General features: G+C 45.4%; 2 protein-coding genes across 6 annotated transcripts in view; both read right to left on the minus strand.

Moving 5' to 3' along the window:
- Positions 1 to 19,728: 19,728 nt before the first annotated feature.
- gtdc1 (glycosyltransferase-like domain containing 1) lies at positions 19,729 to 55,269 on the minus strand. Of its 2 annotated transcripts, XM_041950109.1 has the most exons (11): positions 55,257 to 55,269; positions 47,159 to 47,349; positions 45,246 to 45,413; positions 42,849 to 43,022; positions 35,081 to 35,173; positions 33,330 to 33,449; positions 30,602 to 30,711; positions 26,737 to 26,881; positions 22,049 to 22,119; positions 21,863 to 21,954; positions 19,729 to 21,325 (listed from the first exon to the last, which is right to left on the minus strand). In XM_041950109.1, the coding sequence occupies exons 1-11, from the start codon at positions 55,266 to 55,268 to the stop codon at positions 21,251 to 21,253; spliced, it is 1,251 nt and encodes a 416-aa protein (XP_041806043.1). In that variant the 5' UTR covers position 55,269; the 3' UTR covers positions 19,729 to 21,250. The 2 variants fall into 2 exon arrangements, with proteins under 2 accessions (XP_041806043.1, XP_041806044.1); XM_041950110.1 differs by lacking the exons at positions 47,159 to 47,349; positions 55,257 to 55,269 and adding an exon at positions 47,017 to 47,044.
- A 1,520-nt stretch (positions 55,270 to 56,789) lies between these two features.
- Positions 56,790 to 72,089, minus strand: part of zeb2a (zinc finger E-box binding homeobox 2a) — a 56,498-nt gene continuing 41,198 nt past the window's right edge. For 3 of the 4 annotated variants that reach the window (XM_041950106.1, XM_041950107.1, XM_041950105.1), the window contains 6 exons: positions 71,628 to 71,822; positions 71,071 to 71,285; positions 68,125 to 68,233; positions 65,013 to 66,937; positions 63,883 to 64,063; positions 56,790 to 59,636 (listed from right to left, as the gene is read on the minus strand). In XM_041950106.1, coding sequence (XP_041806040.1) covers positions 59,023 to 59,636; positions 63,883 to 64,063; positions 65,013 to 66,937; positions 68,125 to 68,233; positions 71,071 to 71,285; positions 71,628 to 71,822 — 3,239 coding nt within the window. In that variant the 3' untranslated portion in view covers positions 56,790 to 59,022. The remainder of the gene's footprint in view (positions 59,637 to 63,882; positions 64,064 to 65,012; positions 66,938 to 68,124; positions 68,234 to 71,070; positions 71,286 to 71,627; positions 71,823 to 72,089) is intronic. The other variant, XM_041950108.1, reaches the window with a different exon arrangement.

Raw genomic sequence — 72,089 nt, forward strand, 5'->3', positions numbered from 1 at the left:
TGGCAGAATGAACCCGACACAGACAGCTGGTCTTTAGAGCAGGAAGTCCCACAGAGGGGACAAAAGTGAAGACATCAGGAAGTGACTACGAGGAGACACTTTGAGTTATTTAGCCACAAACGTCTATAAATGTGGGTCAGAGACAACTTTTCGTTCTTTCTCCTGTGAGGGTTTTGGGCTGCTGCTCCTCTGATTCACCGCTGTAATCACCAGGAAGTAATCAGCCACCGTTAGCTTAAGACGGATTTCATTAAAGTGCTCAGGTCAGAGGCTTTGGACGATTACATCCTGCAGGATCAAAACGGTTCACACAGGACACACTGAGCCCTGAGAACACAGACTGTCCCGAACCAGCTCCGACAAACACTTCAGTTTGTGAAGGTAACTGAACCTTCACAGAGTCTGAAGCTCTGAATCCAAAACCACCAAACATAGCAGATACTTCAGAACCTCTGAATCTACAAAACCAGCTCCGACAAACACTTCAGTTACCTTCAGAACCTCTGAACCTCCTCAATCCAACACTCCAGTCTCCAGGACCTCTGGAGCCCCTTTAGGATCAGGTCTTTCTGGACTTGGGTGACCCCACCCAGGACTCAAGTCAGCCGAGGCCAAACTGTAGTCTAATTAGTTCTGGTAATGTCAGGTGGTCCTATGAGTACACCTTATCCTCTGGTGCATGTGGAATGTGTCCTTGGTTCCGTGGGTCTATTTGGACCCTGCCTGATTGTCTTCAGGGTTCTTCCTGGTTCAAATATCATCTAATCCATTTGGACTGGGTCCACAGCGTTCATCATGCCAGATCAGTTTCTTCATTCATCTGTCAGGTAGGACGTGGGGGTTTTTCAAGTATCTTGTGGTGGACTTGTGTTAATCTCTAGTTCAGTTCAGTTCTTGAACAACCACTGAGTCACTTTTACAGAGAAACAGCAGGGAATAAGTTGTGGATCACGTCTTACATTTTCATGAGCAATAACAGACATTAATTCCAGTTCCAGGCCTGGAAAGGTTCTGGGTCATGAAGAGCTGCTGGGTGTTTTGCTGGGTGGTTTGTGGTGTCAGAGGACAATAACACGAACACTGTTTCATGTCACACTTCAAAAACATGCGGACCTTCTTCAGAGATACCGGAGTGAACCTTGGCACCCGAACAGATTTCACCTCCGACCCCCCGACAGGTCCTGCTGGAGGAGGACTCGGACTCTGCAGCGACAGAGACAAAGATGTGTTTTGCAGGTTTGCGGATCCTCACGCTGTAGTGGACTCATTATTTTCTAGCCTCGGGCGTCGTTTCATCATCTCGCGGTCGCCTCGGTGGTCTCGCCGGTTGTTGTGGCGTCTGTTTTCGCAGATTGTTTGTCGGAGCGAAGAGCAGCGAGTCGCTCGCAAGAATCAATTAATGATGAGAGAGGGATGCAAGCGCTGACGTCTTTGTCACAGCAGCAAGTTGATAAAACCCAGCAGCCTCTGACACGACACTACTGTCTGCTTTTGTTTCTGCACAGAGGCTGGAGGGCGAGGGGGCGAGGGGGGGGGGGGGTTCTGGACTTGTTTCTCTTATTTGCTTTTAACTCACTCAAACCAGACGCTCTCTCAGATATTCAGACATGCATGAAAAATTCATAACCTCTTATTCAAACTTCTGCTTCTCTTGATTAATTCAACAATGTCAAAGTTTTATCAGCCTCGGGGGGGGGGGGGGGGGGCGACTTTAAAGCCTCGGAGAGTTTCTTTAATCAATGTGGAAAATATCGTGAATTAGTTTTCAAGTTAGTGTGACTGTCGCTAACGATGCTATGCTATCGATGGTTCACTGAGTGTGTTTTAACCTTTGGAGGACGCTACGAACACGAACAACACAAACCGAATAAAGTTTAAAGACAGTCAGTGTTGATCCACTCAAACTCAAGACTGAAACCAACCGAGGCCCGCGGACTTCAGGTCCTGATCTGATATCTGATGTCTGTGTGAAGAGTCAAGTTTAGGTTAAAGACAATTAAAATGAGTTTAGTTGAATATTCCTTCATTAGTCAGAGTTACCTTGAGTTTAAAGTTTAATTTGAGCATAAAGAAAATAATATTAGCTTAAAGCTAATTTACATCAACACAGCGTTAGCATTAAAGACAGTAACATAAGCATCACATAACAGCAGGGGCACTCTTTGATCTGGTCAAATGGTTCATGAAGCTCTCAGTAGTCGTAGCGTCAGTCTGTCTGGACGGTTTGGTCAGCAGTGTTGGGTCGATGTGAGTACATCACATGCTGGGCAATATTTCTTATAGTTTTTTGTGGCAATATATATTTTTTACACATGTACAACATAATAAATGCTGCCTGTAACACCAAAATCTTCCCGTCTGGGGATTAATAAAGTCTTAATATCTTATTTTATCTTATCTCCTGTAATGTACGTGGTGGAAAATATCTGAGCGCTGTACTTTAGTACAGTTTCAAGGCAGTTGTACTCGAGGTGTTGATTCAAGTTTGTGATTCTTGTGGAGGGTACAGGGAGGTGTTTCTGACAGGTATTGTAGATAACTAACTGCCAGGTCATCAGAGTCAGCCTGCTGTGGCTTCACAGTCAAAGTATATGAAGTACTTAACTACCTGCAGATACACTTTAAATTACTGCGATCATCTGTTTATGCTGCTGATCTCATCACCTGTCACTGATGTTCTGTCTCAGAAACTGAATCAACCGAGACCAAGTCAGCCATGATGTCTCTCTGAGCGAGACACTTTCACTGCAGTCAGCTTCCACTTCAACAACAAATCTTCAATATAAGATCATATATTATCTTATTTTTTAATTATTCCTTATTATTAACAACATACTTCTGGAACAAGCTGTAACGAGTATGAATCTATATAATATGTGTAATGTGTGACGGAGAATGAGCCAAACGAACCGTCACCGTCATGACGATGACATAAATTGCCTTTTTTGGAGAAAGTTTGGATAGACCGTTAGAGAAAACATTATTATATTTAGTTTCTGTGGTGTTGTTGTCACTTCCTGCTGAACTCGGACCAGTGAAAGGTAAATCTGCAGGCATCTATTTACTGGAGATAAAAGTTCAGAGTGTTTCCTTTCAGAAGAGACCAGGACCCTGCATGTAGTCCAAGTGGCTCCAGGACGTCTGTCAGTTTGCTTTGGGTCTGTCTCCGATCGGTGTGTCAGGCTCATTTTTCTGGGCTGGTCTGGGGTCTGGGGTTGAAGCAGCTGCAGCACGTTGGCCTCTTTGTTTCCACTGAAACATATTTCCCATCAGCTCACGGGGTCACACTGAATCTGAGAGGTGGACACCGTGACCTGGTCTGAGATCAGACCGGCTCTCGTTTCTGTTTGTTTGTCTTCCTTCAGCGACGACGGAGGCGTCGAGTCCCTCAGGTGTCAGAAAACCTCCGAGACGGGGGCGAGTGAAAGGTGAGAGTTTGACTGCATCATCGGCTGCTGTCACTGATACCTGACAAACACGCCGACGACAGGAAGCTTCATCGGGGACGCACGGGGGGTGAGGATGATGATACTGAGGATACAGGATGAAGAACAGCAGCTGAGTAAATAGTGTCATCCTCCTCCGCTTCCCATCAGCCACCTCTCTGGCTGCTGGATACGAGCTGATCGCCGCTCGGATCTGATCCGACTCGTCTTGTTGAACCGACGCTGAACTGCTGGAAGCTGAACTTCTTTGTGACGAGGAAGACGAGGAAAACCAGCCGAGAGCCACCAGGGTCCGACGCTCGGACCAATCAGCATCCTGTGAGGACAGCGTGGCGGCAGTTCGTCTTCACTGAGACAAGAACGAATATGATTGGTTGATGTTCGCCTGTGATAGACAGTGACAGACAGATGGTTCATCCACTCACCTCATAACAATCTGATTTTATAATGTTTTGGGGTTAGCTCAACAGCTAACTAGCTCCTGCCAAATGATGAAAAGCTGAAGTTCAGAGTTTCATTATTGACGTATTTCTGCTCTGTTACACCATCACATGGTGTGGATGTGACCTTTGACCTGCAGCTCTCACAGATGTTTTTGGGGTCTACAGGACCCCGATACAGTCAGTATTTGAAAGAACATCAGTTGTAATAAATACAACAAAGTGGCACCAGGTCATAAAGTGAGTCCACCTGTAATTTACTGGACTGCAGGTCTGTGACGTGGACTCGGGTCTCCTGTAGATAACAGTAACACATTACCCAGCATGCTCCTCTGTCTGCTTTTCAGCTACACAACAACCATCAGCCGTTCCACAGTGTTAATCCCTCAAAAGAGACCCGAGACGTTCGCTTTCAGTTTGATCCTGTTTCAGCCAGACAGGAAGTAGCTGCTGATGACAGCAGGAGGGTTTTTACAGCTGTGGCAGACCACGTGACCAGGTGGGGTTGGTGGTGGAGAGGTGGACTGTGGTGGACTGTGAGGCAGCAGCTGCCGGTGTTGGAGCACCTGTGGGCAGGAAGTCATCATGTTGTGTCATGATGACGACACCCTCTGTTCATTTTCTCTGGGAAACTAGTGAAGCAGCTGCTGATGGAGACAAACAGCAGGTGGAGCTGATTCTCCAGTCGGTGCCATTAAAGTTAATTTAAACACAAGATACTTGTGCTCAAAAAGAGGATTTATTCTCAGTGAAGAACCTTGGAGCCCTAATCTGCCTCTATACCTGCCAAAGAGCAGTGATTCCTAACACGTCTCTGAGGGTCATCAGGTGGACACCTCCCTTCAACGGTGTTGACGGCCACGTTCAACTGACCCAGGCCTGTTTAGGAGATGCTCCTGGTAGTGACCAGTGCCGATGCTACCATTTAGCTAATGCTAATGCTAAATGCTAACTGCTGAGAAAATCAGAAGAAGACATACAGTTCCGATGCTACCATTAGCTAATGCTAATGCTAAATGCTAACCGCTACCTGCTAAGATAAACAGGAGAAGACAATACATCTAGATTCACCTATACTGTTAATGTTAACTGCTAGATGCCAATGCTAACTGCTAAAATGCTATCATACTACCACCGCTTTAGCTATTGTTAGCTGCTGCAATGCTACCACAGGCCTAGATGCCACATGTAACTGCCGATTGCCGCACTACCACCATCTACCCCTGCCTCTCACCAACTGCACCAATAAAAGCGGGGTGGGAATACAAACCCTGGGTCGGGTAGGGGGTAGAAAGTTTAGAGGGGGCTGAAGGTGGAGGCCTAATCCGCAGACTAGATTTAACAGCCTCTTCTAACATTTCCTTCAAGAAGCAAACAAAACAGGAAAAATTAAACCACCACAGAAGAAGAGGCAACAAGCTGACGACATTCAAACAGCTGCAGTCCGAGTCCAAACGATGGAAACGTGATGGAGATCAGACATCAGCGGATCATGACACGGAGATAAATATCTGCATCAAACAGTTCGTTAACACTCAAAGCTTCGTTTGGATTCAGTGAGAACATTTTTAACTCTGGCTGATAATAACAGAAACGACTGACCCCCACCTTCAATCACAGACGTGTTTCTATTCAAACGTCGCTGAAACAGAAGCAGCTCCGCTCGACGCCTTGAGCTCGGCTGCTCGGTTTGGCCCCTCGTGGCCACCGTACCAGAGGAGGCACAATAAGATGACCCCGTGCAGGCACCACATTTTAATATCATTTATTTTCTAATCTCTTCCTGTCAAACTGAAGAAGCAAACAGCTCCAGAGGAAACATGAATGCACCATCAGTGGGTGTAAAAATATGAATCCATTATGCGTTTAATCACAGTTTTATCTCTGCGAGGTTCCTCTCAGATTAATCATCTCTCCGAGGCAACCAGGACAAATTAACAGCAGTTTTCGTGCTAATTTTAACTGTAATCCGGGTGTTGATTGACAGTGTTGTCAGACCTCAGAATAACTCTGCACTCGAGTGTCCGTGCTGTTTGGATTATTTAAGATTATGTTGTAATTCCCCTTTTAATCTCCTCTGCTTTAAGATTGGAGAGTTGCACTCTGCGATGAAGTGTGGAAAGTGTTTGATGAGATGTGGAAATCCTGCCCGTCACTCCGCTGCTCTCATGGAAAAGTTAGTGTGTGGACTGATCATCAGAGATTATCTGTGGACGCTCGTCAGGCTGAAGACGTGAAGACAAACAATCAGACGGCAGATGAGATGAAGCAGGTGGTTCACACAAACACCAAAATATGACAAATTAGAAGCTGACGTGGACTCAGGCAGCACAAAGCTGCAGCTTTGGTTTCCTTTGACAAAGTCCGACCCCCCCGTTTTGTCTGTTTAACAGTTTAAAGGCACAGAAACACAGAAGAGAAGAAACATGACGCCTGGAAACAACGACGAGTCGAAGCATTAATGTAGAGCACAGACGCTCACATCTGATTGGCCGGGAGCGATAAAATGTTCAATCACAGAGAAAACACGGGACAGCCCCCCCCCCCGCCGTTAACCTGATGGTCAGATCGCACGATTGGTCCACACACACACACACACACACCTGCAGGCAGTGTTCGGTGTGGCGCCCCGAGGCCGAGCGGCGTAGCCGAGAGCCTGCAGATAACCAGCAGACCACGTCAGACGCCGCCAGCTCTCCTTCGTCTTTCTACAGCCGGGCCGGCAGGAGCGAACCTGTCAGGAGGAAGACTCTGCTTCATCATCATCAGTCCAGGTCTGAGGACACTGCAAAACAAAGACACATATGAGTATCTGCTGCATTAGACTCACTGGAAACTGAAGGATCTGACTCTTTCTAACTGAGCTGCATGTTTCAGGTCAGATGACATGAAGTCTGTCGAGCCCTGATAGAAACACACAAACAGCAAGAAGACAAAGAAACAACGACAGTTTCATTACCTGATCTCCTTCAGTGAGTCAATCGAAACGTTTCCTTCATCGACTGTTTGATGTCCGCTCCACATCAGCCTGTCTCTGCGCGATGGATCAAGTCAGATTTACAGCTGTGACAACAACAGCTGATGAGCAGAAACACGTCTGTCAGGAGCATCAGGAGCTTCCTGTATCATCCCCACAGCACACCTGAGGAGTTCAGACAGGCTCTGCCTCCTGATGGATTTAACTGTTTCCAGCTTCACTGTGGCTCCCAGACACACCTGTCTGCTGGTGTTAGCATGTTAGCATCATCTGGAGGAGGAGCAGCCAGTTCACCGACTGACAGGAGTTCATTGTGTCTGCAGTCGATACTGAGGGGAAAACAGTCGGCTGTTCTGTAGGACTGTGAAAATGAAGCTGGTTTCAAGTATTTGGGAAATGTACTCCTACATTGTATTCCTACACAGTATTTACAGTATTTTACTGTTTGAACTGAAAGATGACCAACACGCGGTGGTCGAGAACTTCTTCTGGCTCCCGAACAGGAAACTGAAATTATGGACACGGTCCTAGAAGATAACGACTTAACATCTCAAATACAAAGAAAAATAATAGAATGCACAGAAATAATCTGAGGATGAAGCAGGTCCACAGGGCGCCGTTTGAACACAATTCAGAAGAGTCGAAGAACTGCGCGTTAACTGTGTGCAAGTAAGTCCTGAACAATCCCACATGATCCAAACTCTCAACTCTGTATCAGCCCACAGCAACAACGGCAGGGGGGCAGGATCTGTTTTCAACAGGTTTGATTCTACCCCTGTTCCCTCCCCCATCCAGAGCAACCCCCCAGGGGAAAAACTTCCTGTGTGGTTCCAGTGCCAAAGACTGTGCATCCCAGGGAGCCCAACCACTTCAGGCCGGTAGCCTTAACTTCCCACCTGATGAAGACTCTGGATTATCGCTCTCTTTCCCACCTGAAGAGCACTGAGAGCACAGTGTGGACCGGGTTTTTTGACTTCTCCAGTGCTTTCAACACTATCAAGTCATCACTGCTGAGGGGGGGCTGGAAGGAGGCGGAGCAGACTGTCACCTGATTGGACCATCGACTCCCTCACCAGCACAGTTGGAGCTGGAGTTCAGGTGCATGCCCAGGTAGGGAACTCTGACAGCTGTTGGTATGAAGGACCTGTGGTAGTTCCTTCTTACAGACTGGATGCAGCAGTCTGTTACTGAAGGAGCTGCTGAGGGCCCCCACTGTGTCATGCAGGGGGTGGGAGGGGTTGTTTTCCCCAGCTGGGTATTAATAAAATTGATCTTATCTTGTCTATCTGAAAAGTGTTGACACATTTTGTCATAATTCACTTCAAACGATCATTTTTATTTTTCAGGAAGCTAAATGTTTGATCTAATTTGTCTTCTGTATGTTTCACATCATGTTTGTGGAAAATATAAAAGTCTAAACCTCGTGAACAGCGTGAGTGTGATGATGCAACAGAACCCAATTTATTTCCTCTCTGCTCTCCTGCTTTTCTATTTCTGCAGTTTACAGCTGATGCTCAGTATCTGTCCTCCCAATTAAACTGCTGCGTGTCTTCAGTCAGGACGAGGACAAATGAAGAACTAATCAACGTAAAACCATTTCGATATGAACTGCCTGTAACTCTTTCAAACTTTCAGTTACAGTAAAACAACATGAAATATTAAATATTCAAGTTTCCTCCAGACAGAAGAAGACAAATTCATCTTTTATCAGACTTTTTAAACACCTGACCGGAGTTCAAACTGAAAATCAACATTCGTTAATGTTCATCCCGCCGTCAGTCTGACCATCCGGACAGAAACTGGGATTTATTGGTGGCTAGCTTCCTGGCTATCAATTAAACTTTCAAATTTACAAGCTTGCTGAAGGCTAACGAGCTAACACAAGATGTAAATCCAACAGACTGGCAGTTGTTGGATGGAGGATTCTTCTCTATCAATGCAGTTAAGCTAATAGTCCGCTAATAGCTAACGACGACTTCCAGCCATCGCAGCGGGGCACCAAGTTAGAGAGTTAGCTTCTACGTCCAGTTAGCTTGGAGTTAGCTTCTGCATCCAGTTGGCCTGGTGTTTGCTTCTAGGTTCAGCTAGCCAAGGGTTAACGTCAGACTTCGGTTAGAGTTAGCTTCTGGCTCTCGACCCCCGCTCGAGTCAACTAAAGCTGATTCCAGGATGAACTGGCGACCGTACAACACGTCAATCACCTTGTCATGAAAGTTTCGCCCTGCTTCCAGTGTCTGTGCTAAGCTAGGCTAACTGAAGCTATGACTGTACTGAGAAGTAAATCTGACATCCATTAAAGTCTTCCTCAGTTTGCTGATGATGAATTCAATCAGAGTCTGAGCGTCTGTCTCTGTCGTCTCTGTCGTCAGATGATCAGCGCTGTAACGTGTCCCTCAGGGACCAGAACCAGGCGTGGACTGATGTGGTCTACTCCTTACTGTCTCTATTTCTTCCCTCTGTCATTCATTTCTCCTGCTCTGCCTAATCTAAATTGCACACCCGACCACAGTAAATGAGGATCATGTGTGACTTTTTTATTTCTTATTTTCCTTTTTTTCCCCTCAGAGACGAGACTCACGGCGTCTTCAGTGTCCTCGGGGGAAAAGAAAGATAAAAGCGCAGATAAAACATGTTTTCCATGAATATCAGATGACCGCAGCTCCTGTCACTGATGTGGGGTCAGATTATATGATGGACAAACGTACGTGGACACCAGGAACATGAATCTGCTTCGTCATATTTGACAAATGCCTGAAAGACTATTTCAGGGTTTTCGGGGTTTTGGTTTATGCAGGAACATAACCATGAACGTCGTTCACAAAGACTAATGACGAACCGTTAATAAGCAGCTCGTTAACGGTGAACACCTTAAGATCAAATGCTGGGACTTTTTCTGGTGCGTAGCTGAAAGCATTGCTAGCCTGTTAGCTTCACCTGTTTTACTGAAGGCGTCTTTGAAGAATGAACTTCAGGGCAGACGTCTGATTGGCTGTAATTAATCACGTGATCGCCTGTCAGTCGCAGGATGAATGTTGTAAACACGTTCTCAGCTGTCGGTTGGTTCCTTCGGGTTGTTCTCGGCTGTAACGCTCTGTGATAACAGAGATCAGATGACATGCTGCAGAGTCCCGGTCGCCCACATGAAGCCACTTTTGGATTGTAGTTTTTTATGATTCTGGTCTGTGCCGAGCGGTTTTATTTCAGTCCTGGCTGAGGCTCCGGTTCATGATGGACTCTGTGAAGTTTGCAGGTCTTTGTTGTGGCTTTGTGTGGAACCGGCTCTTGGCCTGTGGGGGTCTGGCTTCAACATGTCGCTGTGTTGTGTACTGGCATTGTGACGATGTGGTGAGGGGAAACCAGACTCTCTGAAGTGTACCTTCACTTAGCCGTTCTATTTCTTCCTCCTGCCTTTCGCCACAAAACATCCACAGGATTCAGATTTCAGTCTCCGCGTCTGGCCGACCTTCGACAGCGGGGAAAACAAGCCTCTGGACCGACCTCTGGACAGGCGGGGGGGCCGAGGCCCGGTCATGTGACCGACGGGTACCAAACCGGGATGGATCAGATCTTTCTGTGAGCAGGTCTGGTGTGTACATGAGCCGCAGTGAACACCCACCAGTGAACACCCAGTCACAGTATAATAGAGTCTCTTTATCTTAAAAAACAACATTACAATCAAGTCAACTTTATTTAAACAATCTTGGAAACTTGGAAAATGAAGTAATTACATATTAATACAAACTTAAATATTAGTGACGTAAAGGAAGAATCAAACGTTTGTGGGCTTCAACACTCTTTAACCTCGGACGATTAAAACTAAATATATTTGGATCAAATACACCTCCAGTATATACTCACATAGTTTCCCTGATATTTAAACTCTGTGATTTGTACTTTTAGGTTTGGTGCTTTAAGTTTATTATGATGATTGAACTTTCAGCTGGTTCATTTGTTTCCACTTTCTGTCACATGATGCTCTGAATGTGTGAACAGTTCTGGAGTCTGCCCCCCGTCAGCTGCAGAGGGCCAGTCCCTCCACAGTCTGCGTGATGAGCATCAGTCCGGCTTCAGGACCGACCACAGAACCAATGAAAGATCCACAGAGCTTCAATCAAACCGTCTGTGATGTTAACTGGTTACCAGACGAAACTTTCTCTGCTCATCGACGGCTTTAAAGGGTTAAAGCGACTGAAGGATAAACATCTGAGCAGGCTCACTTCTATAAGGAGGATATACTTATTATATATTTGTTGTGGATGATATGAACATCCTCTCAGGACAGGTGGCTAACCAGCGCCTCCATCTGTCCATGTGTCTGTCTGTCTCTCTGTCTGTCTGTCTCTCCGTCTGTCTGTCAGCAGATGATTTGTTTTTTATCAAAGTTTCTTTATTTGTACTGAAGTATTCTTCATGTTTTTTTCATTTTGTTCATATTTGTTGATGAAACATTCAGTTGATGTTCTATGAACAACATTTGATTTGTAACACAGTATTTCTACACTGTTATTCATACTTTTACTTTGATAAAGAATCCAAATCTACAGTTTCCTGTTTTACATCATTAACCTCCATTAAAGTACAGATTCAGGTCCAGCTCAGATATTCAAAGACTCTCAGCTGAGCGACATGAAAAGACTCTTCTGAAGTGATCAGAGATGATCTCAGATCAGCTGTGGGCGCTGTCGCTTCATCACAGCTTCATCCTCCTCCTCCTCCTCCTCCTTCATTTATTATCTGTCCCCTGATCCTGAAGGAGTCAATGATCCTGACCCAATTAGTGGAGCCTCCCAGGCGAGGATGGAGGGGACGGGGGCAGGAGGGAGGAAGGGGGGCACCATCATGGTCCAGCTCCCATTTCCTGTCATGCGCCCCGCTCAGGAAAATTAGATGCTAATTAATTAGCACTGGCATCTTCAACCGCACACGTCAGCTTGTGTAGAGAAATCAGTTCACATTAGCTGCAGTCTGCTGCAGGACACGCTACAGTCCTGATCCTGAAACACTACAGTCCTGATCCTGAAACGCTACAGTCCTGATCCTGGACACGCTACAGTCCTGATCCTGAAACACTACAGTCCTGATCCTGGAGACGCTACAGTCCTGATCCTGAAACACTACAGTCCTGATCCTGGACACGCTACAGTCCTGATCCTGAAACACTACAGTCCCGATCCTGGACACGCTACAGTCCTGATCCTGGACACGCTACAGTCCTGATCCTGAAACACTACAGTCCTGATCCTGAAACGCTACAGTCCTGATCCTGGACACGCTACAGTCCTGATCCTGAAACACTACAGTCCTGATCCTGGAGACGCTACAGTCCTGATCCTGAAACACTACAGTCCTGATCCTGGACACGCTACAGTCCTGATCCTGAAACACTACAGTCCCGATCCTGGACACGCTACAGTCCTGATCCTGAAACACTACAGTCCTGATCCTGAAATGCTACAGTCCTGATCCTGGACACGCTACAGTCCTGATCCTGAACAGGCTACAGTCCTGATCCTGGACACGCTACAGTCCTGATTCTGAACACGCTACAGTCCTGATCCTGGAGACGCTACAGTCCTGATCCTGGACACGCTACAGTCCTGATCCTGAAGACGCTACAGTCCTGATCCTGGACACGCTACAGTCCTGATCCTGGACACGGTATAGTCCAGAGGAGACAGGTGGAGGAGCTGGAGACCGAGGCGGAGGTCAGACCAGCAGCTCACAAACAAAAGAAAAGGCAGCGAGTGGCGCCGCCCTGCTGACGGAGGTGAGAGCTCACCTGACTACCACCAGACCTCCAGGTGCAGGTGGTGAAGGCCACAGGTGAACCGTCCACAGTGAAGAGGAGCTGATCATCATCATCATCATCATCGGATCATTCTGACTTCATCATGATAACGTGTTGGCGTCCGTCGTGTTTCCTGCTCGTTTCATTAAATCTAAACTCCACGAGAACATGAGCCACATGCCACAACCCCCCCCCCCCGGCAGCATCTACAACGAATTGTCGTTACTTGGTGTGCGATAATTACAAATAATGAATTTCTCCTGATGCTCCGATGGCCGTTCATATCAATCACATCGTATCAATACACCGATCCTCTCAAACAGAGCTCTGTGAGTGAAATCAGCTCAAACTGTTAACAGTTAGATTCAGACATGTAAAATCAGACACCCCCAAAATATTCTGCATGAAGACACGCTGACACGCTCCAACACCAAACCTCAAGTATGAGATTAAATGTCTAAACTGTATTTCTAAAGTACGTTTAAATGGGGAAACATGAGATTTTAGACGACAGAAGAACAGTCGTGAGAACCGGCTCAGGGACTGAGAGACTTTCTCCTTCACTGAACTTTCACGCTCGTCAGAGATTTGAGGCATATTTAAAGCAAAATGTGACTTTTTAGCTCAAAGTGAGCCGAGATGATAATTATTCATAATGATTGTGTCAGTGTGGATGATCGTCAGGGCGGGGGCTCGGTAATGAGGTGGAGGAATATTCACGGCGCGCCGCCTCTCCGTCCGCACTGTAATAATGACATATGGCAGGCCAAGATGTCGGCCATCGCGCCAGATTAACGGCCGGAGATCTGAGCGCTGGAAGGTGAAGGATCCCTCCTGACTCTGACCTTAATAACTGAAATCCTGTCAGCGACGCGGCGACTGCAGCCCAAATGTTCCTTTAAAGCTTTATCGACAACACGAGCGACGACGATCAGCTTTCTACACATCTGCACGCACGGTTCACGGAAGCTACGAAGATTTAAGATGACGTGCAGAACACGCCGGGACTCTGATTCAGCTGTGGCGAACAGGATGAACGACATTCACTTCACTGCGGCGGCAGGAAGGCGACCTTCTTCTGACTCACCTGAGGAACAAAGATATTTCTGACAGTGACGTCAGAAAATACAGAAACAGCCCGCTGACGTGACGACACGACGAGATCAACACGAGTTCTGTTCAGAGCTGCGACTCACAACCCAATCTGACGCGCCGCCTCATTTCACTGGACCGTCAGACCCCTGACAGGAAGTCAGAGTGTAGCTGTGTGTGTGTGTGTGATTTTAAATCAGTGTGTAGTTTCTTCTTCCTGGATCATGTGACGACCTGTCAGATGTATGAAGTGACCCGTTGGAGGGGCCAGAGCCCTGGGTTGGGCCCCACTGCTGCTAACTGCTCAGCAGCTCAGTGTATAGGACGTAGCTGAGTCGCTCCACCTGCAGCGGCTCACCTGCAGCGGCTCACCTGCAGCGGCTCACCTGTGTGCTCCTGTGGCTGACACCACCTGTGCCGTGCAGGTGCTTGTGGTCCGGTAGCGGCTGCGAGCGCCGGGGGCTCACGGTGTGGAGCGGCCGCCGTGTGACGTGGTTCGGGTGGAGTTTGTATCTTCTGACACGTGATCCGGAGATAACAGCGGCTGCAGAGTCGCAGTGTTTCGCGGTCGCAGCTCGTCTGGCGAGCTGACAGCAACCTTTTGGATGCAATTATGTGCTGAGAGGCCCCGCGAGGGCCCCCATCCACCTCGGAGCGCTCCGTCAAGAGCCCGCTGACAGCTTGGAGCGCCGCCCTGCGCCGCACTCCTTCGATCCCGTTCCAGGACTGGATGCGCAGCGGCCCAGAAACCCCCTCCGCCCCCCCTCCGGTCTGCAGTCTGTCCCCCGGCCAAGCCTCAGCTCGCTGCTCACATTCAGCTCCAGCTTCTAACGCCACACCTTCCTGCTCAGGCCTCTTCGAGGAAGGGAGGGATCTCACCCACATTGTTCTAAACGGAGATAAATGCAGGGTTCGGTTCCACCTTCAGAGCTGACACCTCACCACAGTCCTCCAGGACTCGACTCTGGATCCTGGTCTCCGCTGCCAGACTCTCTCTGGTTTCTGTTCCCTGCCAGACTCTCTGTGTTAAACCTCGATCCACAGCACTTTTAGAAGTCCGTGGACGCTTTGTGGTCGCTCGATCAGTGGTGAGGTGCTGCTGGAGGGGTGGGGGGGTGGTTTTAGTGGTGGTTGAACCTGGCTCTCAGAATACCTAAAGCTGGATTCACTAAATAACACAGCAGCTCGGCGGGAATGACAGAACATGAGCAGGGAACATAAATACACGACCCAGATTCAAAAAAACCTGGACTCTCGAACGTGATCACCTGATCCTCTCTGACAGAAACTGACCTGGAATCAGCTCAAAGTCAAGATATTTACTGTCTGAGCTCATCAGCTTCAGTGATTTCTGTAAATATCTGCTGATTCTGGATCTGATGCAGCAACAGGTTTCAAACACGTTGTGACAGGAGCAGCTAAAGACTGGGAAAGATGTGGAACGCTCCAAAAACACCTGTTTGGATCATTCCACAGGTAAACAGGCTGATTGGTAACAGGTGAGAGCATCATGATTGACAGGCTCAGTGGTTCACAGCGAGGATGGAGCGAGGGTCAACACTTTGTCAGCACGTGATTGGATGAAGAGATTAATACCTGGACTCAGGAACACTTCAGAAAGCTGCTGTCAGGAAACACAGATCTGAATCTGGTTTATTTACATTCTGTTCAGACTGGTTTGGAATCAGGTTTGTATTCAGTAATGAAAACTGTTTATCTGGAAATATAATAAGAATATAATGTAATAAAACAGCATGTTAAACTTCTACAGTATATCAGTGCAGTACAATCAGTGGGATACAGGATCACATGTACATTCATAAAGTGTTTGGGGCTCATTAAAAGTGAGAAAATAATAAAATGTACTGACGAGCTGAACGAGGACGTGGCGACGCTCTCGTCTCCACAGGGGAAGCGTCCTGAGCGGCTTCGCTTGAGCTTTAGAACTCAAACTGAAGTGGTCAGAACCAAACGTTCAACACAAACGTACGAAACAGCTCAGAATATAAAGTTCACTGCAGAGCTCAGCTCCGCCGCGTTCAGGAGCGTGAGGTCGGGGCTGGAGCTGCTGAAGGGGGGGGCGGTCTGTCACAGAGCCGCTCAGTCAGCGAAACGAACGGTTCAGCTCGACATCAGGTTCAGATCGGCCAGAAACACTTTCACATTCTTCTTCCGTCCATTTAAAGGCTGAAGCAGAGTCTCGCTCTGCAATCTCGTCTTTTCTTCTCTCGGCTCGCGTGCAGAGATAACGGAGTCTGTAATTATGGGAAAACCAGTTTTCTGTATTTTATTATTCCTTAAATCTGATGTCTCTGGCTTGGCAGCCGGACCGGGAACGATGGGAAAGTGACAGACTTTAACAGGCTTTTGTGGTCGAGTGTTTCACTAAATCTCACCAGAGGAAGGAAAGAAGAAGAAAACGGGGGGAGGGGGGATCAGCGTGGTGACATCCCTCCTGGAAAACACACTAAACCAGATCAGCCTTCAGTACAGTCTGAGACTGAACCGTACAAACTGAACGCAGAGGTCGTGTTTGAGATATCGACGCTCACGTTCGCCGTGAATCTGACGTCTGCGGCGTGTTTTCATAAAGTTTGTTCGGGTCTGCAGCAGCACTTTGTGGAGGCCGTGAGCTGTTTCAGCTCGGCGTCATGAAGCCAAACCTCTCACAGCAGCTATTTCATATAATAACTGTGGACCGCGGCGTTCTGGGGGGAGCTGGCTGCGCTGCAGTGGGGGGGGGGAGTCGCGGTGATGGACGCCTGCCTGCAGCCCCACTTACAAAGAAAATCAGATGAAAAGGACGAGCCGAGGCGTGCCACGTTTAACCGGAGGGCCCATTAAACACTGCAGCAGATTGATAGCATATGAGTGTGTTACATGAGGACAGCCCGTCTTCCTCCCCTTTCTGCTTTTGTTCCTTCGTGAGCACACCGGCGAGCGGCAGCTAACATGTGGCAGCGGTAAAAAGCTAATGTGGAGCTGGCAGCCCGCTCAGCTAATTACGGCACCTTTAATGCTCCACCGTCTCCAGGGGGGGCGTCTTCTTCTGAAGCTACGAGGGAAACTGAGGCTGGCCTTCCTTTAAAAATGGATCTTTCAAGTGCTGAATTTTTAAGTAAATCCCGAGACAGCGGCTGACAGTCGAGGCGGCTTTGATGCAGATGGTTCAGATTTCCTTTTATTTCTGCTGCTCGCTGTACAAAACAGGCTAAATTTAATTTCCACTTCAAATACAGACATTTATTTAACCACTTTATGCACAGCTATGTTTCCTGATCCAGGGGAGTGTAGACAGTAATTTATCAAAGGCTGGGGGCAGGTGTGACAAAGCAGCACAGCGTGGGGGGGCCGCTGTTACTCCACAGCTTCACTGCCTGTCTTAGTCCGCTAGTTCACAAATGTCATTCGGCTGTGCGGGACGCAGAAAAACAGAACACGATGCTAATGAAGCATTAGCTGACGTACCGGCAGTCTGACACCAAACACCAGGACACAAAGGTAACAATGCATTAAATAAAGTTGCATCTTATCTTATTAGCAGGGTTGAGCTAGCAGCACGTAAACATTACAGCAGGCCACAAAGCTAACATTGCATTAGCAGAGTTGAGCTAGCAGCACTGAAACAGTGCAGCAGGCCACAAAGCTAACATTGCATTAGCAGGGTTGAGCTAATAGTACTCAACCGTTACAGCAGGCCACAAAGCTAACATTGCATTAGCAGGGTTGAGCTAGCACCTCTCAAACGTTACAGCAGGCCACAAAGCTAACATAACAGTAGCAGGGTTAAGATAGCAGCACGTGAACATTACAGCAGGCCACAAAGCTAACATTGCATTAGCAGGGTTGAGCTAGCAGCATATAAACATTACAGCAGGCCACAAAGCAAACATTGCATTAGCAGGACATGAAGCTAATACAGCAGGGCTAATTTAGGACAGAACCAACATCATCTAGCAGGGTACAAAAGTAATTTAACATTAGTAATGCTAAGCTAATAAGGATCAAAGTGAGCTAAGATGGCACACGGCTAGCACGTTTGTGATAGATGTATCTGAATGTATTGGATTGGTGATGTTATGTTAGCTTAGCACCCTGTTAGCTTACATTAGCTCACCTAACATTATCTGTTAGCATTAGATGTTGGTCCCCAGTGGCTGGGCCTCCCTCATGTCACATTTGTGGGGTCATGCTGGATATTTCTGCCCCTCTGCTGAAAAGAACTACAAAACCCGCGTAAATAAAATCCTAATCAATCAATCCATACATGAACACAAACACATTTCCTCACCGGTTCAGTTTCAGGGCTCGACGCCGGAGGTGTCTGAACTCCAATCAGAGCTCCGCAGAGCCGACGGGACGAAACCAGCTTCGCTCCTCAAGCGTGAAATTAATGTCGCTGCTCTTCGTTGATATGCAACAGTTTTGAGAAAAGCCTCAAACCAAACGGCTTTTCTCCGTTTCTGTGACTGTCAGCTGGAGGAGAACTTTGATTTGTTCAGAAAGCTCCCAAACCAACAGTTCACCCCCAGATTTGACCTTATTAGCATCTTTTATTGAAGCTGTACACACACACACACACACACACACACACACACACATACAGAGAGAGAGACACACACACACAGAGACACACACACAGAGACAGAGAGACACACACACAGAGACAGAGAGACACACACACAGAGACAGAGAGACACACACACACATACAGAGAGAGAGAGAGACACACACACACACACAGACACACACACATACAGAGAGAGAGACACACACACACGCACACACAGACACACACACACACACACACACACACACGCACACACACAGACACACACAGATTTTACAAACATTTCTCCAGATTTCAGTCCGACAGAGTAAAAATATCACTTCATCTTCTTTTATTTTTTTCTTGTTACTTGAAAATAAACTTCTGCCTGTTGAACTCTTAAATGAGCTCAAACATATTTCTGCTTGAAAATCATTAAAACAATTGAACAATTATCAGAATAGTTATTGATGAATCAGTGGATTGGTGCAGTTCAGCATTTCACAACATATTTTCTTTTGTTTTCAGAGCAGATTTCAGGTCAGAACAGCAGCAATAATTAGTTTTCATCATCGGCCAGTGATGACATCATCCTGGAGCTCAGGTCACGACCTGATGACATCATAAACCTCCAGAACAACAAGACACTAATAAAGATTTTACTGCAGAGCCCATAAAACACAGACGCATGACAGCTTCCAGCTTTGTTTACTGTGTTTACTGTCTGTTTACTGTTTTACTGTGTTTACTGTCTGTTTACTGTTTTACTGTCTCTTTACTGTGTTTACTGTCTGTTTACTGTTTTACTGTGTTTACTGTGTGTGTTTACTGTGTTTACTGTTTACTGTGTGTGTTTACTGTGTTTACTGTCTGTTTACTGTTTTACTGTGTGTGTTTACTGTTTACTGTGTGTTTACTGTCTGTTTACTGTTTTACTGTGTTTACTGTGTGTGTTTACTGTGTTTACTGTGTGTTTACTGTGTGCGTTTAATGTTTACTGTGTGTGTTTACTGTGTTTAATGTTTACTGTGTGTGTTTACTGTGTGTGTTTACTGCATTTACTGTTTACTGTGTGTTTACTGTGTGTGTTTACTGTGTGTGTTTACTGCGTTTACTGTTTACTGTGTGTTTACTGTGTTTACTGTGTGTTTACTGTGTTTACTGTGTGTGTTTACTGTGTTTACTGTGTGTGTTTACTGCGTTTACTGTTTACTGTGTGTTTACTGTGTGTTTACTGTGTTTACTGTGTGTGTTTACTGTGTGTGTTTACTGTTTACTGTGTGTGTTTACTGTGTTTAATGTTTACTATTTGTGTTTACTGTTTACTGTGTGTGTTTACTGTGTGTGTTTACTGTGTGTTTACTGTGTGTGTTTACTGTGTGTGTTTACTGTGTTTACTGTGTGTTTACTGTGTTTACTGTGTGTTTACTGTTTACTGTGTGTGTTTACTGTGTTTACTATGTGTGTTTACTGTGTTTAATGTCTGTACTGTGTGTGTGTGTCAGTTGTGGAGGACAGGTGGAGGTGTGGAGGCTGGTCAGAGCTGGCTGTAGTTAAAGCAGCGGTTGGAGGTGTGGAGGACAGGTGGAGGTGTGGAGGACAGTCAGTGTGTGGAGGCCGGTCGGAGCTGGCTGTGGTTAAAGCAGCGGGTGGAGGTGTGGACGGTTGGAGGTGTGGAGGACAGGTGGAGGTGTGGAGGACAGTTGGAGGTGTGGACGGTTGGAGGTGTGGACGGTTGGAGGTGTGGAGGACAGGTGGAGGTGTGGACGGTTGGAGGTGTGGAGGACAGGTGGAGGTGTGGAGGACAGTCAGTGTGTGGAGGACAATCGGAGGTGTGGAGGACGGTCGGAGCTGTGGAGGCCGGTCGGAGCTGGCTGTGGTTAAAGCAGCGGGTGGAGGTGTCTGAGCGTGCTCAGTAGCTCAGTGCTGCTGTGGCTCTGGATCAGTTCTGTCGTGAGCTCGCTGCAGTGAGACTCACTGTGTGCTGCGATGACAGTGTTTGTTTGACTGGCCTCAGGTCAGATTTTAAAGGCTGGTGATGTTTGTCTGCAGCTGAAGCTGCTCAAGCTGCTGAAGCTGCTGAAGCTAAACTCTGAACTCTGTTTCAAACACAAAGGAAGCGACCACAGTGACAGAACCAGTTTTATCTGCAGCAGAAACAGGAAGTCCTGTTCCACTTCCTGTCTGATTATCTCACATCGGAATCTCAAGTTACTGTGTCATACTTTTTGATTTCAGTTTTATGGATTTCATGGAGTTGTGTCTTGGCAGGAACGAGCTTCCGTACAGGTGTGATTTTATTTAACTGGCGATTTATATGATGAACAGACGTCAGTCGATCAGACGGAGATTCCAATCAAAATGTAGTCTCATAAAAACCTCGAGTTTATTAAAACTGGAACATCTTTGTCACTTGTTTGGAGAAAATAAAGCCTTCACCACTTCGTTGAGCATTTTTAACATTGCCTGATGTCGCCTCGGCGGTTACACAGCGTCTGCAGATCCACTTTATTCTGGTTTCTTCACAGTCCTGGACCTGGCAGCTCAGGTGGAGCTGCAGACAGAAACCACAGGCTGGCTGCCTCTCAGTCGCTGTGGTGAACAACAGAAACTCAACAGCACAAAGGATAAAAATGGATCCAGCCGGATATATGAGGTGGCACCGCCTGTGGAAACATGAAAGCTTTTACACGTTAACCCCCCTCCCCCACCCAAACCACACACATAAAAGAAAGTTCTACTCCAGCCCGAGAGGACGGGGACGTTTACAGGTCCAGACTCTGCGTCTCCAGCCGACTGGCCTGCCTCTGATTTGGGGCTCAGAGGTGCCTGAGACTGGCTGGAAGTCACCGCTTTCTGCGGGACGTGGCGTCGAGTCAGGCATGACGACGGCCTGGCAGACGCTCCGACAACCTCCAAACCAGCAGACGCTAATGGACTGAAGTCTACGCGGTGCGTTCAGGGACGCTGCCCTGCCAGCAGACTCTCAAAACGCTCCTTCAGAGACGTCCAGGAAAAGCAGGAGGTGTCGACCTGAAGAAAAGAAGGAGAACATAAGGGGGCTCCACTGTGCTTGTATTTATCTGTATATTCGTACAAACTTAAAGGTCCAGCATGCAGGATTCAGTGGCATCTAGTGGTGAGGTTGCAGATTGCAACCAACTGAACCCCTCGCCTGACCCCCCCCTTCCAAGCTTGTAGGAAAACCTATGAACATGAAAGTCCCTCTTTAGAGTCAGTGTTTGGTTTGTCCCTTTGTGGCTACCGTAGAGCATCGGGACACAACGTGGCGGACAAAACCTGCTAACTCAAAGTTTACTGGAATTAGAAGGTTACTAAGTGAACTGAATGTAGAGGCTAACTTTACGCTAACTGAAGCTAGAAGATAACACTGAGCTAAATGGACTTAAAAGCTAACTCAAAGCTTACTGGTCCAAACACTTTACCGAGCACGGAGGCTACAGCTGGGTGCATTATGGGTAATGTAGGACCCAGTGTTTTTGGGCTTTAAGTCAGGATCTCTCCCTGTCTGCTGCTCAGATTTGGATTCTGGTTTTGATGGTCGATTACCTGGATGACATGTTTGCGGGCGACGTCAGGCCTCCTGCAGAGTCTCTGCAGCCGTTTGCAGAGTTGCTCAGGTGTGGAGTACAGGTACTCGGCTGCATTACAGAGCAGATAAGAAGGAGCTTCATAATGAACACTGACAGACTTTCATTGTTCAAGCAGGATTCACTTTAAATGTGTTTTTATTACCTGGGAATATTTCAGGATACACTAAGGCCTTTGGACACAGAGGATAACAGCCACAGTGAACTGCTTCTAACCTGTAAAACAGCGTTAATACACATCAAACACACAGAGTTACATCTTCAGATTAATGTCACTCATATGTCTGTCTGCTAAATATGAAGCTATAGTTAGCAGCATTAGCATGAACACTGGAAACAGGAGGAAACAGCTAGCCAGGCACTGCCCGAAGATAACAAAGCTCACTCTAAAGCTCACTGAATAATAATAATGCTGAATAATGCGTATTGTTGTGTAATTTTATGTATTTTTCATGCACAGCCGACTTGTTTTGTTGGTTGCGTGTGTGTTGATGTGTTTTTGTGAGCAGGGTTAAGTTGGACTAACTTCTGTAAAATTATTCCACCTTCCATTTTAGCAGTTTAGCATGTGTTATCGTTCTTACAATCCTACATCAATATGCTAACAAGTTAATGTTAGCATGTTAGCATGTTAAATCAGCCATAATGCTCAGATGTTAACATTACAATGTTAACGTGCTAATGCTTGGCTCGGTAGCTAATGTGTTGCTTATCAAACACAGACTGATGACGGAGCTCTAGAGGCTAAAGGAGCATTTCTGACGTACGATGAGCTTCAGGTGCATCATGCTAGCTGCGTCGCTCTATGGACGATAACGTCAGTCTCCACTTTGTTCAGACTGAAACATCTCAACCACTGTTGGAGGATCATTTTTTAACTTTAACACCAAAGACAGATAAAGAGGGCGATCGTCCTGTAGAACTGAGGAACCATTTTATCATTTAACTCAGAGGAAGTTATACGATTATTCATTTCTTTATTCAGAGGGACAATGAACACTAACTGACCTGTCTTTGATGAGGCTAAGAACTCAGAAAAGAGTTCTCACACACAACCGAGTGTTGTGATTTGATAACAGTGAACTGATGGGAACCCTGCTGACCCAAGATGCCACAGAGTTAAAACACTTTGTAGATTATTGATGAATAATTAATAACATTTCAATCTCACATCTCTTCATGCTGGAAACATTCATATTTAAAGAGCAGATCTGACTGTAACTTAATTAATCAAAAACAAAGAATGTGATGAATAAAAACTGGTTTAGAAAATGATCTGAGCCGTGACGAGTTCTGGTCTGAAGGTCTGAAGGTCTGGAAGTCCAGCTCCTTCATGTCTCTGATCTGGATTATTGAGGTCAGTTCAGTTCAGTTCTCAGATATTCGTGAATGTTATCAGACTTTGAACTCAGATATAATTATCTGATCCGTTCACTGGACTGAATGACTTCATCATCACCGCAGGACACGAACAGGCGTCTGCTCACGCTGATGATCGTAATTAATCAGATTAAACAATATTCAGTCATAATGAGGACGAAACTCTGAGCTGACACCAACAACACTCAGCTGAGGGCGATTCTATTGTTTCTACTCTGACAGAGGATTTACTGCTGATCTCAGACAGGAGACTTTACATCACTGAGGAGAAAACTGGCTTTTATTTTGACGATCTGAGCTGATGCTTTTATTATGATGACCTGAGCTGATGCTTTTATTTTGATGAACCAAGCTGGTGCCTTTACTTTAATGATCTTAGCTGATGCTTTTATTTTGATGATCTGAGCAAATGCTTTTATTTTGATTATCTGGGCTGATGCTTTTATTCTGATGACCTGAGCTGATGCTTTTATTTTGTTGACTGGAACTGGTGCTTTTTATTTAAAATAAAATAAAGGTGTGCACCTAATTGGTAAGCAGGTACACATAACATGACAAAAAGAAATGTGGAACATTCGTTGTTTCTCAAGTCACCTTCGTGTTCTCGGCATGCGTCAGATTGTTTACACTGCGTCTGTTTTGAACAATGTGGAGTGTATCGGACGTTTTAGTATGAAAGAAGAAGAACATCTTAGCGTTAGCATATTAAAATCCTAACACTTTGTACATAATGTCTGGAGGAGGATGTACGTCCACCTGATTTGAGCTCTCACAAAACTCCATGTTAATATTGACCCTTTTAAAGTCCACAGTTCTACATGGAAACCTTGAGAAACTGACTGTGTGAACAGCAGAGAGCAACTATCAACAGAGCGCTGTGGGGGGGCTGAGGGTCCTGGTCCCTCCTGGTTTTGGATCAAAGACAAACACAAACATCACTTCCCCCTCAGGGACGACACTTCTTCTCTCTGCCATAATTAGCTCCTGATTCATTATCACACAGGCAGCGGCGAGCCGTCGACTCTCATTACACAAATAATACTCAAGCTTTTATTCATTCACATCCCAACACAACAGACGTCACCGTGAATGCTAACGCCCAAACTGCTAACTGAGCAGGCTGCTAATGACCTGCAATCATCTTCTTTAAACTTTAATTAGAGGAATCCCCCGAAGAAGACGACCAAACATGAATGACCAAATTCATCATTAATGTTCTTGTGCCAAACTGCTGCTAGCATAGCATGCTAACATGTAGGTTCTATGAGTTCTAATGTGGTCCTGTGCTAACTGTTAGCATGATATCACATTCAACACATCTCTCCTGATGTACAGATACTCAGAGCTGCCGAGTATCACACAGGTGACACTTCTCACACATAGTGAAAAACTATTTTTGACCTGATGAACGACGACGACGCTGAAAAGAAGACAATGACAGACGGCAAACCTCAAAACTGGGTGTCTCCTGTAAGCCCTCTGTCATTGTCTCTTGACCTTGTTTTGACCACATGGAGTGCAGGTGCAGACTCGCAATCTTCTTCCAATCAAAAAGCCAGACGGAGTTCACGTGACCATTTGATCGGACTAATAAAATAACTTAAACACAAAAATGCTGTTGGTCAGTTCATTCCTGGAGATGAGCTCGATGCTAAGGCTGAGGTCAACGATGGTGTCTGCTGCTACTGCTACTGCTACTACTGCTACTGCTACTGCTACTGCTACTACTGCTACTGCTACTGCTACTGCTGCTACTACTGCTGCTACTGCTGCTGCTACTACTGCTGCTGCTACTGCTACGACTGCTACAACTGCTGCTACTGCTACTGCTACTGCTACTACTGCTGCTACTGCTACTGCTGCTGCTGCTACTACTGCTACAACTGCTGCTACTGCTGCTGCTACTGCTACTACTGCTGCTGCTACTGCTACTACTACGTCTATTGCTACTACTGCTGCTACTGCTGCTGCTGCTGCTGCTGCTACTGCTGCTACTACTACTGCTACTACTACTGCTGCTGCTACCGCTACAACTGCTGCTGCTGCTACTGCTACCGCTACAACTACTACTGCTACTACTACTACAACTGCTGCTACTACTGCTACTGCTACTGCTACAACTGCTGCTACTACTACTACTGCTGCTGCTACTACTGCTACTGCTACCGCTACAACTGCTGCCGCTACAACTGCTGCTACTACTACTACTGCTGCTGCTACTGCTACCGCTACAACTGCTGCTACTACTACTACTACTGCTACTACTACTGCTGCTACTACCACTACCACTACTACAACTGCTGCTGCTGCTGCTACTACTGCTACTGCTGCTGCTGCTGCTGCTGCTACCACTACTACTGCTGCTACCACTACAACTGCTGCTGCTACTACTGCTACTGCTGCTGCTACTACTGCTGCTACCACTACAACTACTGCTACTACTGCTGCTACAACTACAACTGCTGCTGCTACTACTGCTACTGCTGCTGCTACTGCTGCTACCACTACAACTGCTGCTGCTACTACTGCTACTGCTGCTGCTACTACTGCTGCTACCACTACAACTACTGCTACTGCTGCTACACCTGCAGTTTAAGCCTCACTCAGTGTCTACATTTTATTTTTACTGCCACTCGAGCTTCTTTTAGTAATTTCAGCCTTTAAAATGTTTTCATCAGAACAGAAATCGATGGATGATTATTTTATTTCTTCTTTTATTATTATTATTATTATTATCATTATTATTATTATTATTTTATTTCTTCTTTTCTGATCCAGCTGCCTTCTTGTATTTACTAGGAAGTCCAGGACTCTGGAGTGAAAGCTGAACTGTGGAGCTCAGATATAATTAAATATCTCAGAGAGCTACAAACAGACCTCTGACATGAATCAGGTGAAGATCAGACGGTCAGGACCGCGGGCCGACGCGCTCACAGACCTGTTTGACCGGTCCTGCTTCAGAGAACGGAGCATCTGATTGGTCGATGCCGTTCGGCCCGCGGCTCAGATCCACCTGACTGACAGCGTGATCAGAGACTCGGCTGCAGAGTTCAGGTGACTGAAGTCCGACTGAAGTCTGAGCTCCACATTCAAACACAGTGAGGGGCTGCTGGTCCTCAGAGTCCACACCTGCAGGTCTGTCAGGACCTTGATCTGATGACAGAAAGTCACTGCACACTGAGTGTCAGCACCACTCCGTCTGAACGCACAGGTGAGATTAAAGGGTGACGGCTCTGGACTGAGCAGCTGTTCTCTAGTTTTAGCAGGTAAATGAGGCATTTTTGTGCATTTTGAGAGGAAACTGGGTGGAAAAGAAGTGTTCCGTGTCGTCTTTTCAGCGTTATCAGTTGTTTTATGAGAACGTTCTGTGGTTCTAATCTGTTGATTAGGAAACGTCACGTTAACACGCCGCTGTGTCATTGATGGACATCATGAAATATGAACTGAACTCACATGGCGACTCCGAAGAACTCGTGCTTGGCGGTGGAGACGACCACGTCGGCCTGACACAGCACTTGGAGGTAATCGTCTTTACTGGACAGGAAACCCCAGTTCAAGACGTGACGGTCTAACAGACGTCTGGCCTCCGAAAAGATCTCTGCAGAATCACAGGAGGAGAAGAAGAGATGTACAGGGGACAGCAGAGGACCTGTCAGCGTCTCCTACACTGTCTGTCCACACAGTGTCCACACAGTGTCCACAATGACTGTCCACGCTGACTATCCACACAGTGTCCACAATGACTGTCCACGCTGACTATCCACACAGTGTCCACAATGACCGTACCCACAGTCTGTCCACACAGTGTCCACAATGACTGTCCACACAGTGTCCACACTGTCTGTCCCCACTGTCTGTCCACACAGTGTCCACAATGTATGTACACACAGTCTGTCCACACAGTGTCCACAATGACTCTCCCCACAGTCTGTCCACACAGTCTGTCAACACAGTGTCCACAATGTCTGTCCACAATGACCGTACCCACAGTCTGTCCACGCTGACTGTCCCCACAGTCTGTCCACACAGTGTCCACAAAGTCTGTCCACGCTGACTGTCCCCACAGTCTGTCCACACAGTGTCCACAATGTCTGTCCACATAGTGTCCACACTGACTGTCCACAATGTCTGTCCACACTGTGTCCACGCTCACTGTCCACACAGTCTGTCCCCACAGTGTCTACAGTGTCCACACAGTCTGTCCACAATGACTGTCCCCACAGTCTGTCCACCCTGACTGTCCACACAGTCTGTCCACACAGTCTGTCCACAATGACTGTCCCCACAGTCTGTCCACCCTGACTGTCCACACAGTCTGTCCACACAGTCTGTCCACGCTGTCTGTCCCCACAGTCTGTCCACACTGACTGTCGCCATAGTCTGTCCACACAGTCTGTCCACGCTGACAGTCCACAGTCTGTCCACACTGACTGCATCCACACAGTCCAGATCACTGAAGACAGTATCTACATGTCAGCGTGACGTCAGCTGGACTTTCTGTTCAAACTGAGTGATGTCTTCATGAGGAGCTGAAGTCTGGTCCAGGTGTCAGTCACCTGTCTGAGGAGTCCAGCAGGAATGACAACAAGACTTATAATCGTAAACAGGAATAAATATTTAGTTCCTTTGTTAAGGGAATAACTGTGAAACCAAACAGGAAGTCACAATAATATTCAGAAAGTGTAAACTAATGTCAGCTCTGGAACAATAATGGATTTATTCAACTTTTTTTCTTTATTACGATTTACTGTAATGTTTGTTGTTTGTTTCTTTTATATTTCTTATTAGCTGGAAATAAAAGAAACCTGAACGACAATATGAGCTGACATCATAAAGAAAATGAAAGACAAAGATTAATCAAAGGAAATTCAGTTTTTTAGATTTGAACTGAACTCATGTCTTAATATAATAATGTGTGACGACTTTTGTCCTGCTGTTACCTCCAACATAAACCCCCTCAGAGAGGGACGAGGAAGAAAGAGATAAAAACACATTTTTTAAAAAAGCCTGACGGTTATGAATCTGGACGTTTATGACACGAGCAGAAAGAAAAACAGGTGAGGGGTGAAAATAATCAATACTCTGACCCTATTAACAAAATCAAAGTCGATTAAAATTGTCCTAATGTGATTGCCTTCCCAGCACTCATAAAGCTAATCACTAAATATGAAGCTGAATTTATGGCCAGTGTGTTTATGCAGCAGTAAAACTTAACGTCTCAATATCTCAGAGTGCGTTCATTAAGTTAAAACACACACACAGTCATTATAGCATCATCAGCTGATGATACACAGTGTGTTTTATCAATTAAAAAGTGTCCTCAGACCTGAAGGCAGCGCTGACCTCTGACCTTCACATAATCCAATAACACAGAAAACAATGATTTACCTCCAGACTGAAGCACGAAGAGTTGGAAAGGTGAAAGAAAAGTCAGACGACTTCCTCATCAGACTAATGCGATGAAGACAAACTCTGAAGAACTTCAGGAACACAGCAGCCTTCTGTCCACTGCAGTACTACCCTACCTGTACTGTCAGATACACATGTACACAGTATTACTGCAAACACTGATCTGTCATAAAGCAACGACACCTCTGATCCGGGACTCTGGTCTTTCTCTGGTCTGGTCTCTGCTTGTTCTTTTTGTTTGTATATTTATTTGACTGATCGAGGCAGCCAATCAGTGGGCCCTGCTGGAGAAGGTGGAGAGCTCCACACAGCTCAGTGCTACTACTGCTACTGCTACTACTGCTACTACTGCTGCTACTGCTGCTGCTACTGCTACTACTACTGCTGCCACTACTACTGCTACTACTGCTACTGCTACTGCTGCTACTACTGCTACTACTACTGCTGCTGCTACTACTACTACTGCTACTGCTACTACTGCTACTGCTACTACTGCTGCTACTACTACTGCTGCTGCTACTACTACTGCTGCTGCTGCTACTACTACTGCTGCTGCTGCTACTGCTGCTACTGCTACTACTGCTACTGCTACTACTGCTGCTGCTACTACTACTGCTGCTGCTGCTACTACTACTGCTGCTGCTGCTACTACTACTGCTACTGCTGCTACTACTGCTGCTACTGCTGCTGCTACTGCTACTACTGCTGCTACTGCTACTACTACTGCTGCTACTGCTACTACTACTGCGCTGCTACTGCTACTGCTACTGCTGCTACTACTGCTGCTACTGCTGCTGCTACTGCTACTACTACTGCTGCCACTACTACTGCTACTACTGCTGCTACTACTACTGCTGCTACTGCTACTGCTGCTACTACTGCTGCCACTACTACTGCTACTACTACTGCTACTACTGCTGCTACTACTACTGTGCTGCTACTACTGCTACTGCTGCTGTCACTACTACTGCTGCTACTACTGCTGCTACTACTACTAATACTGCTACTGCTACTGCTACTGCTGCTACTACTACTGCTGCTACTACTACTGTGCTGCTACTACTGCTACTGCTGCTACTACTACTGCTGCTACTACTACTGTGCTGCTACTACTGCTACCGCTGCTGCCACTACTACTGTGCTACTGCTGCTACTACTGCTGCTGCTACTACTGCTGCTACTACTACTAATACTGCTACTGCTAATGCTACTGCTGCTACTACTACTGCTGCAACTGCTACTACTACTGCTGCTGCTACTAATACTGCTACTACTGCTGCTACTACTACTGCTGCTACTGCTACTACTACTGCTACTGCTACTAATACTGCTACTGCTACTACTACTGCTGCTGCTACTAATACTGCTACTACTGCTGCTACTGCTACTACTGGTAATGCTACTAATACTGCTACTACTGCTGCTGCTACTACTGGTACTGCTACTAATACTGCTACTACTGCTGCTGCTACTACTGCTACTGCTACTACTGCTGCTACTACTGCTGCTACTGCTACTGGTACTGCTACTACTACTGCTGCTACTGCTACTACTGCTGCTACTACTGGTACTGCTACTAATACTGCTACTACTGCTGCTGCTACTACTGCTACTGCTACTAATACTGCTACTACTACTGCTGCTGCTGCTGCTGTTCACACAGTCACATTGTGGGGACCGCCTTCCTTATGGGGACAAAATGCAGGTCCCCATAATGTAAATCATTAATTTTTAGGGTGAAGACTTGGGTTAAGGTTAAGATCAGGTTTGGTTCAGGTTGAGGTTACGGTAAGATGAGCAGTGGTTCAATCTCCAGGAAATGAATGTAAGTCTAAGTAATGTCCCCAGAAATGATGGAAACACGACCGTGTGTGTGTGTGTGTGTGTGTGTGTGTGTGTGTGTGTTCACCTGGAGGAGCAGTGAAAGTCTCTCCGAGCACTGACAGGTGAAAGTGGAGTCCTCGCTCCGTCAGTTTGATCAGGGTGGAGAAGAAGAGCTCAGGGTTTTTATCATGTTCCCTTCAAACAAACAAACACAAACACAGAGTGAGTCTGATCTGAGGACCAGGAGGACCAGGAGGACCTGGAGGAGGAGCAGGTGGAGCAGCAGCTGGTCCTCAGGTTGGGGCTGGACTCAGCTGTGATAGAGGAAGTTGGAGGAGGAGCAGGTGGACAACCTTTTGTTTTATTGTTTTTTACTCCCTTTTTTTTTTTCTGTCAACAGTTTTGTCAGATTCAAGTTTCCGGGACTTGATGTTAAAGTGTGTGTGTGTGCAGCTTCACGGCCGATGACAGCTGACTCTGGATCAGTTGGCGGTGGTCTGATCCAGCAGCACAGTGGCGCTGTTCGTGCTGAAAGCTGCTGAGTGTGAAGGTCAAACGGCAGCGTTTCCTGAGGTGACGTCTCGCTGAGCAGATTATTTCTTCTCAGCCTCTCGTTTCCCCGCGGACTCAAAGATAATTCCCTCATTTCCACAAAACCTTTTTAACTCTTCTGTGAGCGACGACTCCTCGACTCCCTCGGTGCTGATACAGGACAAAGAGCGACCCGACGAGAGATAAGGCAGCCCCCCTCCTCCTCCTCCTCCTCTGAGGGGAGACATCAGTGTTAATTACTGTGTGAGGATCTAATTCAGCGACACAGGAAACACTGGATCAACTCAGAAATGTAATAAATGTGCTCAAACTGGACTCAGAAAAGTGCTGCAGTGACTCTGCAGAAGACGAGCTGCTGAGTGAATTCATCCGAGCGAATTAGGACTTCAAGCCGTTAGCTTCAGTTTGTCTGCAGGTGATCACGGTGTGACCTCGCGGCCCGTCATGTGACGCGGCCCGTCGAGCGCCTCTCGTGCGTAGCTTTAGCAGGACATGTTTCTTCTTCTCTGGTGACACGGCGTCGTTCACATGTTCTCAAAGTGTCTGCCTGATGATTCTGACCCGACTGAAAACAGATTCAGAGATCGCTCATCTGCGTCTTCGGCTTCATCTGCTTTTATCTCCAACAGCTACATCATGTGACCACATTTCCTTTTTAAAAAGCAGAACAAACACAGAGGAAGTGCAGAGGACCGAGCATGCTCAGTGGAGAGCGCAGAGCTCATTAATATCATCATCACAAGCCACGAGAAACAACTGTCATGGACTCATTTACAGATGACTGATTAAATATTCTGCTTCATGTCGAACCCAAGAGGTGCTTTTTAAAATTCAGATATTATTTACTGACGTTCACAATGTGAGCCTGAAAACCTCAAACTGAAGGAGTCCTCGTTAACGGACACGTTACTGTCAGATGATCAGTGTCAAACACAGTGAACGAGGAGTCCGTCCTCGCACCAGCTTCATCACCACGGTGTGAAATCTGAAACATCACAGCTTCCGGAAAGATCACGACATGAACAGAACTTTACAGAAACTCTGATCCGACTGTTTTCAGGATTGATTAATCTGCCTGTTATTTTCTCTCTTTGGTCGATAAAATCTCAGAAGAGAGTGAAAATGTTTCTCGTATGGAACCAGAGTCACACCTGATGTCTTCACATGTGTTGTTCAACAGTATAAAAACACAAAAAGAGTAAAAAAGTAATCTGGGATTTTTCCTTCTTTCATAAAAAGTGATGTAAACGGATGAATTGATTTTTCATTTTGGATCGACGGCCGCTCAGCCCTCAGATCTTCACAGCTTCCAGTCCGGTTGGAGTATTTTGATGATGTTTGTGAGTCGGTGTTGCAGGTGACTGTCCTGCAGGGTTACTTTTAAGATTAAACGTGTTCCAGACTCCATCTGAAAAACCTTGAAAATAAGAGTGTTGTGTTTTCTGCTGTTTGCTGTGTTTCAATCAGGACGTCAATCCTCTGATCCTGATCAACATAAAGCTCTCACACAGAGATTTAACCCCCCCACCGGTGCAGCAGCATCTTCACCTGGAACAGCTGTTAACCCCCCCCCCCAGCAGCAATAAGACGGAGCTGTAATCTGAGGATCGGGGCCACACACAGATTAAAACAAACAGACGAGAAGCTTCAATCACAGATTAACAGAAATCCTCATTTCCAGCAGAATAAAAACTCTAATCCATCTGTGTTTTTGCTCAGTTCAGAGCAGATTACATGTCGGCTGCTGTTGTCACTGATACAAGAGAAGGTGAAAAACACATCGACGGAAACACGCCACCACCGCCGGGACGGTGGCTTTTAGGTCCAATAATCTGCGGTTAAAGCGCCCGATGTGACGATGGGACTCCTTTCTGACTGCGTCAGAAACTGATCGCAAAGATCTGACGGATCAAACATCAGCAGATCTGAGACCAGATTGATCAGAGTGCTGAAGGCGACCAGAAGTGGAAGCAGACAAACTTCAGAATAAAAGCGGCTGATACTGAGATGATGAAAGAGTGACGGACAGACTGCATGCTAACATGCTAACATGCTAACGAAAAGCATTTCAATAAACTTCCTTCTTCTAGAATCATAACCAGGTTTAAAAAACTGTGACGCTTTGAAAGAACATCAAAGACCACATCATTTTCTTTACATGTCCGAATAAATCAGGACTTTATTTCATTAACCCAGAACTTCCTTTAACCTAATTATCAGAATATTTTCTTCACATCATGAAGTAAATAAATGTAACGTACCACCTGTGAGGCCACACAATGTGCAGAGGTTTCATCTGGTCTTCGGTATCCTCCTCACTAAGTGGTCTCTGGGCTGTTCTGGGTTCTGAAGAGGACTGATGTGGATCCTCCTGCTCAGACCTGTCAGGGTCATTACAACAACACAACAGTCATGAGGACCGGGGACGTTCCCGCTGACTGCTCGGAAAGCAAGAAAAGAAAAGACGTAAATCAGATTCCTCGATAACCAAAATGAGAACGTGCAGCCGTGCAGCAGCAGTCCTGGAGGACGTCCTGCCCCAGTATAATTTGTTTGTGAATCCTCTGTCCCATGGTTTTGAGTCTGGGGACTCATGGGGACAGCAGGTTTTTAAAGTGGTCTTCTATTGAAAACAGGCTGATGTGCTCACTTTGCATTCGCAGCTGGATTCACAAAAATCCCGAGATGACATGAGACCATGAAGTCAAGTCACAATTTGAGATACGTCGGGGTCAAGTCTCATTTTGGGCCTCACAGCTGCACCTCTGACCTGGAATCCACCTTCTCCTACAGAGCATTTGTGTCGTAGATGGTCGACTTCAATCTGAAGTGTTTCTTCTTCGTTGCCTGTTTTCAGTTCTGACACCACTCGGCAGGCTTCACCTGTTTCTCTGCACTCTGCCTGTCACCCGTCACACTGCTCAGCGTCCTGCATATGGTCCACTTCACAGTTCTGTTTATTTCATTTTCAGAGAGATGTCTTCTATTGTACCCATAATTAGACAGACAGACAGACAGATAGACAGATAGATAGATAGATAGATAGATAGATAGACAGATAGACAGATAGACAGATAGATAGATAGACAGATAGACAGATAGACAGATAGACAGATAGATAGATAGACAGATAGACAGATAGACAGATAGACAGATAGATAGATAGATAGATAGATAGACAGATAGACAGATAGATAGATAGACAGATAGACAGATAGACAGATAGATAGATAGATAGATAGATAGACAGATAGACAGATAGATAGACAGATAGACAGATAGACAGATAGACAGATAGACAGACAGACAGACAGACAGATAGACAGACTTTATTTATCCCAAGCTGGGAAATTGCAGTGCAGCAGCAGCATTACACACAGTGAAATAAGTGAAAATAAGACTATAAAGAACAAACTATACATAATAAAATAAAAAATAGCGAGCAGTAAAAATATTATATACATAATAATAATAATATAATAGCCAAATAGTAAACAGTAGTAAAAGTATTGCACAAAAGGAATATCAAATGCAAATGAATATCAAAATAAGAATATCAAAAGCAAATGGCAGTGAAAATAAAGTGTGCCGGCTGGGGATTAAAAAGTCTATCCTATTTCGGGGAAGGCCATAGCCCCCGTGTGGTAACGAATGCTAGATGATCTCAGTCACGGGACAGATGACTCGCCCCTTTGTCCACTTTGGGACCAATTAAAAATTACGTGGGCCAACTTAGAAAGAAGCAAAGAGGTTTTCAAAGCAGAGGAGCCCAAACTTCTACAAAAAACCTACAAACAGTTTAAAGCTCTATGTGCTTGTACAGCACGTTGAGGCGGAGGTGGCGCTACATGACGTCAGTTCATACTGAACATGTGACCATGTGACACTCACATTCACGCTGCAGTCACTGAACTCCGTATGCTGATGCTCTGGTACGTAATCTGTGCAGTTAAAGCTAAACCTGCTCTCATGCATCTGTTAGTGTTGCTGAAGCGACGGGAGAGTTTGTTACCGTGGCGTCCGCTGCTCGTCCTCTGGTGTGATGATGTCATCAACGTGAGACGTCTCTGCAGGCCTGCGGAGGAGTTTGTGTTTGGGCAGCAGCCTGAAAAACAGCCATAAGCTAAACTTCAAAGTTGTGTCAGTCATCTGTGGTCACTCCTGCTGGACATGGTGACGGGACGGACCACAGCGCTCATCTGGAAGATATTAATGACTGTTTGAAATACTTCATATATAATATCAAAAACGTTCATCTGTTTCAGAAAAGCCAGTCAAAACAGATCAGCTGGTGTGATGAACAGGTCTCATCCTCTGTGATTTCCTCCCGTCCTTCCTCTGGTCTTCTAAACGGGTATTTTCTTCCCTCCTGTGAGGCTGTCAGGCGAAATAAACTGAGTTCACTTTCAGAGTAGAAATATCTAAATCCAGTTCAAACACACCGAGTATTAATGAGCAATGAGGTATTCTGAGGGGAAAACGGCTCATTATGTTAATGTGTGTTCACCTGAGGCAGAATTAACCCCCACCACAGGAGTCTATTCTATCTGCTGATATCAGATCAAAGAGGGGCTCCAGGTTCAGAATGAAGAAACACATTTCATGGAGTCAGAGACGACAGGCTGAGCTACAGGAAAACTATTCAAATCATTTCAATCTGTGAAGGTGGACATTCAAATATGAAGACACTTTGAGACAAGAAGACATCAAGGCACAAAGACACTGAGACACTGAGACTTAAAGAGGTTCAGACATAAAGACATTCAAATATGTAAGAATTCAGGACAGTAACCAATACAGCTGTCTACAACTGATGGTTTGATGGACAGACAGACAGACAGACAGACAGGTTGGACAGACAGACAGACAGACAGACAGGTTGGACAGACAGACAGACAGACAGTGTGGACAGACAGACAGGTTGGACAGACAGACAGACAGACAGGTTGGACAGACAGACAGACAGACAGACAGATTTGACAGACAGATTTGACAAACAGACAGACAGACAGACAGACAGGTTGGATGAACAGACAGACAGACAGACAGACAGACAGGTTGGACAGACAGACAGACAGACAGACAGATTTGACAGACAGACAGACAGACAGACAGGTTGGATGAACAGATAGACAGATAGACAGACAGACAGGTTGGACAGACAGACAGACAGAATTGACAGACAGATTTGACAGACAGACAGACAGACAGACAGACAGACAGACAGGTTGGACAGACAGACAGACAGATGAGGACAGACAGACAGGTTGGACAGACAGACAGACAGACAGACAGACAGACAGACAGGTTGGACAGACAGACAGACAGATGAGGACAGACAGACAGGTTGGACAGACAGACAGACAGGTTGGACAGACAGACAGACAGACAGACAGACAGATGAGGACAGACAGACAGACAGACAGACAGGTTGGACAGACAGACAGGTTGGACAGACAGACAGACAGACAGACAGACAGATGAGGACACTGGGCTCTGCTGGGGTTCAGTCTCTTTGTGCCTCTCTGGAAAACAACTTGATTCAATGATCCATTTGAGAAATGAGACGTTTGACTGGAGCCAATAAAAACGGGGCATTATGTTATTGATAAATCAACAGTAATCTGCGTGATGACCTCACCTCTGTGAGGCTGATTAAAGGTCAAAAATCATTTCAGCTCATTTACTTTATTGGCAATAATCACAAGAGTACGAGAGACAGAGTCTGGACCCGGTCTGGACCTGGACCCGCTCGGAGCAGTTTAATGAGAACTGGACCCAAAGAAGTTCAGGTTTCATCAGTTCTATAAAGACGTGGACCACCGGCAGAGACTGTCTGCTGGTCTCAGTCTGGACGGGACGTTTGTTGCTCAACACTTTCTCACACAAAGTGCTTGATGTGGAGTGTGATCCAGCTCTGAGCCCTCAGGCCTGATGCTGTCCTGGGATCAGCTGAAGGTCTCGCAGCTTGAAGCTTTCTGTCACTTTAAACCATCTCATCAGCAGAGAGCCCCGCATCAGAGGGAGGACCGGAGGAGTTCAGCGAGTCATTACGGCACATTAAGATCCACATTAGATCTTTATGATAGAGCTGCTCGTCAAAACCAATAGCTGCCACAGTCCAGCGCTAGTCCACTGACGGTCCGATGACCTGAGGGGGGTCCCGACCGAGAGGAAGACCGACAATCTACGAGTCGAACCGACTTTGTGGTGCGGTTTTCTGGTGGTTTTGGGGAACGACTGGAAATGATGTAATGTCCATATGGAGGGAAAACTGTGACATCAGGAGCACCAGGATTATTTTCAGTCCAGAGAAGAAGCAGCTGCTACCAATCCAACCCCTAAACAACAAATCTAAAACCTGCTACAACACAGACCCCTACAGTCCCACAGGGTGACCTGCTGTTCACGTTAGGAGGGGGTTATTCTGCTCTGACCAATCAGCAGTGGCTGATGGAGGACACTGAACTGGTTACTGATGACTAAAAGAAGTTATTTCTCTGATTAACAACAAACCGACATGAATTCATCAACAGAAACATGTTAGAACATTGTTCTAATTACAGAACAAATGGAGACACAGCTCTGAGATCAGTCATCCTGTCAGAGGTTAGTTCAGGGTTTATAATGAGACGCTGGTTGGTACATGTTTCCTATTGACTCATTAATTATTGATCCAGCTGACCTGCTGTGATCTGACTGAAGGACTGGAGTTAGCAGTAACATGGACTAACTGAACGTGTCTCTATTTCCCTGCAGTTATCACCAGGTGACATCAACTTTCCAGAAAACTTCAAGGAAATGATTAGAGATCTATCAGGAGATCATGGACCAGTAAAATAAGTTGTTACATCCACGCTCGAAACCTTTTCTATGACTGTACAGAAGCAAAGCCCTGTTTTTATTCAGGTCTAGTCTGTTTATCCTGCCTGTACCTGACCACCTGTACCTGACCACCTGTACCTGACCATACAGTGACACCATCATACAACACACCTGTACCTGACCATACAGTGACATCATCATACAACACACCTGTACCTGACCATACAGTGACATCATCATACAACACACCTGTACCTGACTGTGCCGTGACATCATCACCTCAAACACCTGAAATTAAACTTTCCCACCCCCGAGTTTTCACTCACTCAGTTTATAGACCCAAATGCTGCTGAAATGAGAGGTCCCATATCAGGGCAGACTCAGGTCCCAGATCAGGTCTCAGTTGCAAGGAACCAGGTGGACCCATTAAGACCTCTACCTGATCTGAACAGCGCTCCAAACAATGTGCATCGGGACGTGGTCTGGCTCACATTGTGTTTGCTGTTGTTGAAAAGAGCGAGCAGAAGGCTGAAAGAGACAGGCCTCTATTTCCTGATTAAACCAAAAGAAGCGTCAGTCCACAGAGCTGCGGGACAAGTGAGAGCAGCACAGAAGAAAACGAAATGACGTCCGGTAAGAAACGACAGGTTGGACTCACCTGTGCAGCTGATCTGTCTGATCATTCTGCACGCCGATACTGCAGCACAGACAGAAGGACACATTTCTGAACAAAGAAAGAAAAAACTTCCTGTATCTGCTGAATTCATTTCATTTGTCATCGACAGCGTTTCACTAAGTTTAGAAAGTTTCCTGAAGCTCAACTTCTCACACAGCTTTGATTTCACGCTATCTTCACTGGAGTCTGGGGCTGATTTGGGTTTTATTCTGGAGGACAGAGATCCGACGAGAACACAGTAAAAATACCACAAACACAGACCGTTTACTATCTGGACAGCGTATCTGATGCAGATTGCTTCAGATCAGGTGAAACGTGGTGTTTGGTTTATAGGGAACTGAGATAACTGATTTAAAAAATAAGCCTTTCCAAACAGTTCCAACACCAAATCATAACCGACGGCAAAAGAAAAGGACCCAACTTTGACAGAAACAATAGACTTGCCAGATTCAGGTCACAGATCAGGGCTCAGGTACTTGGAGTCCAGTGGACCCATGAAGACATTTACCAAGTTGAGAAAAATAAAGAAAAAACTGACAGATTCTGCTGCCGTCCATCATTATCAGAGTGTTTCAAAGCAAATAAACCAACAAAACCACCATCAGGATGAATCAGATCCTCCAGCTGACCAGCAGAAGACTGAAAGCTGCACAAAGACCGACAACAAACTGGTCCGAACAGAGAAGAATAAAAGGCTCTCCAGACTCCGACACCTGCTGATCACGTGGTGTCCACATTGATCCGACAATCCTCGGAGAGGAGTCAGGGTCCTGCTCCTCGGCTGTGATGGATGTGAGGTCTTTGAGTCCCACCGCAGGTCTCTGCTGGCTCAGGTCAATCACTATTAAATTACAAAAGTCCAGCTCTCAAAGGCTGATTGATGGATGGACCACAAAGAGGCCTCGGTGCATCCAGCCTCACCAGACTCCCTTCACAAAACACCCTTTTTGTTTGGTTTTCTTCTTTTGGACACGCAGAGCATGAATCTACCTCAGTCTGACATTACAGGACTGAAAGATCTGCAAACTAAACTTCAGTTTGAGCCTGAGGAGCATTTTCTACAACACAGAGATTCATTTTGAAGAGAGAACAAGAAAATGTGCTCGTTTTCAGAGAAAATCACAAACACTGTAAAACACTGTAAACAAGAGTTAAATACGTGTTTTTTTTAATGCAAATTTAAAAGTCAAGTTTAAGCTGAAGCACTTCAGGGAGGTGAAGTGTGGAAGGAGCTGAGGTGTGGAGAGCAAAGGTAGGCCAGGTGAGTTGAAGCTTTAAGTTTAAGCCTTTTAGTTAATTGAGTTTCCATCAAGCTTCAGTTTCAGTTAAGAGACAAAGGCAGCTGAAGTTTAAGTTTGAGGGCCACAGAGGTGAGGGTGTGCACCTAGTATAGTATTACTACATTACTACATCTTCATCTTCATACTTCATCTGTCAACAGGCCTTTGACCGGAGGGGCGTCTCTTCTGGACTGCACATTTTCCATTCAGCTCTGATATTTTATAGACAGAACGATTCATTGATTAATCAGCACATTAATCACCAATGAAACCAAACCAAGCTGGAATATTCTGTAACTGACAGTTACTGGAGCAGCAGATCTGGTCCGACCTCCACATGAATCCTCCTCCATCTGACTCTCTAATACCTCTGCAGAGGAACATCCTCACCTCGTTTGTTTCTGTGAGCGTTGGAGACGTTCAAAGAGCTGGACTCGGTGTTTGGTAGGAGGGCCGCGGGCGTGTGGGGGGGGGGGTGTCGGCCATGCATATCATCACTTACTTACACTCTGTGGGTTTGCTTTGGATCAGACACATTAGCATCTGAAAATGAGCTGAGAAACACTGGAGGGGAGAGGCCGAGTCATCCTGCAGCTCAGCATCGCTGATACTACCAGGCGACAAATACACACAGAAATACACGGAAATACACGGAAATACACGGAAATACACAGAAATACATACAAACAGAGGCCGAGTCATCCTGCAGCTCAGCATCGCTGATGCTACCAGGCAACAAATACACACACAAATACACAGAAATACACGGAAATACACAGAAATACATACAAATACACAGAAATACACAGAAATACACAGAAATACATACAAATACACACAAATACAAACAAATACACACAAACAGAGGCCGAGTCATCCTGCAGCTCAGCATCCCTGGTACTACCAGGCGCACAAATACACGCACAAATACACAGAGACACACACAAATACATACAAATACACACAAATACACACAAATACACACAAATAGAGGCCGAGTCATCCTGCAGCTCAGCATCCCTGATGCTACCAGGCGCACAAATACACAGAAATACACAGAAATACACACAAATAGAGGCTGAGTCATCCTGCAGCTCAGCATCCCTGATGCTACCAGGCACACAAATACACACAAATACATACAAATACATACAAATACACACACATACACACACAAATACATACAAATACACACAAATACATACAAATACATACAAATACACACAAATACACACACAAATACACAGAAATACACACACATACACACACAAATACATACAAATACACACACAGACACACAAATACACACAGACACACAAATACACACAAATACACACACAAATACACACACAAATACATACAAATACACACACATACATACAAATACACACAAATACACACAGTCCTTTCTTAAAGAAAAAGTAAAAACTGAAATGATCAAGACGTTTTTTTTAATAAACTCATTCTCAGGATGGCGAGCTCGTCGCTGTGTTCACACGGAAACGTCCGTGACTGTTCCGATCGATGACTGTGATAAATGTGATGTTCATGTTCCCCTCAGGATCAACTGGAACAACTTTTATTGATCCTCTGACTTTCATCTAGCGCCATCAACAGGGCAACGTGTTAACGTGTCCGGCACTGATTCATGACAAGCTAGCACGCCAAATGCTACGTATGAAACATACTAATATTAGCATCCTGGGAATGAAACATGCTAAATGTTAAATATGACGAACGTTAGCATACATGTTAGCTGTAATCTGTACAAATAACGAGTGAATTCAAATAGTTAACAGCTAATAATCAAAAGTGCAACAGAACAAAGTACAGCGGAACTCAGAAGTTAATAATCAGAAATAAAGAAGGAGCGCTGTCAGCTGTGACCATGACAATAACGTTTATGTGACACAGGTGTGGGGGGGCATCATGGGACTGCTTTCATCTCTTCCTCTGAGAGAAAAACTCCTTCACATGTTTATTTATTTTTATTGAATCAGTACCACATACACCCCCCCACCCTGACCTCCGCCTGTGATGGTGGCCTCCCAGTCTCACCAGTAATCCCTGTTCCACTTACACAGCGTTCACCTCGTCACTTTGATGTGAACAAACAGCTGCTGGGAGTTTAAACTGGAACACAGAGCGGACTCTCTGAGCTGATCTCAGACCAGACACAAGCCCACAGACATGGACGGATCTAATCGCTGCATCGCGACTAATAATTATCTGTAATCATGTCGTTAGATTTACATGAAAGACATAATTAATCAATATCTGTACATGCTGAAATGAACAGAGGATAAAAGTGAAAGTGAAGACGAGGTGCCTCAGCTGTAAACAACACTGTGACGGATCCTGACGGATATTTGTGTTAAATAAAGGTTCAAATGTACGAAACACGAGCGTTCGTTTACGTCGCGCTGCTCAGCGATGCTACATACCCTCCACCTCTGATAAACTGCAGCTGACCCAGTGAAGCAGATCTCAGATCAGATCTTACAGCAGAATCAGTCACATGATTCAAAACAAACACTGTTTTATTATCACGGTTTTCATCTTTACGTTGTTTTCTGTGAATTGTTCGGTTTAATTCGCTCACTCCCTCGTCAAATGAAACACCAGCTTTGTGCTGTGTACAAATAAAGTTTTTAGCATTACTGTTATTTTTATTGTTATTATTAGAGCTGATATGATTGGTCAGAGGGGTGGGAGGTCGTTATTGATCAGCTTCAGTTTTTCAGGAGCTTCCTGTGTCTCCGTCTCATTTTAACAGGAAGACAATCTAACTTCAAAAGTCTCCATCAAACCAACACAAACCAGCATCCAGATCAGTCTCATGTCTTTTGACCTGAATCAACTGACAAGTTCCAGATTAGATCAAACCCATGAAGAAGCAGAGCAGCCTCCTCTGGTCGTCTGTAAACTGTTCAGAGGTCAGTACGACGTCCTCATTGAACACTACTCTTGTGTATTAAAACACTGAGGATCACACTGACCTGGTGACATCAGGGAACTGGACCGGGTAGTGCAGGACCACACACTTTGGCCGGATCAGCAGGTCCAGGTTTCTGGGTCGGTGGTCTGGGATTTTCTTCATAAACGAGGAGATGGAGGACAGGAAGGAGTCCATGTTGAACGCAGAGTTAAACACCACCACGTCTGACACCAGGCTGCCGACACACAGAAGGAAAATATCTGATAAATACTCCGATTTAAAGTAGAACCGAACAACGAGTCCACGTTTCTGAGTTCGTTAACAATCACTTTGTGATCAGTTGAGTCTGCAGGGGGCGCTGTAACTGCAGCTTTTTATCTTCAATCAATTCTGTGATGTTTCCATGTGCTTCACCATGGCCTCCACATATACTACTACTCCTGTCTGTATCTCAGAAAGATACAGACAGGAGTAGTAGTCGTAATATCGCCATGGTAGCTAAAAGTACAATATATCAACTAATAGTACAACATGTACAGTAAGCTAACAGTACAGTAAGTTAGCTAACAGTACAATAAATCAGCTAACAGTACAACACGCTAGCTAACAGTACTGTAAGCTAGCTAACAGTACAACACGCTAGCTAACAGTACTGTAAGTTAGCTAACAGTACAACACGCTAGCTAACAGTACCGTAAGTTAGCTTACAGTACAATAAATCAGCTAACAGTACAACACGCTAGCTAGCAGTACTGTAAGTTAGCTAACAGTACAATAAATCAGCTAACAGTACAACACGCTAGCTAACAGTACTGTAAGTTAGCTAACAGTACAATAAATCAGCTAAAAGTACTGTAAGTTAGCTAACAGTAAAACACGCTAGCTAACAGTACAGTAAGTTCGCTAACAGTACAATAAAACAGCTAACAGTACAACAGGCTAGCTAACTGTACTGTAAGTTAGCTAACAGTACAACACACTAGCTAACAGTACTGTAAGTTAGCTGACAGTACAACACGCTATGCTGATATGATTCATATATTTATATTTGTGACAAAAGCAAACAGTCTGATCATCTCTCCAGAGACGTACTGAGGGGGACACTTCCCAGTGTCTCTGATGGACACGGTTAATAATGAATAAAGAGTGACAGCGGACCCCCTGACGTGGCCTAAAGCTGCAGTTCTGTAAATATTCTTGTGATGCACGCACACTGGGCTCCGGTGAAGCTTTATGCTGCATTCTAATTGAAATGAGTGAAGTAATCTGGCTTTGATCCAATCAGAGGCCTCTTAATGATCAGTTATTTAATGCTGCCGTAACGACGTTAGAGGAGACGGACAGACTGGACTTATTGACATGCTGCCCCGCAGATCAACAACAATCAGTTTTCTCTTTACTGTTCCACAGCTGATTAATGACAGCTCGACCCACTCCAATTACACACAGAGCGCCATGTCAGAGCAGCTCGTTAACCAATCAGGTGCAGCCTGACACGCTCATTAAGACAAACTGTGGCAGCTGAGAGGAGCCGGCAGACAAACATGAACTGATGCTGCGCCTGGGTTTTCATTTTTAGGTCTTTGGAACACATTTATTAATGACTGCAGCGCTAATTAGAACTGGACTTTAGTCAGATGATGTTTTTAAGCTCCTTTAACAGCTCAAAAATATACTTCATGTTGTTTAATGAAGCAAGAGAAGAAGAAGACAAACATCAGGAAGATCACATTCATTAATAAAACTGTTAACTAACTCCGCTGTTTGTCAAGCTGCTTCTCATTAACTAAACCAGTTTTTACTGTGGACCCGTCCTGGGTATCAAACCTCCGGACGTTTGACTGAAATGTGTCTGAAGGATGACGTCAAATATTGGCTCAGATTTATTGGCTTCATTTCTTGTTTTTAACGACGACGTCTTCTCTTCGTGAGGAATCATTCATGACCAACTCTGGGATCAGAAACCGCTGACCTCAGCAAACTACACACCGAGGACACCTGAAGAACACAGGTGTCTCTGTCCACCTGCTGGCTCACTGAGCGGCAGCATGGGACACGATGGGATCCTGCTGCCACAGGTCAACCAATCAGCTGTGACTAAAGTCTTTCTTAAATAACTAATATAACTAACTTGGACAACTGTGTGTCTTTGAGCTGAGACAAAGAGTCCATCAATACATCAATTAACAGAAAGATGCTACTTTATGTTGAACAGGTTGTTAGGTCTCTGTTATATTTGGGTTTTGGACGGCTTGGTAATAAGACAAGGAGAATTAGGACTCGACTTGGGCCTTCCTGTCTTGACATTGGACTTTTGAGTTGTCTAACAGCTTCACGTTGGACTTGACTTGTCACTTGATTTGTGACTTGTTGGACTTGATTCAGGACTTCATGGACAATACGAGCGACTTGCTAATACCAATAACGCTAAGAATAATTACAGGAGGATTGTGCTTACCATGAGAGAACCTGGTTGTATCCATACTGGAAGTCTCTCTCCTGGTCTTTGCGGACTGGATAAACCAGCTGGTTCTCATGGAAGTACAGAACCTTCTTCAGACGGGCCAGATCTGGTCGTAGAGCCACCAGCTCACACAGGTTCAGGACCGAGCTGCTGAACAGGACTCTGAAGAGACAAAGATGGACAGAAATATGATGCTGACAGAAGGAAAATTAACCACAGACACCGTCAGTACACCAGCCAAAAACCTGGGGGCTGAGGACCACATCTGGAGTCAACATGAAGGTCCAGAGAGATCTGAGTCTGATACACCACAAACAGAGAAGTGTGTTTTACAGAATAAAGAAGATTTAAAGAAGATGACTGCTCATCTCCTGCAGATGGAGCTAGAGGACAGGCATGGGGTCATTAAACATCTGGGGGGTTCCTCCTCTGGGGGGCAGGAAGCAGATCACACCATTTCACGTAACCTGCTGATTAGGTTTTGATATTTCTTGTGTACAAATGGAAATTCTGGTCTTGTGTTAACGCTAAAAGAAGGTTGGCGGGGTGGGGGGCCACAATCCTCTTCTATGCAGGTTCTGAGTGCTCGGCCTCCAAAAGCAAATCCACCCCACGCAGTGATACCAGCCAAAGAACGGCCGATGACTCCTGGTATCATTTCAGCCTGCTGACTTTAAATCTCTTTATTCTGACTCGATGGTCTTGACTTTCTCCCACCTGGACTTGGAATTTGACCGGGGGTTTGTCAGTCTCGACAGTGACTTTGTCCCAAACAGGACAGACATTAAAGTTCTGAAAGTTCAGTTCAGGTGACAATGTGGACCCCCTGTGGGTGATCCTGCATTGCTGACCCCCCGATCCCTCTGATGCTGTAGCATTAACCACTGGAACCATCTGAACCTTCTGAGTGTCTTTGAAGCTCTGAACGTCCCCCAGGAGCTTTGATGTGGTTTCTCCAGGAACAAGCTATCGTTGATCACGGCTGTCCTCACAGACCTGGATCAGGCTAATTTCCTGGACCTGCTCAGGTCTTTTGTCAGGCCCCTGGATAGAAAAGTGGAACAGGAATCACTCTGACTCAAAGCAGATGAGTCCTGTCTATTTTTACTCTCTTCACTGGCAAGAACAGTCTGACGGACTTCCTGTGGAGTTCAGAGTCGAGGTTCAAACCTGCCGGGTTCCTGAGTGAATCCATGTGGACCCACAGAGTGACCCCCGTACCTCCCCCTCTGTATTTTCTTACTGAAGATATCACAGCCCACATGAGCCCACCAAACAGTAAAAAAGCATGCTGACAAGCTAGCATGAGCATGCTAACGAGCTAACATCAGCGTGGCATTTAGTAAGCAACATTCATGTAACATTTGCCATCTTGCATCTTAAGCATGATAGCATGTATGCGTAACGTTTGATGACCTAACATTTACGCGTGAAATCTTTTTAGCATGCTTGCCTTAGCATGGTGTTTAATATGCTACATCTAACACAGTTATTAAACATGCTACCTTCTCACCGTGCTAACATGTTAACACGACATATTAATGTGCTAATGTTTTGGGTAACGTGTTGTTTCTCAAACACATACAGAGTCCTTTTTGTCCTTCAGCTACATTCTTAGCCACGCTAGCTATGTTGCTCTGTGAACGATAATGTTGGTTAGTCTGTCCACCTCTTTGAATGAACAACTTTATCGATCCTCTGACTTTTTACACAGCGCCATCATCAGGTCAACATTTCTACAAGAAGTGACCTGTGTGAGGCTCACCTGTACGATGGGCAGGTGGGGATGGTCTGGCTGAAGTGTTACCTGTATGAAGGGACCTGTGTGAGGCTCACCTGTACGATGGGCAGGTGGGGATGGTCTGGCTGAAGTGTTACCTGTATGAAGGGACCTGTGTGAGGCTCACCTGTACGATGGGCAGGTGGGGATGGTCTGGCTGAAGTGCAGCGCCGCCGTTCTCGCCCTCCAGTGCCATTTCTTGGCGGGCAGCGTGAAGACGGAGCAGCCGTCGATGTTTTCCTTCAGCAGGTCGATCAGCTGTTTGTGAGAGCCACCGTGAAACGCCTCCACCAGCAGGACGCTGGGAGCCTGAGAGCTCTGACAGAGGAGACAGAGAGGATTATTGATCATATTGATCAGGAGAAGATGATTATGGTTTAAGACTGATAGAAATCTGATTTTTCTGTTTTTCAGTGTTTGATGTTATATATGCTATCAATTATCAATTAACCATTCTTGTTATTTTATTGACAGCTGATTGCTTCTTTGTTCTATAGGATTGATCAATATAAATCTGGGTGCTTTAACAAACTGAATATATCATCTGGTTTTGATGTAAATGCTCTCACTGTTACAACAATGTGGCTGAAAACAGAAGGACAATAATTAACTGACAAACTGATCTGCAAAAACTACAAATTCAAGTGTGAAGATGACAGTTTGTCTTCATCAGTGTGACAGTAAACTGAATATCAGGATCAATAATCTATACAATCAGTCGCTGCAGCAGTGTTTGACTATCTAAATACAATACGTGTCCACATCCTGTTGCTGCCTTTTGTGTCGCAGCAACAAAGTAAAAGTCAGGATGACTAAACATGAAAAAGTCGAGGAGAAACAGGAAATCAAACTGTCACAGCTGAACTTCTCAGAGGATTTAAAACGAGGCTTCGTTCACCGACGGTTAGAGCTGCAGATCCAGCAGGGAACAGAACAACCAAAGACCGCTTCACAGACAAAAGGTCCGTTAAGAACACGGAACACACTCGAGTGAAAAATATCCAACGTCTGAGCTCGACGGCTTCACTGATTTCAATTTGACGCAGCGTCAGAAGACGGACTGAAACTGTCAGGATCACAGACCAGAACCTGGTCCCAGTCTGTGAATGACTGAGACCAGGTCCTTCTGGAACCAGGGCTGTGCTTCATCCTGTTCTTGTTTTTGGATCAAACGTGCAGCGACGCTCAGAGCAGACAACATATCAGAGACAAGGTCCCACAACAATAAAACACACTGAACACAGCCGGAATCTGCTTCACCGCAGCTCAGCGCTCAGACCGACTCCTCCTCAATCAGGAGTCAACCGGCCGCATGCTGGTCCTGGTCTCAGCCGCATGCTGGTCCTGGCTTCAGCCGCATGCTGCTCCTGGTCTCAGCCGCATGCTGGTCCTGGCTTCAGCCGCATGCTGGTCTCAGCCACATGCTGGTCCTGGTCTCAGTCACATGCTGGTCCTGGTCTCAGTCACATGCTGGTCTTGGTCTCTGTCACATGCTGGTCTTAGTCACATGCTGGTCCTGGTCTCAGTCACATGCTGGTCTTGGTCTCAGCCGCATGCTGGTCCTGGTCTCAGCCACATGCTGGTCCTGGTCTCAGTCTCAGTCACATGCTGGTCCTGGTCTCAGCCGCATGCTGGTCCTGGTCTCAGTCTCAGTCACATGCTGGTCTCAGCCACATGCTGGTCTTGGTCTCAGCCACATGCTGGTCCTGGTCTCAGTCTCAGTCACATGCTGGTCCTGGTCTCAGCCGCATGCTGGTCCTGGTCTCAGTCTCAGCCGCATGCTGGTCCTGGTCTCAGTCACATGCTGGTCCTGGTCTCAGCCGCATGATGGTCTCAGCCACATGCAGGTCCTGGTCTCAGTCTCAGTCACATGCTGGTCCTGGTCTCAGCCACATGCTGGTCCTGGTCTCAGTCTCAGTCACATGCTGGTCCTGGTCTCAGCCACATACTGGTCTCAGCAACATGCAGGTCCTGGTCTCAGTCTCAGCCACATGCAGGTCCTGGTCTCAGTCTCAGCCACATGCTGGTCCTGGTCTCCATTTCCACCAACTAACTGACAGACACATTTAAAGCTCCTCTGGGCCCTCAGACCACTTGTGTCTTCTGTGTTCTGACCTGTTCGATGTTTCAGACTCTCACTGATCTGATCTTCATGTTGACTGCAGCTCAGAATAAATGAACAGTTTGAAGGATCAACCTGAAGGTTGAGCTGGGTCTAAGTTTAGACTGGGCTCAGTGCAGCGGGCTCCATGGCGTCAAATCAACGTCTCTGTAACTCACGCTGACTCTTCTGATGTACTAAGTGATCATCGATCATCAGAAGATCAATCAGAGACGACCTGATGATCGAATAATGATCTAAGGACGTCGTCTCAGACTCTTTTTTCAGACATTCTTTAATCTAAACCCGGGACCAGGAGCTCTCAGCGGAGTCAAACGTGTAGCTCAGTGTGAACTGTGCAGCAGCCTGACCAGGCCCTGTCGTGATGAAGAGCGGATCTTCCTCCACATCAGTAAATGGAAAACTATTGCTGACACTCGGCGCCGCTGCAGAAACTTAAGTTTTCAGCAGCGAACCACAATAAATCCTAATATCTGTCTGTTCGCAGCACAATGTGTCCTGATAGAGAAGCTGCGAGTCCATTACGCTGCGAGGAGGTTTAACAGGAAGTGGACGTCTTACAGTCCCCGAGCTTTCTGTCCTTCCTCTGAATTCCCTCCCAGTCATTTCCAGTCCGCCCTCCATTTAGCTGCCCACAATGGGAGCTAATGTAGCTGCGGCACTCAGCGCTCGCCCACAGACTGCTCATCAGTCAATATCTGCTCCCTGCAGCTCTGTAACACGACTCATATCAGGAGAAGGAAATGAGCCCTTTCTTCTCCGCTGCTGTCAGCGCAGGCTAGATAGCAGCCGCCGGTTCAGCAGAGGTTAAATGCTAATGTGTCAAAAATAAAAATCTGATTGGAAACACCAGCGTAATGTCGCCCATTGTGCTCAAATGGTCCAATCTATTTCCTGAATGCTGCCAAAATAATGTGAAATATGAAAATGTGAACGTGTCGACTGGGGAGGAGGATGATGGACTCTGTGCTTTCTGACCTTTGGGCCTTTAAAATGCAGGAATGTGGACTGGTTTCAGGCTCAGGCCTCAGTGTGGACCAGATCACTAATCCTTCCTTCTCACAAGACAAAAAGAAATTTAACTGTGTCACCTTTGTCTTTAATCAACATGAGACCCCTCAGACTGATCTCTGGGCCCCTCGAGGGGTCCTGAGCCAGAGGCTGGGAACCAGTGGATGAAGCAAAAGCAGAAACACTCAAAAAAAAAAACTGAAGTAAAACTTTAAGATTCATTTTTAGTTTTTTTGGTCCTTTGTCTGGAAAAAAACATTTATGCTGATTAAGAGAAACACAAAACATATATATATACACACATATACATACACACACACACACACACACACACACATTAAAAAACAGCAGACTCAGCACGACAAGATAAAACGATCAAAGCTGTCAAATGGAATTATTTCAGTCGACTGTGGGCTGGAAACAGACAAACAAACACCTTCAAAATGATTAAAGTTAACAAACGGAACGATAAAAACTGACAGAGAAGAAACAGACAAATAAAAACACAAAATATGAAACAGTCAGTAAAACAGTCAGTCATCAGGAGGGAGAAAAACTGACGAATATAAAGACAATAAGTGTTAATGTGACGATAACAGACGTGATGAAGAGAGCTGGACCAATAAAGGTTCAATAACAACAGATTAATGACAATAAAAGTTTATAAGACAATATAAAAGTCTGAAACCATTTGAAAGGACAACACATGAAGACTAGAGGTGGGGGGGAGATAACAGGGAATAAGGAAATAAAGAAACCGAGCGTCGGCCTGACTGGAAGTTCGTCAGTCAACGTGAAATCAATCATTCCACCTTAAACACAAAGAGTCCCTGCAAACCACGGCGGGGGATTCCACAAGACTCATCTCACCTAGGCACCTTTCCTCGCCCACTGCTTCAAACATGGAAGGCTGCCGACACACACGAAACAAAGGGTTAATGTCATCGCTTTCCCCCTGACAGGGAATCCCCCCCCGAGCAGCCGGCGAGGGGTTAAAGCAGCTGAAGTCATGAGTCAGCCGGCAGAGCGACGCTGGAAACTGAAGCCAGCGAGAGGAAGCTGGAAATGTTTTTCTGCCGCCGCCGCCTCATCCTGATGACATCAGTGCCACGCTGTGGCGGCCTTCACGTCACCGTTAAAGACGCTTTAAAGTCGCCGCGTTCAGGGTTTTCCCGAAGAAAGACTCAACCAAAGTGAAATGATTAGCCACGTTAGCAGAACAGCACTCAGATCTGATCCAGAGCGACACCAGCAGCTCCTGGACGGACGCTGATGACTCTGACTGACTCGCCATCACGACCCTTAATGAGGCGCTATGACCACGTACCATTTGGCATGCTAATATGCACATGCTAACAAGCTAGCGTTACACTGGTGAAAACCAAAATGTGAGAAAGAGGGCCGACAAACAGACGACATGTGACCTCCTGAGTTTGTCCCCGTCTCTGTGGGAGACACTGAAACTGTCCAGGACACGACCGACCGTCCACGCAGCCCCCCCACGCTCGGTGCAAAGTTAAAGCTCGTTAGAGGTTAGTGGCCATTGGGCTACCAAAGCTACGGCCGGGCTCGAATGAACACGTCCGAGATGTTCGTGGGTATTCCAGAGTTCATTTCCATCTTTCCTGTCATGTGACCTGTTAACAGTCATGTTAGCTAGTGGGAGCGGTTGAATGCTAACGTTAGCTGTTGATTAACCTTCAAATACGGCCCAGCGTCTCTTCTTCACATCAGGGCCTTTTCAGTGGCCGATCAGTCGGAAAGCAGCGGACTGGTAACGGTTCGTCGGACTCTCCGCGTTTAAACGAACGCAGCACGACAACAATTTCATGGCGGCGTGACGCTGACTGTTTTCATGGGGATGGACCGACCTATTCGTTGTGTTTTCTGTACTACGACTGAAGTACTTCTGCTGTCTGAACGTGTGTTTGAGGGACTGAAGCAGGGACTGAAGCAGGAACATGAAGCAGCTTTCATCTCCATCAGAGGATTCATGTGAGGGAGGGGTGACTTTCTTCATCAAGTCACAGGTCACAGCGAGAGAGTTAATCATCAATCACACTGTAACTACACAGACAAGGTAATCTGAGGACAAAAGGCTGGAAGAGGACAGACACAGTCCCTCTGCTCACTCATTATAATGCTCATGACACACAGTGGGGGCTGTGTTCGTCTGCAGTAACTCTGTTTACGTCCTTTTTAAAGTGAAAATCCTGAAAATCACTCGTTCACCGTCTCAAACTGTGACCGGTCGGACGAGACCTTTGACCCGTTTCACTCTCCTGCTTCATGTTTTCAGGACTTAAATGAGTCGAGCAAACGATGATTCATCTGTTTTCTGGATGAATCATCTCCTTCATGTATGATGAACATGTTCTCTGTGATATCTGGACGCAGACGTCCCGGAGGCTGTCCTCTTCTGGAAAACACAGAGACGATCACAGTTTGAATGGACGACTGAGCGATGGGTTCAGCTGCTGCTGCTCAGTTCAGTCTCACAGGTTTTAATAACATGAGGCTGCACGTCCCGCTGTCCACAGTCCAGACATTCACTCAGGTCTGCAGGTGTGTTTGTTTGATAAACTGTGCAGCCAATCACATCGTCTCTGAAAGGGTTTACAGAACTTGGTCTCAGCTCGTCTGTAGTTTGGAGGTTCAGAGTCCGACCACAGGCCTGGCGTTGCACCTTCACTTCCTGTCCCTTCACTTCCTGTCTCCTCTCTACTGTCTCCGTCCCTCTGCAGTGTCAGGGTATTCACCTCATATCAACGTGTTGTTCCTACATCATCATCATCATCATCATCAGTGTTGCTCAGGTGCAGCACGGTGGAGGAGCAGGTGGAGAAACTTTTCAGTTTCTTTCTGGACTTTAACTTTTCTGTGTGAGTTTGGTTAGTTTTATAAAAAAAAAGACCACGTTAGCTTCAAACAGACTCCTTCGCCACATTAACCACGTGTTAAAGATGTGAGGTCGTGATGTCACAGACACGTGATTGGTCAGTGGCCGTTCTGGAGCAACATTATTGATGATGCTGCAGGAACAACAGCAACACGATGGCATCACCTCCACAGAAGATAAGTGATTGATTAATAGACACGTTTATTGCCTCTGTGTACCTGGATCAGTTCTGGCAGATCCAGGCTCAGTTTTCAGCGACAGATATTCAGTTCAGCTGAAGCTTTGATGTGTTCGGGGGTTTTCGCAGCCACTCGTCACACAAAGAGCTTCAGTGTCGTAAGAATACGACTAATTCACCACTGAAGCGACGCGCTGACCTGAGACCGCAGTTTTACCTTGACTCCAGGTTAACATCGCGGCTGCTTCATTGGGTTTTGTTTGGTGTCTCGGCGATCAGAAAAGGATCTGAAATCTGTTCCATGATTGAGATTCTTTCCTGATGTCTGAAGAAGCGAAAACGTCAGAACTGCTGCGATCAGATGAGACGAGGCCATAAAAAGCTCACGAATGGTTTCAATTTAAAACATGAGTCATATTTTGTGATCTCGTTCTGAATGGAAATGTCACACACACATACTGCAGTATTACGTGCAGTATTTCCCTCTGAAATACTGTTGAGCAAAATTCCTGCTGCTGCTGCTGCTGATCCAGGACTTCACAGAAACCACCTCCAACCTGAAGGAGACTCCACGGAGACAGAGCAGGACAACACTTCCTCTTCTTCTACCTCTTCACTCCATTAACAGCGTCGGGGGAACAAAAAAACTTTACAACACAGACGTAAACGTAAATGAGCTTCAGGCCTACATGTATGAATCCTGCTCGACGTCGAAGGTTAATCATTGAACGTCGAGGGATTCACTCTGAGTTAGTCGAGGCACCTCAACAGCAAAGTACACAAAGTACACTAATAATTACAACATTCAGACACGTCTGACAAGTACATTTACATACAGCTGCAACACAAAGCAGAGGAGGCTAACAACAAACCAGCCACCATCATCTTCATCTCGCATGTAGGAAGCTGAGGAAGACTCTGTTTACTAAGACCATGCTCTGTAGGGGCCAAGTACCAAACACCAGCTGCTCGCACTCACCTGAGTACCTGACTAAAGCAGCGTCGCTCCCCTGGTTATATATTTACTTACACGCTGTAGTACATGTAAGTATTTCCTGTTCCACTACATCTCAGAGGGGATTCATGTACTTTTTACTTCACTAAATGTACTTGGTGGATTTACAGAATAAATGTTACACATAAAACACACGATCTCCGTTTAGAGAATTTAACTCATAGATCAAACTTTCCAACAGAGACAGTCGTTATAATCATGAGGCTGGTTCATGTAGAAATTATGGTCTATTAATCTATCATCTATTAATGTCTGATGTCAAATTATACCTGAACACATGTACCAACATACAGCCAGCTTCTGGAAATCAGTCCTGAAATGTTTTATAGATGTTTGAAAAAGAACGAGAACGCCAGTGAATTTCATACTGTGAAAGAGATCAGCTCTGATATTCCTCCTTTTCCTCAAAATTACTGCTCGTATAAAAGAAGTATAAAAGAAGACTTTTACTCGGCCCAGCAGCTACAAGGTGAATAATAAGCTGAACTCGGTTTGAGTCAGGGTTAGTTTGTCTTTGACTGGACAGCGGCTGATTTCACCTGTTTTAATCAAAGTACTCAGACACAGAAGTGGAGTCAAAGAGTCTGGTCTGTTACTGTTCAGAACTCAAAGTACTTTTCAGTCCCAGCTGTACTGAGCTGAAGTACTTCAGGACAGTTATGTACTGTCGGCTTGAGGTGTCTCACATTCAACCACAGTTCACTACTGATGGACTTCATGTTCCTCTGCACGCGCGTTTAGCTCCGTTAGCTGTTAGCTCTGTTAGCCAAAACACAGCAGGAGTCTGCTGCTCACCGGCTGCTAACAGCTAACAGCTAACTAGCTGTCCTCCTCCCGCTAAGAGCAACCCACGTCTCCCGGTTCCCAGCCGGTAACAGCCTCCTGGAGGCCCGGAGCAACGTCCCGGCTGTTTCCAGAGGGAACACGGTAAACGGTGTCCTCAGCGGGGACAAAGACCGGCCCGACTTCCCGCACACCGACAGTTCAACGGGACACTCACCTCACACTGCATCTGCCCGGCGCCACGTGACAACGCACGCACAGTCATTTACGTCATCACGTCGCCTTTTGACGCCTCTTCCTCTGCCGACACCGAACTAACAGAATCAGCTTTACTGGCGAAGTATGTCGTACTGATATGGATATATGTTAACAATACAGCACCGAACAACGGCACACATATACGAGATATTTTATCACATATGCATCTATAAATACATAAATAAATAAATGTATATATAAACTTTGAGGACAAATGAGAATATCTGAATAAATGAAGACTTTCTGAATTTATTTAGCAGCTGTAGTCAAAGTAGTGGTAACAGCAACAACAGTAGTAATATCAGCAGAGGTATATATCCAGAGAGAGTGGTATCAGCAGTCGAAGTATCAGCAGAGGTACTGAGACAACTATTAGCAGTAGTATTACTAGCAGTGTATTAGCAGCAGTAGCAGTGTTAGCAGTAGAAGCAGAAGTAGTAGCAGTAGTGGTATTAGCAGTGGTAGCATTAGTATTAGCAGTGGTAACATTAGTATTAGCAGTAGCAGCATAAGCAGTAGTAGCATCAGTATTAGCAGTAGTAGCATTAGCATAGAGAAATTCAAAATACAAACCACAAAATAAAAGCTGACTATATTTATGTACATGTTATACAAAGAAAAAAATATGTAAAAAATATATATTTGGTAGAATGATGGATAGACTATCAATGAGAGTGGAAAAAATATAATATTGCAAGGTAATACATGTAAGATAAATCATACATCAGTGTAAAAAACAGTGTTAATATGGACTCAGTGCGACATTAAACAAGGCTGGAGTTGAACTCTGACAGCTGATGGTATGAAGGACCTGTGGTCGTGAAGGTCGTAGCATCCGCATCAGTAGCTCACAGCGATAGTAAAACGCAACTATTGATATCATTAATGGTGTCTGTGTCCTGTTGTTTCCAGCCACTCCCTGCCAGTGTCATCACCTGGCCTCTCACCTGCTCACCTCCTTCCACTTGCCTTCATCAGGCTGCAGTAAATGTTTCCACTCACTTCCTGGCAGATGGTCTTTGGTGCCGTTTGTTCTGCCTCTCGCAGCCCTTTTTGGAAATGTTAATGTAGACGTGCCGTCGCTGTAGGTGGATGTGATTGGACAGAACTGACAGGACACACAGCCAAATCTAATTATTTAATTGTTTTAATAATTAAATTGATGAATGTAAACACGTCTTACCGCTGTTCACCTCTTCAGCCTCATGACCGTCTTATTAATAAACATTATGATGACATTTGAGGAGTTTATGAGTTTTTGCATTCTATTTTTCTACACATGTGTTTAATATCCCAACTATCACTGAAAATACAAGACAGCATCACGAGGATGGCTGCAGCCTCCTGTCACCTCTGAAATGCATAAAAATATTACTGACAAGAAAAATCAAATGAAGAGTGAAGAGAAACGTGAGGAGGCTAAATCATCACTGACTGTGTGTGTGTGTGTGTGTGTGTGTGTGTGTGTGTGTGTGTGAATGAAGCAAACAGATTACAAGAAGAATAACACAGTTTTATTAAAATTTAATTTGGCTACATTTATTCGAGCATGGTCATCTCCAAGAGAAATGAAAAATTCAATACTAATACTTCAGACATTTTAGGAATTCTTTCATCATCAGTCCTTCATCACCTTTTCAATGGGATGAATAAAGTGGATTTTTTTACTCTCAAAAATACAGTGTTTTCACAATAATCATTGTATCAAAAGTTCCCCAAATTTAGAATTTCCAGTAGTTTCAAAGAAAATAAAACAAAAACAGAACAGCTGAATTTTTCCAAATACCATAGACGCTCTCTATTCATAGTTTTGCTCCAATAGTCAATGACAGAATCATTTTTACTAAAATATATCTATTTGTGAGGAACTCTAATACTGTACACTACAGTATGAAATAAATAAAATTAGGAAATATAAAATGAGTCACATAAATAAAATGGTAAATTCTCAAATAAAAACAAACAAAAAAAAAAAGAAATTTGTGTTTCAAATTCAACAGAAACCAAAAAGTAATACTGACAAAAAATACTGTCATGGAACAAAAAAATACAGAAAATTGCACGAACGTATGTAAACTAACAAACTGCCGTCTACCTATGCTAATACTGACGAATCAAAAACAAGATGAAATATTCATTTTTCATAGTGAAGCAGAGCAGAGAGGACACAGGTGATGTACACTGTACAGGGATGGCACTTTGCAGAACAGGTGAAAAGGTTTGCATATAAGGCTTTCTCTGGAGAAAAAATCAACACACAAAAAAAGGCTCTGTCCTTTTTTAGTTTTGTCTTTTTAAAACGGAGCCCTTTCATATTACGCTCCCTCCTCTCCTTTTTAAGACTCACATCGACATTTTATTTTGAAAATCACACAGGTTTAAATGTTCCTTCACATAAAGAAAAAAAGGAGGCCCAAAGTCGTGTGGTTAGTTGGCAAAAATAACAAAACAGGATCAAAATAAAAAATGTCACAGTAAAAGGAGACAGAAAATACAACAGTAACACTGACAGGAAGTGACGAGTGTTCGAGGCTTTTTTCCCTCTTTTTTCTTTTTTCTTTTTTTTGTAGTGATTTGGGGAGTCGAGTGCAATTTCCTGATGTGGGGTTTCAAACACAACAAGACACAGGAAGTTAAGAACATTATAGCACCACACAGCTTTTAGGCCTTTATAATACTGTACATTAAAAACAGCTTCACTTCATCTCGTCATAATGATAATCATTATTACTTCTTTTCTTCTGTATTTTTTGCATAATGTGGATTTTTAAACAATCCCACCCAGCTTCATGACGTGGATGTTGGCCATCATTGAGTTGCATCTGCAGTTTGGGACTGTACCAAAATGATTTGGGGTGTGGGGAGGAGCCGCATCACATTGAAAACAGGCCTCCCTCCCAGCGTTACCAACGTAAACACAACCTCACGTCACGTTTGGTTCCGCTTCACTGAGCAGAACCAGTCGGAACGTGATGGTGAACTTTGTACGAGACATTTCATGACCTTTGAACGATCAGTGCAATTAATCTGCATCACTTTCCAACTTACTTTGATGACGCGGTGATCAGTCGCGCAGCTAGCTGGTTACTTGACTGACTGATAGCATTCATTTAAATGTTAGCATTAGCTCTGTAATTTACACTAGCAAGAAGGCCGTCTAGCATGTTAGCTAACCAGGTTCAAATGAGAGTGTTTGTTGAGGGAAACATTGATACTGAGCAACATTTCGTGAGCGTTTTAAAGCACCAGCGGTTGGTTTACATGCAGAAACTCACAGAAGCAAGTTAGAGAAAGAAAATTGGACAAGAAACTGTTTAAAAATTTGAAGGCCATGAAAGTCCAAATAAACCTACGAAGATGTCAGTAACATGTCAAAGAACACGAATAAAGGTCTGTAGTCTCTGTTACGATGCTAATTTAACTCCGAGAGGGAGGAACTGTAGAAAATCACAAGTCATCGTAAAAAAACGTGGTGATCCGTGTAGCTACGAGCTGACGGCGTCTGCCTCGGACAGATGACGTCCTGATGCAGGTAAGAGGACTGCTGCACCTTCATGATGAACACGTGTACCTGACATCTGAAATCCCTTCAGATGAAATCAAACCTAGAATATCTTTACACCCCAGATCATTTGAGTACAGTCCCTTAAAAATAAAAAGCTCCTCTTTCTGCGTCGAGCCAACGGAACAAATGTTCGAAAGCTTTTTTAAGTTTGTCTTTTGGATCAGTCGTCCTGGTCCGACTTGCCGTCTGTCTTCCCTTCTCGTGAACTCTCGTCCATCAGCTGCTTCGTGTCTTTGCCCTTGTCGTCCCTCGTTGAGTCCATCTGGCTCCTGCTGTCGCCTTCCTTTTCCTCCTCCTCCTCTTCCTCCTCTCCTTCCCTGAAACTTGCCTCCCGTCTGTCTGTCACCTCCTCGTACATCTTTGTGTCCACTTCCCTCTCCTCTCCTGTTCTTCGCTCGCCGCCGTCCCTCAGGATCGTTCCGCCTCCGCCGTCCTCCTGCTGGTCCTCGGGGTCCGAGTACCCGAGCGGTCCCAGCCCCTGCAGGTAGGCCCTCCTCATCAGCAGCTCGGTGGGCTCCACGCCCCCGACCGCCACGCCTCCTCCGCCCTTGTCCCTGGCCTCCCTCTCGGCCGCCTCGCGCTCCTCCGCCTCCCTCTTGCAGTAGGAGTACCGGTGGTTCATGTGCTGCGAGTACGAGCCCGAGTGAGAGAAGCGCTTCCCGCACTTGTCGCACTGGTACGGTTTCTCTCCGGAGTGCAGGCGCGAGTGTTCGATGAGATGGTGTTTGTGTTTGAAGGCTTTCTTACAGATCTGACACTGGTGAGGACGCTTCCCTGCAGAGACACGACACACAGGAGCAGAAGAAGAGTCACAACGCGACCATGTGACACCACAGCAGCAGCAGCAGAAGAAGAAACAGGCAGCAGACACAAGACACCGTCTCCTGTTTGACATCCTGAGATTCATTCATTCATATATTCTGTTTAGATGTTATATCGACCAAACCTTCGATCCATTTTTATTTTCAATATTTGATCAATGGAGCTTAAATTTCTGATTTTCCCTGAAATTCTCTTGGAATGAAAATTGTCTTGAGAGATTTTCTTGTAATTCTGGCATCATGTAGTTTCATCTCATGACTGAATGGTTCTGGTCAGATCTTGGAAATAATAACTATAAATAGTTACGAGATCTCAGTTGTCGTAACAACAAAATCTGTGAGTCACAATTACGAAATCTGTCACAAATGATTAAATGATACGAATTTCACAAGAAGAAGTCGTGAAGAATTCTCGTAAAAGTTCAGACAAATTCATACAACAGCTTTTATAACTTCTTGCAGTGTAACAAAAGTTTGTGCTTTGAAGTTTTGGCGGGAAAAACTGTTGACATGAAATGTAAATATTATAATTCAGCATGAAACATAATGAAGAGGAGACAAATCAAGAGAAGACGATCAAACTTCATGTTAGAGCGAGACATCCAACGCTACAAAAGATGACAGTCAGAAAGAGCAAGAAGAACTGATTTCATGTGTCAATCTGAGTCTGAATCAGAACAAAATAAACTGACTCATTTCATTCAGGATTTTAATTCTAATAAATAAATACTGAGTCACAGCCGTCGTGTCTGTTTCATTTTCTCATTTCTACGATTTGTTGATATTCATGAGTCATCCTGCTGATGCGTGAAGTTTACTCTAATTCCAAATGATTTAAACTTCCTGTGAGCTCCAAAACAAGACCCCTGGTAACGTTCTGTGTCTGTTTGTTGCTACGGCAACGCCGAGGTCAGACCGAATGCCGCGAGGCAACGTGAACTTGTAACGGTTGATGACATCACAGCACCAGATTTCAACCTGAGGAGGACCCTTCACAGCCGTAACAACACACACGCACACACACACACACACACACACACACACACACACACGCACACACATGCACACACACACACACACACACACACACGCACACACACACACACACACACGCAAACTGGATTTACTACAACTCCATACGAGCAGAAATTTCTTCCATCTGACTGTGAACAGGATGCTTCAGTCTGCTGCCAACGACAGGCTGAACATCATCCAAACACACATCCCACGCACACATGCACCAAAAACACGGCTTCACCCCCCCAATGCCAACACACGCACACACACACACTGAAAAAACAGCTCCTCACACACACACAGATCGTAGCCACAAATAGACATGGAACGCCTGTAACATCCACCATAGCTGGCATAGTTCACTGTAACACACACACACACACACACACACACACACACACACGGTGTGGCAAAAATAACCGAGACAGTGGATTCCTGCTCGGAGTGACTGGGGGGGCACATGATGCAACCGAGTGAAAGAGATGAAGGTGGACCCGCTCACAGCTCTTTAAACTGTTACTCAGGTGACTTCCTGTGTTTGTGGTTTCTACCAGCCTTCATTAAAAAAACACTCGTTTTAATTTTCAGGTTTGGTCAAATTGTGTCTGGATGCATCAAAAGTTCCAATTAAAGAAAGTTCAGAGAAAAATGTACAAATGCTGCTACAGTTTTTTGTCCCGCTGTCTCTGTGCGGAGATGGACCATCGTCCACGAGTAGAGACACCTGGAACGCTTCTGAAACTGAGACAGAACCCGTCCTGGCAGACGGGACGTGGAGTTCAGAGGTAAAAGCTATCGAAGCAGAGTCAAAGTAAACTGACGGCTGCTCTTCAACCACTGGGACTACATCCATAGCTGCTGAAAGACGCTCTGAGCCGTCAGCCCCAGCAGTCACAATCACTGTGAGTAACATCGGCTTTGGCACTGAGCGATAAAGTTTGGGTTTTGATTTCTGCCTGAATATTTTTTGCTAGCTTATATATCTGGACTTTATTAGCCAGAAAACACAATGGGACCACAGAATGAAGCCTTAACCTAGTCCAAGTTCAAGAAAAACTGATAACAGTTCCGCCTAGGCATTATTCAAAAATATTGAGATGAATATCTATATTTTTATTCAGGCAGTCTATATTTAGCCTCTCTATCTTCATAGTTATTCTGTGTCTTTATCTCGAGGCACTTTGTCACAGGTATGAATTCGAACCCTGTGGATTATCCCGGTTTGCAGTGAAATCCTCGACTCGGCTGTAAATTAACCTCTGAATCGTGTCCATGTTTGCAGAATTTCATTGGCTGTTGGAAACGCCTGTCGTCTGCACAATCTGTAGCTATTGGTTCGGTCTTAACAAGAAAGAAGAGAATGGGGCACTTGATTTCGGCCCCTGCTCTCTTTGCATATTGTCGACTGTGGACGTGAAATGGAAGATCCCGATTGGTCAGGTCAGGTGTCAGGTGCAGTGCAGCAGCCGTTTTGGACCCAGCAAACAACCAACAGAGAGAACCTGAAGGATTAGCACGTCTACAATGAAATGATGAAACAGCTTCCTGTGGACTATTTCAGTGCTTTGGACTAAATATCGGACTGGATTGTCTGGACCTTTGCCAACATAAGCAGACCATTTATCAAGCGGAGACTCAACTTTAGAGTCAGTTGTTTTCTTGTTGTTGGTGTTGACTGTCCCGACTGTAGTTCACATTAAATCACAGGAATGTTAGCTTTCTAACAATGTGAGGCCCAACTTAAGGTCGTGTTTGCTTAAAGAGACGAGCGGACAAATCTCTACACTGCTCAACCTGAAGATGATTCCTGCACATGTTGGCGACTATACGGAGGAGCTGAAGGTACACCATGTCACAGCCCTTTAAAGACGGGTATTCTTTTGGATCATTGGTTTGTGGTTGGACCTGACTTTAATGAAAAAAGAAAATCAATTTAAAGAAGAAGGGTTAATGCCCAGAGTTTCTATTCCAATGCATCAGCACGGAGAAGACGGCTCAGAACAAGAAGAAAACAAGAAGAATGTTTGGACACATTGTGGTCTATCAGTGTCTCTGTGTGGACACCTGCAAGTCCAGGATTCTATACACTCGTATTGTTCTGTAAATCATAGGCTGTTGTCCTTCAAATGTTTGCTGTTTATGATGTAAAACACTGATTCCAAAGTTGGGACTCAGTGTAAATGTAACAAAATAGAAACAGAATTCAGTCATTTCCAATCAAACTGTTTCCTGACATCAGTTTCCTGAAGTGTTCCTGAGTCCAGGTATTAATCTCTTCATCCAATCACGTGCTGACAAAGTGTTGACCCTCGCTCCATCCTCGCTGTGAACCACTGAGCCTTTCAATCATGATGCTCTCACCTGTTACCAATCAGCCTGTTTACCTGTGGAATGACCCAAACAGGTGTTTTTGGAGCGTTCCACATCTTTCCCAGTCTTTAGCTGCTCCTGTCTCAACGTGTTTGAAACGTGTTGCTGCATCAGATCCAGAATCAGCAGATATTTACAGAAATCACTGAAGCTGATGAGCTCAGACAGTAAATATCTTGACTTTGTGCTGTTTTCAGGTCAGTTTCTGTCAGAGAGGGTCAGGTGATCACGTTCTTTTTTGGAACCGGGGTTGGCCCTACACTCATGTCTGAATATTAAAGGGTTGAGCGATAGTTCAACTGGAAGATGTTTACTGGTGTCTTCTCATCACAAGCTGTTTGTTTCCAGTGCAGAAATGGAAGAAATGGACCATCTCTCCGCTCTAATGAATATTTCCCTTTGATCAGCCAGAGTACACACACATGCACAAACAGCAACACATGCAAACATGCACACCTCCTCCTCCTCCTCCCTCCATCTCTTCTACACAAACACATCACAGTGTGAATGAGACGCCAGAGAAAATGTTGCTTATATTTGGGGTGCTGAGTGTGTATGTAATCCTCTCCATATTAAATGATCCCTACCCCCTGCTGAAAAGAAAGGAACATGTTAAAGGCCATGGTTTACAGAGAACAAAACAGAAAACATAACGGTAGAGAGGAAGAGGAAACAAGCTGGTGAGCTATGTGACTAAACAAAAATAAAAAGGATAGAATGAAAGCAAAATTTGTAGACATAAGATATGAAGGGAGAGGGCACAAAAGCATCGGGGGTGGGGTAAAAAAGAAGTGTCCAAATGTTATATATACCTGTGTGCTCATATTTGTGTCTTAGGAGGGAACTGGTCTTCTGGAATGTTTTGTCGCACAAGTCACACGCGTACATACCACTTTCAGTCTTCTTAATCTTCTTCCTGGAGAGCAGCGAATCGCTGTCTGTCAGGTCGTCCAGGCCTGACAGATAGTCTGCCGTCCCATCCAGCAGCTCCCCCTGAGACACAAAGACAGATCGCTTCAGTACGCCTGATAATCCCACACCTGTCGACTTCACGCTCAGAGACACCTTCTGGTCCAACCCCCCACCGCCTCCATGATCCCAAGTCTGGACAGAGCTTAAAGGCCCAACCTGGGTAAGTCCCCTTCATCCAGGAGACAGTTAAAAAAAGGGGGGACATATGGGACGGGAAGGTTTTGAATGGTATTGGGATTGTGTTAGTAGGTAAAAATTGGAATCAGACTTGAGAGAAGGACGGGACTTGACAGAACTACATCAGTGGTTGTTGAAGCTGCTTTTATTTTCTGAAGATAAAGGCCTGTTAGCAGCTGTTCTGTAGCTGGTGGTCGAGTCACACTATCTTCCCCAGCAGATGGAGTTGCCCAGCTGTTCTTCTCCCGAGCACTTGACTCACTTCTTGACTCTGTTGACTTAAAGGTTTTAGTTGAAAGTTGAATACGTTGCATCTCCTCCACCATCCTTTGCTCATTTAATGTCACCTCTGTACTGTTGGCTGTCTAATGTTGGCAGGAAACACTAGAAACAGTTGACAACAATGAAGAACTTTAACATCAATAATTCCATGACAACTGGGAAACTGAAACGACTGAACGATGCAATCAGAATCGATGCACCTCGTGGTTTCCTGCCAAGCAACTTCTTTTTGTGTGAGTGACTGTCCTTTCTCAGAAATATAGGACAAAGTAGCATAATGTTGATATACTGCCTGAAACACACAACTTTATTGATTCTGTATCAAGTCCTCATGCCTGCTGCAACATCTGGTTGGCAACCACTGAGCTAAACTGAACCAGACTTTTACAACTGAGGTCGATAAGGAAATCCATATAAGTCAATTGTGGACAGCCCTGACAAATGACCTATTCTGTCATTTGGGAGGACAAAAACAACCATGGACATTGTCTAGATTGTTATCTGGTTTTACCTGGAAACCTGGTTTCCGTTGGTACTTTCTCCTCTGTTGCATTTCAGCAAATGTGGCCGCCCCGGTAGCGTACGTGTAGGCCATGTGGGGCAGGAAGCTCATGGGGTCGAGACCTGGGTAAGGTCTGAGGCCCGGGATGGTGGCCTGAGCAGGAGACATGAAGGTGGGTGGAGGAAATGCTCCATGAGGTGGCAGGGAGGTGTAGACGGGACTGCCAGCAAAGGGGTTAATCCCAAAGATAGGACTTGTGCTTTTCTCCTGCTGATGGACGGAGTTCCCTCCACCATCAGAGCCCAGGACCTCCTTCTTGATGTTGACCAGATCTAAGGGCCCAGACACCTGTTCTCGTCCTTGAGTGTCTCCGTTGCGCTCAGTGATGAAACCATTGGGCCTGGATCGCTTTTCCCCCACAGAGATGAGCTTCTGTGCCATGTGTTTGGGCAGCGACAGATCCAGTGGTATATCCCCATGTGCATCCTCAGAAGCTAGGCTGTTTGGAGTGTAAGAGCTACTCTGAGAGTTTTTGGAGGAAGTAGAGGAAAGGTTGAGGGGTGAAGGAGTGTTGCTCCTCAAGTGGTCCAAGGGGTCTAGAGGTTTGTCCCCTGTTGTCTGCCTGCTGGCTGTAAACTGGTTGGCCTTGGTGAATCTGTGGGAGGCATCATCATTAGTGAAGCCTCCATGCAAATCTGCAGCAGGAAGAGACATTGGTGAGTGGCTCAAGCTGTGGTTGATATCCAGTCCACTGCGGTCAGGAGGGGGCGATTTTTTCCTCAGACAGCCTCCGTGGTGGTTCTGGCTTTTCCACTGGGCAAACCACTCCTTGACGAACTCCTGAGGAAGGCCTACAGCAATGGAAATCTTGAGCAGTTCCTCTGAGTTGGGCTCAGTGTTCATGGCAAAGTAGGCCTTGAGCACTGACACGTGGTCCTTGAAGGGGTTGAGGGGGCTGGTGGCTTGCTCATTTCTGGACAGCTCAGAGGCCACTGCCCCCCTGCGACTGGCAGGACAGCCCTCAGCCGGCTGCAGGACTGCTTTGATCTCCTCGTTCATTTTACACAGGTAGCGCTCGTGTTGATGCAGTGGGATGGGCCCTGGGAATGTCTCCTTGCAGTACTGGCAGGAGAATGACAGGAACTGATTCTGGTCATCATGGGATTTTTCCTCACTGCTGAGATCAATTGAGTGGTTTGGCTTCTCCTTCTTGATGTCCACTTGCCTCTTGGAGTCGTCAATCAGGCTTTTGGCCTCGTTGACCTTCTCTAGCGTATAATCGATGATGCTCTTTGTGGGGCTGCCATGACCCACCACCTGGAAGCCAGCCTGGGCTAGCTTCTGCTCCTCCATCTGGGCCCCCAGCTCCTTCATGTAGGCCCTGAGCTTGGAGATCTCCTCTGGGTTCCCGTCCATCTTCTGCCTGCATACCGTGTTGTCCACAATCTGAAGCACCTTCTGCACTTCACTCAGGTTGTTCCCGAAAGGTCCTGCATAGCCCAGCAGGGGGTGGTCGAGCCCCATGCCTCCCAGATGTTGATGGGGGCTCTGGGAGGAGCTGTGGAGGGCCAGTGGGCTTCCGCCACGGCCATTCAAGTAGACCCCTGGTGCCCCAAACCCGTGCTGAGAGGCCATCAGCAGCCGGTACTCGTTGAAGTCCATCGGCTCAGCTTTAATGTCAAGATGAACCTGCTGGTCTTGAGGGCCGAGCGGTCGCCCGTTTTCCAGCTTGTGGCGGAGCTGGGCAAGGGCGGGGCTTCCAGGTGATGAGGTTGTGGAGTTGGGGGAGGAGCCAGGCTTGCCGCTGCTTCCATTGCGTACTCGTCCATTGACGGCAATAAGGCCGATGCATTTCTTGCTGCTAATGTGGGAGCTGTAGGAGCCTGAGTGGGAGAAGCGCTTCTTACAGTTGGAGCACTCGTACGGCTTCTCACCTGCAACACAACATGAGGTAAGTTAAATAACTGCTGTTTTATTGAGTTGGCAAATATTATTTGAATCTGTACGTAACAACGATTTTGTGTGGCCTGTGATAATTTGAGCTATTTTTTTTTAGCATTTGGGCACTGTTTGCCAATAAAAAGTCAGGCAATATTCTGATGGATTATTCCCACAAGTCTTTACCAAAGTAATCGATTTCATTAAGATTCATACAGGGTACTAAAAGGCCCCTTGTTGTTGTCCTATTTCAAATTATCATACGACCACATTTGGCCACCTGTGAATGGAGAATATATTTAACCATGCTAGCTCAGTGCTAGCTGAGTGGCTCTACGGATGGTCAGGTCTGTCAGTCAGTCCACCACCACATCTCAACTGCTATTGGATGATTGTGATACACAATGTTCAGATGTTCATGTTCATGTTCATCATCAGGTCAGCCTTACAATGCGATCAATACTTTGGTTTATTTAATACCTGCAGAACTAATGACGTTCCCATCAGCCTCAGCCTTGGTAATGTCACTGTGAGCATGTTAACATGTTGATTTTACAATGTTGATGCTAGCATTTAGCTCAAAGCACTGCTGTGCCTTTGTGCAGCCTCACATAGCTGCTAGCGTGTCTGCAGAGTGTTCGCCTTGTTTTATTGTTGTAATTGTGGTTTTTGCACTGATTTTGAAGCTCACTGTCACTGAAGTTTACTGTCGAGATGCAGCAAAACATCGTCATTCCTCACTGGAGACTAAAGAAATAATGTAACAAAATCATATATGAACATACGTTTTTCATTATAATTAACTTTTGGTCTCTTACTTAAGTCGACTCGGCAGGTTTGAACCTCAGCCGGTCAAATCGGGTGAGGATCAATATCACATCAACTGTGTCACAGTGAATTCTAGAAAAATGACTCGACAGAAAAGTGTAGATGTGAGTCATTGTGCTAAGGGTTAGCGTCAGCTGCTGTAAAGGAAAATGCATCAGTTATTGTTTGTTAATTCAAAGAAAAGTTTTCAGTTGTGTTATTTGTGTTCAGCTTTGATCTTTGAATCACTCACACATGAAACAGGTTGACTGACTATTCAGAAGATGTCATGAGTCATTCTGCCGCGAGTCGAACAGGAAGATTATTAATTAGAAGATGTGCAGTCAGACCGCGTGTCGGAGGAAGGACGACTCACCGCTGTGAATACGAAGATGCTCCTTCAGGTGATGTTTGTATTTGAAGGCTTTTCCACATTCGCTGCATTTGAACTTGCGGTTTCCAGCTCCTTCGTTCAGCAGTGGCGGCTGCAGACAGAAAAACAACCAGTTATCATGTGATGGAGGATGAGTAGGAGTAGAGAGGGAAGCAGATTACAAGACTGTGGAACAGAAGCTAACGGGGAAATTTAATAGTATTTAGTAAAGCAGATCTGATGGTGACAGAAAAACTCTTAAACTCTTTTCATCTGCATCACTTTCTGAGAAACACTGAGGGCTGTCTTTGTTCAGTTTGTGGTGTAGGTGCATTCCCACCATCTGAAATGCAAATACAGAGATAAACAAACACAAACACAGTCTCCCCCCAGACTGCAGCCGCTGCACAGAGCTGAGTCTTCATCCAAACCATTTAACATGCAGATAAACTCTGAAGAATCCTTTCTGTTTATTTAACAGGAGAAAAAGTTTTTTTTGTGTTTGTTTGACTTTCATTTATTTCCACGAGTTAAAATCAAACTAATGACACGAAAAACGAGAAGGGAAATGAATGTGCAGGAAGAAGAGCGAGGTCGATTCATCTCCTCAAACACTCAGAGATCCATCAGAAACGTCTCAGAGAAATGAGACGTGAAATGATGAGAGCTGGAAACTGACTCTGGGGGATGTGATTCTAATAGAGCTGGACACACCTGTCCTCAGGTTCCAGTCAGTTCACCTTCTATAACTGACAGCTACACATCAAGACTTCTTAAAGGTCCCCCAGTGGCTCTGAATGTGGTTCATGTAGAAGACGGTGCATCTGTGAAACATGGCTGTTTGGACCTGTTTGACCTGTGGGGGACTAATATTTGTACATACTTTTCATTATTTATCATTATCTATTATTTGTAGCCTAAATGGAATCATAAATAAAGGATGTTTCAAATGTTTGCGATCTGGATTAAAGAAGAATAAAAGTCGTTTCTGTGATTAAACTTTTTTTTTGCTGAAATGTGAGACACAGTAACTCTCCTCAGTCTCTCTTTAATAGTTTAACTCACACATAAACAAGCACTTAAAGTCGTTTGGGGATTATGATTCTTTAAACCAGCAGGAAAAAGACCATCTGCTGCTGGTCTGCAGTGAGGGGGGGTCAGGTATGAAGACTGGGAGTTTGGTGATCTGATGAGGTCTGAGGCTGACAGGCTTAACTCAGGAAATCTCATTATGATCACAGTGTAATTGAAAAATTGAATGATTGGCTGCTTAGTTACTGACTCTAATCTGAGTTTTGGATCATGAACGGCAGCAAACAGGAAACATGTAACACCAGCTTATTGTTAGCTCGGTGTTTGACACCCGGGGGCGAAAAGGACACACTGAGGAAGCTTTATATAAAGAAAAGGAAGAGGTCTGTGTGCGTCTCTATTTCTGATCAAATCTGTTCCAGTTTCAGTTCCAACAGCTGATGTAAAAGCTGAGCCGGCTGGAGGACGGCAAGATGCTGCTAATGAGCTGAGCAGGACCAGGTTCTACTACAGAAGAACAGATGAGGTTTCAGTTCCTGACATGCTCATGCCCAGACTGGGTGGACTGGGTGAGACAGATTTGTTGTCTTTGGAAACTTTAGGAGTTGTTGCTCATTGGTCAGGACTGTATGTGAGGCATTAAATGACATTTAGAGTCTGCAGCCATGCTAGCTGCTCCGTGAAGCTGTAATTCTTATTGTAAAGAAAACTAAACTCCTGCTGCACCTTAAAAATCAGACGGCAGAGGAGAGCGAAATATTATCTACTGTGATAACATAATGATTGTGGCTCCAACCAACCATTATTTTTATTATCAATTAATTTGATTGATCAACGAAATGTTTTGCTTCTAAAATGCGAATTAAAGTGAAAATGACCCGTTCTTCTAATATCGTTTTATCTGACCGATGCTTCTAAACGTAGACATACTCTGTTTATTGCGGCATGCTACATGACAAAAGAAAGCAGGAATAGTTGTACCTGAAGTATTTGAGGCATTTTTGCTATCAAAATAGTTCCTGATCAACTTTCTGTCAGTCAACTAATCAATTAATAGCCACCAAACCACCTTGCTGGATCTGCCTTTGGTCTGACACTGGTTTGAATCCTTCAGGATTTGCAGAAACAGGACTTTGTGTTGATTGTTACACACATAATTGATCAACAATGACTCGTGGTGTTCCCCAGGGCTCCATCCTCGAGCCTCCATTGTTTGATCTCTACGTGGCCATAGATGAAGAAAAACAGCAACATATTTTATTGAAGACTTAAATAACAGTATCATCAAGTGACCATCATCTCGTACAATCAATTTTATTCCATTTTAGCTCATTTTAAATGCTGACCAATCAGTCAAGCAGCGAAAGAATTGTCTGTTTACAAAAATGACAAATTGCTAACGTCATTTTTTAGCGAAATATTCTACAAGTTGACGAGCTCTGAATTTTAAAATGTAAATGTATTCATTAATTATCTATGTTTGCGTACTGAACATCTCGGGGGTTTGGACTGCTGGTTGGACATATCATCTGACATTTATACACCAAATAAAGAATGAATTGGGAAAATAACTGTCAACTGTCATGTGTCATGAGAACAGCTCTTGGTGAGAGCAATATTTTTATCTGCTATTTTACTGTATTCTTCTTAAATCCTACATATATTAACTTTACAAATATTGCCAAAGTTTCCAAAGATACCAACTGTCCTGGGCTGAACTTTGCAGAAACGTGGCTAAAATTGTGCACTTGACATGAAGAGTGCAAATTAAATGAAAAGGAAATTTAGTCGGAAAACCAGCCAGTTATTGACAGTTAAAGTAATAAATGATGACACCTGACTGCTTCCCCTCCTTCTGTCACCACCACAGAAGAACCACAGAAGAAAAGGCAGAGGGTTCATCCAGGTGTGTTTTACCTGGTCTCTGGTGGGCTTGTGTGTGGTCATGTGACGCTCCAGCTGCGAGCGGTGGCTGAAGGTGTCGGCACACAGCGGGCAGGCGAAGCTCTCCTCGTTCTTTTCGTGGCGATATTTGATGTGTTCCTTCAGAGACGTCAGACGCTTGTATCCGCGGTCGCAGTACGGACAGGTGAGCAGCTGGGCGAAGTCGTCAGGTGTGCCGGACAGCAGGTCTGCAGCCAGAGAGACCAGGTCAGAGGTCAGGTCATGGAGGGGAAAGGACAAAAGGGTCAATAAGGATAACAAGTCTTGATTTTTCAACTGACTCACAAGACGTCCCATTTTTTATCCGTTTTTACTTGTGAAAAAATTCTCAATTTGGGTTTTCAGTCTTGCTCCCTAATGAGACCCCGTCAGACCACATCGATTCTGAATGAGGTCTCACGCTGGTTTTTCTTTGGCGTCAGTTTCTTTGACTTTGCTGCCTGAATGACCTTCGTGTGTTGAATCTTTTGTTATTATGCTGAGTTGAGTATTGGGCGGGTTTCGGGATGCGACTCAGCTCCTCCTCTTACCGTGCTCGCTGTCGTCTTGTCCGACGGCCTCGGGCGTGCCCAGTCGCGTCACCTCCTCCGGGGCTTCTGGGTAAATGATGGCGGTGTCACTGCGCTGCAGGTACTCTGCGATGGCTGCCGGGTGACCGTCGCTGTCCTCCAGTTTACGTTTCAGGAAGTACTCGTCCAGTTCAGAGACGCCTTCCAGTCGCTTCACTGATGACAGGAAACAGGTTCAGACTCTTAAACCCAAGGAGACCCAACAACCACTGCTACTGGACATTTTCAGCCCAGCCAGTGTGGACGGAGATTATTATTTTATTGTGATGATTAAATCCCTGAATTCATTTCAATTGTGTTTACCTGTGGAATGTTCCAGACAGGTGTTTTCTCGTTTGTTGCTAAGCATATATTCACAAAAATCAATGACACTGATTTGGTCAAACAGTAGTATTGATATATCTTTATCTATAGATATAGATA

The sequence above is a fragment of the Chelmon rostratus genome, chromosome 13 (genome assembly GCF_017976325.1).
Source record: "Chelmon rostratus isolate fCheRos1 chromosome 13, fCheRos1.pri, whole genome shotgun sequence".
In the NCBI taxonomy this organism is placed as follows: domain Eukaryota; kingdom Metazoa; phylum Chordata; class Actinopteri; order Chaetodontiformes; family Chaetodontidae; genus Chelmon; species Chelmon rostratus.

Bases quoted from the DNA above. Each gene is read 5' to 3' on its own strand.
- gtdc1 (XM_041950109.1), bottom strand. The intron at 45,414-47,158 runs GTGAGCCTCACA...TTGTCTCTTCAG, and splicing joins CCCACCTGCCCATCGTACAG to AGTCCTGTTCAGCAGCTCGG. The intron at 33,450-35,080 runs GTAACAAACTCT...TGACCCTGACAG, and splicing joins GACGAGCAGCGGACGCCACG to GTCTGAGCAGGAGGATCCAC.